The sequence below is a fragment of the Gigantopelta aegis genome, chromosome 12, assembly GCF_016097555.1.
Source record: "Gigantopelta aegis isolate Gae_Host chromosome 12, Gae_host_genome, whole genome shotgun sequence".
NCBI lineage: Eukaryota > Metazoa > Mollusca > Gastropoda > Neomphalida > Peltospiridae > Gigantopelta > Gigantopelta aegis.
In genome coordinates this window covers 19,874,898-19,946,986 of record NC_054710.1, presented here as the reverse complement: position 1 = coordinate 19,946,986, position 72,089 = coordinate 19,874,898, and the positions used below count along the sequence as shown (strand labels likewise).

The 72,089-nt window shown below is 37.3% G+C and overlaps 3 protein-coding genes across 7 annotated transcripts in view; 1 reads left to right on the top strand and 2 right to left on the bottom strand.

Moving 5' to 3' along the window:
* Positions 1–13,669: 13,669 nt before the first annotated feature.
* LOC121386609 lies at positions 13,670–44,636 on the bottom strand. 5 transcript variants are annotated; one of them, XM_041517565.1, is made up of 7 exons: positions 44,509–44,636; positions 38,640–38,717; positions 37,324–37,653; positions 23,201–23,319; positions 21,281–21,506; positions 17,692–17,905; positions 13,670–15,046 (listed from the first exon to the last, which is right to left on the bottom strand). In XM_041517565.1, the coding sequence occupies exons 2-7, from the start codon at positions 38,713–38,715 to the stop codon at positions 14,650–14,652; spliced, it is 1,362 nt and encodes a 453-aa protein (XP_041373499.1). In that variant the 5' UTR covers positions 38,716–38,717; positions 44,509–44,636; the 3' UTR covers positions 13,670–14,649. The 5 variants fall into 5 exon arrangements, with proteins under 5 accessions (XP_041373499.1, XP_041373497.1, XP_041373500.1 ...); XM_041517563.1 differs by lacking the exon at positions 44,509–44,636 and adding an exon at positions 43,917–44,056; XM_041517566.1 differs by lacking the exon at positions 44,509–44,636 and adding an exon at positions 39,901–40,130.
* A 359-nt stretch (positions 44,637–44,995) lies between these two features.
* On the top strand, positions 44,996–45,893 carry LOC121385880 (fibrinogen-binding protein-like). The gene is made up of 2 exons (XM_041516671.1): positions 44,996–45,482; positions 45,652–45,893. Exons 1-2 carry the CDS (start codon positions 44,996–44,998, stop codon positions 45,891–45,893), a joined length of 729 nt encoding a protein of 242 aa, XP_041372605.1.
* Positions 45,894–67,032: 21,139 nt separating this feature from the next.
* The window catches only part of LOC121386401, a 130,111-nt gene continuing 125,054 nt past the window's right edge, over positions 67,033–72,089 (bottom strand). The window contains exon 17 of the mRNA XM_041517284.1: positions 67,033–68,577. Within this exon, the coding sequence (XP_041373218.1) occupies positions 68,409–68,577 (169 nt within the window). The 3' untranslated portion in view covers positions 67,033–68,408. The remainder of the gene's footprint in view (positions 68,578–72,089) is intronic.

The window sequence follows — 72,089 nt, the reverse complement described above, 5'->3', positions numbered from 1 at the left end:
GTTTCAACTACAAAGTGATGACAAGTAAGCTATCCCTCGCTTATGTCCCTTTTCAGATCTGCGGGTAACCCATACAAAAAGCATGGTTTTTTAAACACAGGTAAAACACACACATGTGAAATGCACCACAGGTGTAGGTTTTGGTCAAGTTTTTCTGCTTTTTACGTAAACCAGTGTTATAGGTTACGGTGTTACGAAACCCAGACATATGAAATCGGCCCATTGAATGTGTGTTTGTGTACAGTGCAGTGCAATAGCTTAAAAATACTAAAATAGTAACCACCTGGTTACTTTCTCCCCCACTTCGGAGAAATAACGTCCTCGGTTCTTCATATCTATAGCCAGTAATGCCTCACCAGCACTATCTGGCAGCCAAGGATGTCAAAAATGTTGCCTTTTCCTTCCAACCTGGCGTATCATCTCTCCGCCCTTGTGCAGACATGGAGAACTCGCCTGACCGGTATCAGTCAGGAGGTTTCCTAGGCCTCCTTGAAGTCGGAACAGGCATTTTCTCTTTCACTCCAGTTCTTCAATGTCAGTCACAGAAGATTCTGTTAAACGACTAGCATTCTCCAGGATCTCACCAACAGTCGAAGATTCTTCTTATACAGTGGTCTCTTTAGTTTCCAGAGGTCTATCGTCTGGAACTAAAGTAGGCGCGGTCGATTTAGGAATCTATCCCCGTCGGTAGGCTCAATGGGCTATTTCTCGTTCCAGCTAGTGCACCACGACTGGCATATCAAAGGTCGTGGTATGTGCTATCCTGTCTGTGGGATAGTGCATATACAAGATCTCTTGCTACTAATGGAAAATGTACGGTAGTGGAGTTCCTCTCTAAGACTATGTAAAAATTACCAAGTCTTTGACATCCAACAGCCGATGATTAATAAATCAAAGTGCTCTAGTGGTATCGTTTTTTGTTGTATTTTTTAAGTGGACCACAGCTTTTGCGGGAGGTTTCTGACAAACACCCCGAACACCTAAATAAGCCCCATTCCTGGACGGAGGAGCCGGTATCATTCGACACCTGCGCCCATATGCGCTACAGCAGCTTATTATGTGGTATTTTTCAACAAATTGGTCATATATTAAACACATTCCTTTTTCGTCCAATAAATCGTTTATAAAAATAAAACGCCTTAATATTTTTAGAACCGTAACTCTCCCTAAAACAATTTCTCACTGACCATATATTTTTTAATTAACTTTTGTATTTCCAATAGTTTTGGGTCATAATTGATTTGACCGATTTGTTCTAACATCCCTGGGAATTTAATGCCAAGTAGTTTAAATTCAGTAGTTTAATACTTACTTACATACTTACTTATGCCCATTGTCCGTCCTTTGCCCATTGTCCGTCGTCAACCACTCTCCAGAGTCTTCTGTCCTGGGATCCTGGTTCCAGCTGTCTCCGGGTAGAGCCTGGACTGGATACAGTAATAATATATAATATAATAATAATAATATGCGAAATATATAAAGGAACAGAGTAAGGAATGTTTTATTTAACGGCGCACTCAACACATTTTACCGGCCTAAGTGGTGTCGTGGTTAAGCAATCGGACTGGTAGGTACTGGGTTCGCAGCCCGGTGCCGTCTCTCACACAGAGCGAGTTTTAACGACTCGATAGGTAGGTGTAATATCACTAGACCGACTTCTCTCTCACTAACCAGTAACAACTAACCCACTGTCCTGGACAGACAGCCCAGATAGTTGGTGTATGTGTCCAGTACCGCGTGCTTGAACCTTAATTGGATATAAACACGAAAATAAGTTGAAATGAAATAAAGACATGTGAATCAATGAACACTTTTTAATTAAGGTTTTCTGACGTCGGACATATGGTTAAGAACCACACAGATATTCATGAGAGAGGAAACCCGTTGCCGCTATACAGTGGACTATTCTTTCCAATTAGCAGCAAGGGACCTTTTATATGCAGCATCTCACAAACAGGACTGTGCATACCAGAGTCTTTGTTACACCATTGACGGGGTCGATCCTTGACCGTTGAGATTGTATTGTCGTCAATTGTAAAAATATATTTTCCGTTACATTAATTCATAGTAATAACGTTGATTCGAATAACCATTTGTGATTAATTTAATGCAAATTAATTATTAAGCAAACTAGATAGTAAAATATATTATGGTTCGAGTCTTAACACATTTTGTGGCACTAACAGCTGTTCATTTAAAAACGAACCAAGCAAGTACTGACGTCAAGAGACGGACCATTATTTTAAATTAACATTGTGCATCTGAGTAGTAAATGCCATATTTTTCAAATATTGAAAACGTTTGATAACGGGCAGATCTAGATTTTGTAAGAGTTAATGCAACGAGTTGTAAGATAAATGGTATTTAACGGACACGAATGTTGTATTCTATTTCTCACATATCCTGAAAAAAACAAAAAGTTTTAAAATAGTCCATAGTCTAGACCACCTCTTAGCGTTATATTGCTTCAGACTTCACCGGAGATCAATGGGACAAAGACCACAAGATGTTTTTAGATCGTTGTGTTGGTGAATGGCAGAAACAAACCAAGAGTTAATTTTAATTCAATTGAATATGCATCATAAGGTTAAGTGACTGTATAACACACTTATGCATAGTTGTTATGATTGACTTGCTGGTAAATATATTACCTTGATAATATGTATATAGAAAACAAAATTGGATTAGGCCTTTGTCCAAGAAATCTCCAGAAAAGTAACCGTCGTTTTTTATGTCTTGAAACAACGACACCCAAAACTGAATATACTGTCGCCTTACCATTCCCCACCAGCATTCTATTCTTTTGCTGTGTTGACCTGTTCCAATAAGGTAACATCGGTAACGATATGGTGCCGTTTCACTGAGAAACTGCTGCATGTGTCTGTTCGTACACACACCGGCCGTCCCTTCTACTTTACACATGCTTCCACAAAATACCCAGCAACAACACGTGGATCGCTGTTGGTTTTGGCAGCCTCCAGCCAAATTATCTTTCTAGAGAACCCGTCCGTTTTTCATAGGAATCAATGTGCCACAAGAAGTTTGGTCCCCTACTATGCCTCTGTCCTGGTAGTCCAAGTTGGTTTCTAATAAAGTCGATGATAAGGACGATTTGATTATATTCTTTTCTCCGAAAGCGTGAAAGGTCTCTCAGTAATCGCTTCAAATGACGAACCGAAAGTACAATGCCGTGATTTTTAGCAAGAACATATGTTATATCTACAGACGGAGTATCCACGAATGAGATCGCCTCTTCTTTTCATATCATCCACCCTCTGTACCTGCTGGATTAGTCAATCGCTGATCTATTTAATACTGCATGTGCATGTGTACTAAAAATGCGTACAATACTAGCTTTAATAACAACTTTGTACGCATGCTTTAATAACTCGTGCTACGCTTTAATAACTCATGTGCACGCTTTAATATCTCGTGCGCACGATTTAATATCTTTCGCGCACGCTTTAACATCTCGTGAGCACGCTTTAATAAGTTGTGCGCACGTTTCAGTAACTCGTACGCACGTTTTAAATTTAAAAAAATTCTTTGTATGTCCCTTCAACGTTGTGGTATAATTGCCTTTTCCAACGAAAACCTATTTACGGCCCTCTCGTTTATAGTTAACTTGTGCATCACAGACAAGTCAATTTCAGGTTAACTTGTACGTCACGGAGCGATCGATTCGACTGTTCTTTTTTTTTTCACTGGATCGTACGGCATTGGTGACCTGGTCATCAGCTAGGAGGATCCAGTCGTATGTCTTTAAAATGTTAACACACGTATATGTGTTGACAAGTATGTGTTAACAAAAATAACGAATGATGTTCTCAGCAACAGGTGTGTAAGAAAGGCAGATCTAACATGTACAGGTTAATTGTGTTATGTGGTAGAAGCGACAGATGGTCAAATTACTTAGGTGGCACGTAACCTGAGTAAACCATGTTGCAAGGACTGTCCTGAGTTTGCAGCCATTGTAAGATGTTTGCGATAACACAGCCTTGTTGGCGACTACTTTTTCATACTAATTACATTTTCTTATTTAGAATACCAGTGTCTGTATATCGAATGTGTTTGCGGTCGTATGCTAATTTTGTAGCACTCAATTTTTATTTTTATTCGTGATATATATTTTTTTTGTACGTATGAAATTATTGGGAGGTAAAATCCGGTTTGGGCTACTACAAGCATTAGAACAACAACAAACACCTGGTAAATACAGACACGGATATTCTAAATAAGAAAATGTATTTAATTTGTATGTTACGTCATCAAAAAGGCTCTATTGGTCGGAAACATTTTACTTTTCGGTGTTTTTTTTCTTTTCATTTTCAACTTATTTTCGTGTTTTTATCCAATTAAGGTTCAAGCACGCTGTCCTGGACACAGACCTCGGCTATCTGGGCTGTCTGTCCAGGACAGTTGGTTAGTTGTGTTAGTGGTTAGTGAGAGAGAAGAGGGTGTAGTGGCCTAACACCTACCCATTGTGCCCTTAAGTACTCACTCTGGGTTGGAGCCGGTACCGAGCTGCGAACCCTGTACCTACCAACATGTAGACCGATGGCTTAACCACTACGTCACCGAGGCCGGTTAACATTTCACAATGGTTGTAAACTCAGGACTGTTCCTTTAATGTTAATGATATTGGTAATTATTATAGTTTAATAGACACATACCAAACTCAAATACTTTGTGTTGTTTGTACGGGTGGCCAAAGTATACAAATGTGGACACGCTTCGCCATTACATATGCTGTGAAAAGTGGAAGACAACACAGGATCAACCTCTCTCGGTTTCAGTAGGTGCAGACAGCACAGGATCAACCTCTCTCGGCTTCAGTAGGTGTAGACAACACAGGATCAACTTCTATCGGCTTCAGTAGGTGCAGACAGCACATGATCAACCTCTCTCGGCTTCATTAGGTGCAGACAGCACAGCATCAACCTCTCTCGGCTTCAGTAGGTGCAGACAGCACAGGATCAACCTCTCTCGGCTTCAGTAGGTGCAGACAGCACAGTATCAACCTCTCTCGGCTTCAGTAGGTGCAGACAGCACAGGATCAACCTGTCTCGGCTTCAGATGGTGCAGACAGCACAGGATCAACCTCTCTCAGCTTCAGTAGGTGCAGACAGCACAGGATCAACCTCTTTCAGCTTCAGATGGGACAGACTTGAAACTTCTTCCACCGTGCAAATCTTCTCTCAAGCTGCACACAGAACATGTCAATTATCAAACACTAGTTTGAAAAACAGTACACATTGCAAAACCTGACCTGCCAGGTCCTGTTGGGAAGGATGGAAAGCAGGTTAGAGAATGGACCCAGGGAAATATTCTTCCAACAGAACTGGTCGATATATTGCGTCAATCTGGACTTGAGAACGAAGAGCTTGAGGAACAATCAGTTCAACTCATCAGTATAGTCGATGCTGTGCATGACGATGGCTGTGATGACATTACCTTTGATATTTAAAAGTATGTTATAGTGATCGCATCAGGAAGTGAAACCATTTTTGCTAAGAGTGTAAGTATGTAATAAATATTTCTCTTGAAACTGGATCTGGATCTTTATAGACCACCATCTTGAATTTCAGATTATGTAAAGCATTCTAACCTTCTAGATAGATATATGGATACCGTAGGCCCCCAAACCCATGACTAGTCCTGTGATGTAGTCCCTAACCAACCTTGTAAATGTTTTAAATGAATTCATTGACCCCTGACAAGACACCAACATCAGTAGGTGCCACAGGTTTAATGTGAAGCAAGTTGTATCCAAAACATACATTGACAGCCATATTGGTGGTCATCTTGAATTTTCTATGATGTAATCCATAACCAGCCTTGAAAATAGTTTAAATAGTTTCATTGACAAGATATGATTTCAAATTTGTCACTCTAGGATTAATATGAAGGCAGTTACAGCCAATAACATGAAATGGAGGCCATATTAGACGCCATCTTGAATATATTAAAATACGCAAAGACGACCTTGGTTTATCAGGCACATTCCAAAAAGGAAGATCTGTTCCTACACAAGACAATAAAAAAAACTAAATTCTGGCAGTGTTTGTTAGACTACAGGGTATCGTTATGCTATAACACATTTGTTTCCCGGGGGGTGGGGGTGGGGTGGATTTGGGGTAGTAGGCTAGGGAGTAACTTTCGAAATAACCCGTTGCCAGAATGTAAACACCTGAAAATCAGTGTCGAATTTAACAAGCATTTAGACCCGGGTGGGGTGGGGTGGGGGGTGGAGGGACTATTGGCAGCCGACAGTCTATCACCTTTTGACGTCGTCTATATGTAATCCCCAATGTGAAAACGCAGATATATGGAAAAACACACTTCCAATAATAAAAATGCATGGCGAAAGAAGATCGCGTTGACTATATACACGTTCTAGGGGCGGGACGTAGCTCAGTGGTACAGCGCTCGCCTGATGCGTGATCGATTCCCGTCGGTGGGCCCATTGAGCTAGTTCTCGTTCCAGCCAGTGCTCCACAACTGATTTAACAAAGGCCATGGTATGTACTATCCTGTCTGTGGGATGGTTCATATAAAAGATCCCTTGCTGCTAATCGAAAAGAGTAGCCCATGAAGTGGTGACAGTGGGTTTTGTCTCTCATATCCGTGTGGTCCTTAACCATATGTTTGACGCCATATAACTGTCCACAAAATGTGTTGAGTGCGTTGTTATTATTATTATTTTTTTAAATATCCACGTTCTAATTTGAAACGTTTGGTAGCCCAGTGGTAAAGTGCTTGCCTGATGCACAATTGGTCAAGCCAGTGTGCCACGACTGATATATGAAAGGCTGTAATATGTGTTATCTTGTTTGTGGGGACATTGCATATAAAAGATCCCTTGCTACTAATGGAAAAAAGTGGTGGGTTTTCTCTTGTTTTACTATGTCAGAATTACAAAATGTTTGCCATCCAATAGTCAATGATTAATATATCGATGTGGTCCAGTGGTGTCGTTAAACAAAACAAACTTTAACTTTTTGTATTTAGTTTGAAATACACCTTGATGCGTTTCTGTATGTTAGTTGAACAAAGTAATTGATTTCCATTTCTTAAGAAATGTGACCACACCCAATTTGTGAGTAATTGACGAATTAGTTACATTTCTTTTTGAGGTAAAGATTTTGGTAAAATTGTTTAATTTCTTCTCAAACATAGTTATTATTTTCCCATTATTGAATTCAATTATAGGAATTAAAGGCGCAGACCTTAGTTTGAGCTCGTGAAAATAAACACCAATTCTATTAGTTAATCTACAAATCTGCAAACACATTTGGATAATATTATAACAGAGAGAAGCTAGTCTGTGATGTTTAAATGGTGGAAATCTGTCTAAAGGTAACTAGAGCTTGTCTCGATAACTATTACTTCTCAGACAAACGTGTGTTTTCAAAATTATGGTAAATACATTTTGGGATATTACAAAACCAGAATGACGAGAACCACTCCAGGTGTACGAAAATGAATATTCTAAATAATAAAATGTCAGTACTTCTAAATCCCCGGTCACACTGTTAAGGATCAGGATGCCGGATTAGCCATGGATACCATCCAGCATCATTCGTGACAATCCGTTGTGGTCTGTATTAAATCCCTGATCAATCGTAGTAGTACTTGTATGTCCGTGAAAATTTTGAACATGTCCAAAAATTCATCATGGATCGAACAACCGTAGTACATCCTTAATGATATGTAGAAGAACGTAATAATCCGTTCTAATCCGTAATGAACCGTATTTAAACCGAACTTATCCATACTTAATTGTAATAAACCTCCCGGCCTCAGATCCACAAGGGACCGTAAGAATGAGTTCTGGTGCACTACGTGCTTCTACGATTACACCACGAATTGGCCACGGATACACTACGGGTTGTAATGAAGTTGCCATGGTTCAGTACGGTTGCACTACGTTCTATTATGGATAAGTAAGTATTGGCTGAGATAAGCAAGATTTTTCAAGGATTGCTACGATTTACTACGGAATAGCACTGCTTATTACAGATTAGTATGCATGTTCTAGGTGTCATCCCTGTCACTTTTCACCCGACTTCCATATAAATACTTTTGGAGCCCTACTTCATGTGTTGTCTCATCGAAGAGATCTACATCTACCAACAACCAACATGAACAACTAACAACTGAGGCTGGCAATTAACTGACTGGACCTGGACATTGATATGGCACAGAATAACACGGTCATGATGGAGCTGCTGGAGGAGGACAGACTGAGAGGTGGCCACAGACAGACTGAGAGGTGGCCACAGACAGACTGAGAGGTGGCCAGAGACAGACTGAGAGGTGGCCAGAGACAGAAGAGATGGTGGACCAGAGACAGACTGAGAGGTGGCCAGAGACAGAAGAGATGGTGGACCAGAGACTGGCTCCTCAGAAGACCCATCTATGGCCAGTATGAGGCACAGATGGCTGAACCGAGTGTGGAAATTCCAGCTGCTGCTTTCAAGAACTTATTGAGAACAGACCCACAGATATTCTAAGAACTGCTACAAAGAGTGGTATAGACAGTTGGTTGACCCTGGAGTGAGGCTGACAGTCACTCTGCGACACTTGGCTACTGGGGAGAGCTACAGGACCTTGATGTATGGCTTCAGGGTGGCGCACAATACCATCTCTGGTATTGTTCTGGACGTATGCGAGGCCATAATAGCCGAGTGCAGAAGATGTCATCGACACTCCTACCGAACCTGAACAATGGCAGGCAATAGCCGATCAGTTTGCTACAAGATGGCAGTTCCCCCATACTGTTGGTGCTCTAGATGGCAAAAACATGTCGCCATACGATGTCCAAAGAACAGTGGCTCCCTGTACTACAATTATAAAGGATATCATTCAATAGTGCTGATGGCCCTGGTCGACGCTGATTACAAGTTCCAGTGAATGAATGTTTGTGCACAAGGTGGATGCTTAGACGCTCAGATCTGGAACCAGTGTGAGGTGAAAAAGGCCACTGAAAGGGGTGTAATCGGCATGCCCCCAGCAGCTCCCCTTCACGCTGATGACAGACCAGTGTCTTACTACATCATTGCAGACGATGCATTTGGCATGAGAACGTGGGGCTGTTGCTTGACTCTCTTCTTTTTCTCCTCTTCCTTCTTTGTCTCTTGTACAGAAGGAGGGGGTACACTCAACTCCTCAACATCACTCGCTGGATACTGCTATGACTGTGTCACCTTACCTGGACGCTTTCTTGGTGGCATTTTGCAGTAGAAGTAGTACTCTCTACAGCAGCTGCAAAGTGGAATGAACCAGCTCACGGGTTGTGGACCATGGCAGGTCCTTGGCACTCCGTACTAGACCATACTAATCCGTTTCAATCAGTACTAAAACCGCAGTGAACGGTTGTTATCCGCAGTGCATACACTGTGACACGTGACACATAAACTGTACCGATCCTTAGCGATCCGTAACGACCCATATCGCTCTCAGTTGTCAACTAACCCATATCCTTTATAATCCGTCGAAAACCATAGTTAAACCATGGTGCATCCGTAAGGGACAGTGGATAGACCACTATCTGGGATCATCCGTGAGGTTTTCATCCGTTGTGGATCCGGCAGGACGATCCTTGACAGTATGACCGGAGCTGGGCTTAACTTATTGAAAACGGCTCCAGTAGTGAAAAATACATCGTAATGTTTAAAACTAGGGTCTGTCCCTTTAAAATAGTAATATATAGTTCAATGACTCCATATTACAGAAATATTTAGTTTAAAATAGTAATATATAGTTCAATGACTCCATATTACAGAAATATTTAGGTTTTACTCGTTTAATCCATTTCACTCTTAATCTAATAAACTTACCTTTTAGTGTTTTCGTTATTTCAAGTAATTATTTTGTTCTGTATTTCCATTAGTAGAGGTTGTAGGAAGAGATGATCATTTATGGTCAATGTTCTCCAAGATCATAAACGGGAAGTGCCTACTGACGTTTAATATCTAGAATTGTTCCTTTAACAATTTTCACAAAATGTTTATCTCCAAGTAACAAGTTATTAATTTAATTTCCACAATCCTGTACCTCTTTCAAAATGATAAGAGTATTAAATGTAATACTACACCCAAATAATCATGTTGGAAATTGCTTTCAATCGCCACAGTATCTACATAAGGGGGCATACTTTTAGTACGTACGCATTTTGGGGGGGGGGGTGGGGGGGTTGAAAATTTAAGAGCCATTTTGCGTACGCCGGGGGGGGGGGGGGGGGATGTTATTAGGGTAAAATTAAAATATATATATATATATATAGTTAATTTGATTATTTACTGACGTTGAATTTTTTTGTAATTAAAACAGAGCAGACGTTCCGGTTTATAATACATTTAGAAACATTTTATTCGTCATCAAGCGTTGTTTAATACATTTGTACAATGAGCAGTATTCATTAATTATAGTATACCATGACATCGACGGTGGCATCGACTACATTTACTGGTAATGACCGACGATCTTTTGCGTATGTACGCAAGGGGGGGGGGGGTATGGGCACCGGCGTACGCATGCGTACGGGGGGGGGGGGGTGCAAAAAATCGGAAAATTGTGCGTACGTACTAAATGGATGACCCCTAACTCTATCCTGCATTTTTTTTTTTAGTCCAATAATATTTTCTCGTTTTTGTTTTTTTTAGTCCAAGTATATTTTGTCAAGTTTCCCTTATACGAGCTAAATAAACATTTATGTCCTCACGAATTTCAATATATCGCTCTAATTCAGAAATGAAATGTGTATCTTCTAGACAATAAATATGACATTGTTTTTGTTTTTAAAAATTCAACACATCCCTTCTTTTCTCTGGATCTCCCAAACCCTGACAATTAACCATTAACTGATAATTACATTTCATAAACAACAAACACGACCAACAAACATTATTTAACGTAATAATTTTATGAGCAATGTAATTTGCAAAGTAACAACAGCTTGACATCAACATAGGTATTAGTTTGTACACCGAGAGTATGCTAAAGTAAGTATAGAAGCAAAATTAACATTACAGAATTTAATAAGAAATCCATTGGTCAAAGGTCACTATTCCTTAGTGCCAGACCTTTTTACAATACGAATAATACCATAATACTGAATATGCTTATAGAGTGATCGAAATACTTCCATCCCAACCACTTGTGCTGGACAACATCCAAATCTGCCAGAGGATTTTTCTGCCTACTGATCCATCAGACCGGCAATAATTTTGCTTCAATCTCATATATTATACCTGCATCTAAACATTTGTAAAACCGTTTCCATCACAGATGTAAATGATTATAAGCCACCACATTTATTAAAATAATCTTTCTCTTTCTTTTAATCTTAAAAAAAAAGGCACAGGTGTCAAATAATTTTATTTATAAATATCGGGCAATTCTGCTGTTATTCGCTTCACAAGGAAACAAGCACTTTCAGTTTCTAGGAATCTATTTGGAATATCTCGGCAGACAGAAAAAATAACAGAGGTTCTTGACCTAGGTGTTCTGATGAATAATCAGCCGAGTATAAACTCGACTTCATATAATGGTGGTTTTGATCTCCATACAATGCTATATGGTAATAATGATTACCCTCTGGACCTTAATTTACCTATAGCAGAATCTATTCATAACTTTTTCGAATTGTCAAAATGCTTCACGTTTTAATTTCTTCAAGCCATTTATCCTACATCACATTGTCACTTGCAAGTTTGGCTGCTGTACTGTGGGCGGTGGGCGAGAATCACTGATGTAAGTTAATCTTAGGAAATCGGGTATATTTATGTACGTGGGTATGTGTACGCATGGACAAGTCTATTAATTTTAATGGTCTTTTTAAGACTTGTTTTTATGTTTGAGTGCAATTGTTTCTAATTCTCTGAAGAACATGTCAACTGATATATGTGTATATTATAAATTGTATGTAACAAAGTATGTGTGGAGATGCCAATGACCTGTTTGCCATCCATTTCTTTTGTGAAATAAATACCGTTTAAACTAGTTCATGAAAAGATGTCAGGCATTCCGATGAGAGCTGTATTCAAACGCAAATAAACAATTCAATAATAATTAATGTGTAAGAACATATTTATGAATGTCAATAACTGCTTTAAATAACTTTAATATAAAATTTAATTATTTTCAATTGACTGCCGCAAATAATATAATTTACAGTATACAACAGATAAAAATACCTAATCAGAAATTAATTTTAAACAAAAATAATAGACATTACCTAAGCTAAGATTAATGTTAACAATTATAAAAAGATATGCTTCCAATGTATTATAATATTATAAATATGTTAATTTTGTCATCACTTTATATCTCTATTTTGTTTCAAAATATTTTTACATTGTACTTGTATTATTTATCATATGTTAATCTTTTAAAATGTATTTTTCTTAATTACAACATTGTCTGTTAAGTTTTTATTGTGACTGGGAAGATTTGTAGATTTGTAGATTGTAGATGTCTGGCATGATTTTCAGCCAATTTCGACCCCTTTTATAGTTCTAAAAAAACCTTAACGTTTGTCCGTGTTTCACACATTCAAACCTAGGCGTGTATGCATTCAATACTACTACTACTACTAATAAAAAGAACATATTAAAAAAAACTAAAAACCCCCACAATAACAATGGTTATTGCAATAATAATCATACTATTAACATACATTTGTATACATATACCTACCCACACACACAATAAAACTTCGATCTCTGCATCTGAAGTGGTGGTCCCGGCTGAATTGCTATACCAACTAGTAATAACTGACTTCGAAAACCTCGATCTCTCAGACTAATTTTATGGCCTCACCATAATATTCAATAGATATGGCACTTCCAAAACTCGACGTGCGTGGATTGATCAGGCCATCGTTGCCGGTAGTATTTTAAAGAAGAATGAATTGTGAGCCTAGCTAAGTGAGGGTGTCTTTTCTTTTCTTATTTACTTACCTCTAAAATATAAACAAAAGAAATATGCCAGCAGCGTAGGTTGGGGTTGAAGTGCCATTTATATATTATTTCACCTTTCAATAGGAAATACAACATCTTCTGTTTCAGAAGAAAGTGGGGGTGGGTGGGGTAGGTGGGCAGTGCGCCGCACGTTTCTTACAATATCAAATGAAATAATCCATTTGCAACGCAGTCTCAGTTTTGAGGTGTACTACTCAAATTAAAAAAATCTCGAACTCCCTGAAACTCGAACTATTTTATTGTCCCCTACAAGTACGAGTTCTCGAAGTTTGACTATATATACACGAATGTAAGAATGTTAAGACGATAATAAATAATATGAAAACTTTTGCATTTATTATCGTCTAAATAAGGCTCTACTTAAAGTCTTACATTCATTGTAGGGGCGTGATGTAGCTCAATGGTACAGCGCTCGCTTGATGCACGGTCGGTCTGGGATCGATCCCCGTCGGTGGGCCCATTGGGCTATTTCTTGTGACAGCCAGTGCACCATGACTGGTATATCAAAGGCTGTGGTATGTGTTATCCTGTATGTGGGATGGTGCATATAAACGATCCCTTGCTGCTAATTGGAAAGAGTAGCCCATGAAGTGACAACAGCGGGTTTCCTCTCAATATCTGTGTGGTCTGTAATCATAGGTCTGACGCCATATAACTGTAATTAAAATGTGGTGAGTGCGTCGTTAAATAAAACTTTTTTTTTTTTTTTTTTTTTTTTTTTATACATTCATTGTCTTTTTCTTTTTTTTTTATACATTCATTGTCTTCTAAATAATGTTCTATGTAAAATGTCATATATGCCGTCCTCTAAATAATGCTTAATGTAAAATTTTAAGTTTATTATCTTCTAAATAATGCTTCATTTAATATGTTACTTAATAATGAATTTTTTAAAAATAACTTGGTATTGTTCTGTTACCCTATCAGCTGGCTAAATATCTTAACAACTGCTCCCTAAATGTCAATAATAATAACAATAACAATAAGAATAATGGTTAATGGAATGATAATCATACTATTAACATACATTTGTATACATACACTTACCCACACCATTCAGATACACAAGTATAGACACAAATAAATATAATATACCGTAATATAATATAATATAATATCATATTATAATCTCTAAATTATGCTCCTTGCCATGTCTTCTTTGTGGCGGTGAAATAAGTATGTATTGTTCACTAAAAGATCTTAGGAGAGGTTATCCTCCTAAAGACGAGGTATTGATAGAGATTCATGGAATCAATCTAACGACAAAACCGTAATACATGATCAGAGCTGTATCTCTGCACAATGCAGATTCAAATGAGTTTGTGAAAATAATGGTTGATTCCAAGCATTATTTTGCCAAATGCCCATTCGATTCTGAATTTTGCATTTTTATACTGATCTTGGGTATGTTAAACATCTATTCTATTTTATATTGATGTTGATCATTCAATAGCCGTTGGAATTTTCGTGCTGGGGTGTCATTAAACATCTGTTCTATACTATTCGATTCTGAACTGTGCAGAGGTTCAGTCTTGATAACGGTTTTGTCATTGAGATTTATAATCAAATACCAGCTGATGACATTATATATGTTTTCATTTCCAATAATGGTGACGTTGCTATTTAATAATCATTGTTCCGGGACTGGCTCTGTAGAAGTTAATTACATCCATGCAAATCCATCCGAATCATTCATGATTATCTTAGTAGGTTCTGAAGAGCTTGGATCATCAACCTTGTTTTGGGTTTTTACTTCAACCGTCGTCTTCGTATCAATTTGGGCTGGGTTTTTTACTTGAACTGTCTGATTCTCTAAATCCAGCTTGTTATCATCCAGCTTGTTATCATCCAGCGTATTATCATCCAGCGTGTTATCATCCAGCTTGTTATCATCTAGCATGTTATCATCTAGCATGTTATCATCCAGTTCATTGTTTATTGATACTTCGTGGCCAATGTCATCTGTCTTATTCTCTTTGTCTGGATCACCATAAACGTTAATCACATATGGATCGCTATCTTTGTCCATCAGTTGTTTCTGATCTTTCTGTGTCTTTCGCCTGTCAAGGGAAATATATCCTTATGTTTTGTAGTTTATTTGACATTGTAACATGGTAACAACAAACTCTGCTTATGAAGATACCCAAAATATTTACTCTTTTTTCTTCTTCTTTTTTTTTTTGGGGGGGGGGGGGGGGTGGGGTCCTAAGATATATTTTACCCCCCCCCCCACAAGTAACCTGACTCTCCTTTTCGATTTCACATATCATTCCTACGTCTGTTAAATGTAGTTTGTCCTCCTATAACATTGTATGGTATTTATGTCTAAAAATAAATTGCTTCCTTCAGTCAGTAATCTTTCCAGATCTAGTTGCCAACATTTATTTCCAAGTGTATAGTCTGTCAGCTTCAAATTTGTCTGGCATTCCACATCCTAACATTTTGTACTAATTTCAGTCACACAAGCTGAACTTGACGTGTGGCTCAACTAAATTATAAACCAGTGTAATCTGATTTATCCTATAGCTTACATAAATTATCCATATAAACCCATATGGTATTTTGGTGTATTACATTGTTTAAAATACCAGTCGCTGTCAATAGGTAATCTGCTTGCAAGCCAACAAAATGTCTACACCAGAGTACAATATTTCACGTGTATAGGCTACACAAGTTTCAATTAACATGAACTGCCAATGAACGTGAAAAAACCAAGTACCAAAGAAACTGTTCTTTAATGAAATGCAATAAAATATTTTACTTCATATTTTATTTTATTTAAATTTACATAAATTGAATAGGTTACATAAATGTAACTGACGTAATTGAATAATCAGTTACCTGAGTGAATGGTCGTGAGGTTATCCAAATGTTTGAAGTATTGTCCCCTGGTACACCTGTGCCTAACGTTTTGAACTACCTTTGTTGTGATTTACTATCAAATTAAAACATTATTTTAGACATACCTGTGACATGATAAATATAATTTGCTACTCATGTTTTGTGCACAAAATAAGTATACCTAAATTAAGTACAAACATGCTAACTTCAAAATATTTTTACCTTAAAAACAAATGGAATGTTAAACTGTAATTAAATTTAAATAATTTCTTAATACTTGAAACTCTTTAATCAGCTATTAACATTACCACACTAAGAAAGATCTGTGTGCTCAAAAAGCCTGTTGAGCCCCAAAACTTAAGTTTGGCTTAGATGTTTAGTATTTGTATGCAGTTTATTATATAATGTTCAAAATAAGTAGGGGATATTGAAATATAATATACACAATATAACAGAGATGTATTATTTTGTATTGCAATACTGGTATTAATTAATCGTAAAACACAAGCACTCATGTAACAAGGGATTACCATTAAATTTATAGCCAGAATAGTGATGTAGGTCTGGAGGAGACACAGATAGGCAACAGGGGTGGTGCTTGGCAATTTGACGTTTTCAATATTTGCACCAGTAACGGGTAAAACCCCCATGATTTGCCAAGCGCACACGAATTCGACGTGGCATGCTTCTGATTAAACGTCCAATAACATTTTTGGGAATCCTATCCCATTCCTCTTAGAGAGTGGTGCCTAATTCAGCCAAGTTGGTTGCCTGACTTTGACATTCTTGGAGACGTCGTCCGATGATGTTCCACATGTGCTCAGTGGGTGAAAGGTCTGGGCTTAAGGCTGGCCACGGTAGTGTGGTGATGTTCTGTTGTAGACTCCGGTGATCACGGCCGTTGTCGTCCTAAAAAACAAAATGGCATCCAGCCTGATGTGTGAAGGGCCCAACGATCGGTGCAAAAATGTTGTCACGGTAGCACTTCCCAGTGACTCTCCCATGAACAATATGCAGCTGGGTTCTGTCAGTCATGGTGATGCCACCCACACCATAATGGACCTTCCTCCAAATCGGTCATGAGGACGAACGTTGATGTTGGCGTAGCGTTCATTGGGATGTCGCCAAACACGCTGTCGTTGATCATGGACGTCTAGTGGACTCATCTTACCCTAATGTCTACGATGTGTATACCATTGACGTCTGGCAGCAATGTTTCTCGCATATAAATGTGGGGTAATGTAGGGTCGACATGCACGTGGATGTTACTTCTATGCAGTCTGTTACGAATAGTCTGACCAGACACTGTGATGTCATTTATAACACGGAGTTCTCTTGCGATTTGATTGACTGACTGACCTCGATTCTGAAGTCCTAATGAAGCAGTATATAAACGTGTAATTATAGTTTTCATTAAAATGGTAATGTGCAATTATACGTACGTATGTGTGGGTATGGGCGTTGTCATGAAGGTTGGTCGGTCATGTGAGTGTCGGTATGAAATAAAGTTTTGTTTATATACCTGGAATGTTAATATTGTCATGTTGCATATATATTTATGTGTATTTGTATATATGCACAATTTTTTTTTTCTTTATGCAGATTCCGTCCGTTACAGCTTGGTCCATATACCTGGTATGTTGATCATATTTAATGTGATTTTAATATATTTATTGACCATGAACAAGAGCCGGCATTTAATATTTTGTATTTGATATTTTGTGGTTGTTACACATGTTTTATAAGATACGATAAGGTATTATGATTATTATTAGTACACGATGTGGTGTTATTGTATGCATTTTGCAGAATCGATATTTCAATGGTTTGTTTGATATTTACTGTTGATAAACGACTTGGTTACCTTTTATTAATGAGGCAAGCTACTGGTACAACACCAGCAATTATGAGCGCAATGATAACCATAGCGACAGTAGTCCCATCTACACCAGTCGTGTTCTCTGGATCACTTGGATTCAATGCAGGAAGTGGATGATGTGAATGATCTGGATCATCTGGGGAAAACGGAGTAACTGGATGGTCTGGATGATATGGCTCAACTGAAGGAATCGAAGGAACTGGAATCAAAGTAGCTGAAGTAACTGTAGTATCAGGAGGTACTGTAGTATCTGTAGTATCTGGAGGTACTGTAGTATCAGGAGGTACTGTAGTATCTGGAGGTACTGTAGTATCAGGAGGTACTGTAGTACCAGGAGGTACTGTAGTATCTGGAGGTACTGTAGTATCTGTAGTATCTGGAGGTACTGTAGTATCTGGAGGTACTGTAGTATCAGGAGGTACTGTAGTACCAGGAGGTACTGTAGTATCAGGAGGTACTGTAGTATCTGGAGGTACTGTAGTATCTGCAGGTACTGTAGTATCAGGTTATGAAAATATCTAAAACTGCCAGTTAACAGAGTGATTACAAATCATCGCTATAACATCTTGGCTGTGGACCAAGTAGACTATTCGTTTATGAACTTAAATTGGACTGTCCTGTAATTTTAGTCACCAGAAAGGTTGTTGGTCGAAAACATCTTATAAAGGAAGCAACCCAGGCCTTCGGTTTCACGGAAATGATCGTTTTCGGTACCATGTCGGTAAAATCACAGAACCAAAATTTCTTTTCCCATGATTATTATACGAGTATGACTGACTATTCAACGAAAATAATATATATATAATTTTTTGTTTTTTTTGAAAAACACGATCACAAGGCATGGAACCGAAAAAGTGTTTCACGTGAAATTTGAAATCATATGACCTACAACTCCAGGATAGTCCCTTTTAACAGTGATTTAAATCAGCACTAAAACATCTGTACCTAAACAACCACACATTTATAGACACCTACACTCTGGATCATGTCGGAAGGAAATATATATATTTTTAATAATAAATATTTATTTTCAATGTTTCTTTGAAAAAATTCTCAAAATAACTAAATATTTATAACATGAATTCAAATGGTTTATCCTACACGTTTCCTAAGTAATCAACTTAAAAAATAACACAATTAATTTTCTGCAACTAATGACTAATTATTTTTAAAACCACTTCTACATTTATACAATATATTCTTGATACATTATATCAAGCATCATATATAATAAGCAGTTTGCTTCCAACTTCAGTGGGTACTATTCACCAGTTTGTATCGTCTAAAAATGGACTTTAAAATGAATGACAAGCAAGAACGGGGCAACAACTCTAAAACATGTTTGATAATTTGTAAATTTGTTTCCATTACATATTTCATTTCACCTGTTCATTTTAATCATTCGAGATTAAAGGCACCATTTAAACAGTGGGCGGGACGTAGCCCAGTGGTAAAGAGCTTGCTTGATGCACGGTCGATTTGGGATCGATCCCGGTCGCTGGGCTCATTGGGCTATTTCTCGCTCCAGCCAGTGCACCACGACTGGTACATCAAAGTCCATGGTATGTTCTATCCTATCTATGGGATGGTGCATATAAAAGATCCCTTGCTGCTAATTGAAAAGAGTAGCCCATGAAGTGGCGACAGCAGATTTCCTCCCTCAATATCTGTGTGGTCCTTAACCATATTTCCGACGCCATATAACAGTAAATAAAAAAATAGGTTGAGTGCGTCGTTAAAATAAACTATTTCCTTCCTTCCTTCCATGTAAGGGTACAGATAAGGGACATATAACCGACACTGCATTCCTTGTTAGAAAATATCACTTTTGTAATTATTTCATTTTAAACTATCTGAAAACAAAGTACTTTGAATGTTTTATTATTATAATATTGTTAATTTTTGTATGTTTTTTTCACTGCAAGAATTATATTACAATCTTCGCAAACATCGATTTCCACACAAAGCATTCGGTTTGTGTTTTTCATATTTAAGATGGTCACAACAATATGTAGTATGCTAATCACAATTAAACAATATATTGGCTTCAATGTCCATGGCCGTTACAAACAGGCCTTAGGTCAGTTGAGGTGACTCATTATCTGAAAATGATCTCTATTTATTAGTTTACATATCTGGTTTTTGCTTTTATCACAACTATGCTTTTTAATGAACAACATAAACCGTTATGAATTTATGGTAGTCGTTTAGGAGAAAACCATATGGAGTTTTTAGATTTGCGGGTGTTATTGTCTATTTGATCCCACAAATGTCATTTTTGACCTAACGACTTCGGTCAAAAATGACATTTGTGGGATCAAATAAACAATAACACCCGCAAAACTAAAACTCTATTATGGTTATGTCCATTGTAAACTGAATTGTTTTTTTCTTCGGAACTAACTGTATATTTGGTATTTCTTGAAAAAAATGCCTGGCTACAATCCAACTGTAGACCGTTGAATCGTAAACTTCACCTGTTCCAATTGCTAATGACATCACTTTCTAATGATGTCATGAGCTTTCTGGGTGTTATTTTCATTTGATCCCGTAAAAATAATGTAATTAACCAATTACAATACAGAACACACTCGCCATCAGTTTACAGTGTGCAAATCCATTTGGTATTAATGTCAACGTTCAATATATTCCTGCACATGAATAATATTAAAGACTCTATCTCAATAATAATAATAAAGAAAACAATATACAGATATTGGCGTTAATGTCCACAGCCGATTGACACAGACCCTAGATCAATTCAACAGCACTGCGCATGCACACGTGTAAATTTCAGGTGACCCAATATCCGAACGATCTTTATATATTAGTGTATATATCTCCCAAGTTTTATTCTTTTATCACAAAATGCACAATTGTTACAATATGTGAACTATGCGTGTTTACAAAAAAACATACTGTGTCACGTGATCTGATATTCTGTAAATTATTACCACTTTTTGGCCACCACACCATTGCTTATAATAAACTAGATGTAGTAAGCTATCAACTGAGATACCATGTAGCGATATAGCGTTTGGGACCTGTTTTCAAAAAAGAAAATTAGGAAAGTTCTGAACACATTTATATACAAAAAGTGTTACATGAATATGCTAATTAAAAAAAAAAAAACGTTTATGTAGCAAATATATAATTTACCATCATTTTAAAATATTTGCTGGTCATAAAAAGGTAAAGAAGAAAAGAAGAGATATAGCTATTTATTTGGAAATATGGATTTTTAAAAATTAAAATGTGCTGGGGTTACGTGACGTCATTTTTCCAAAAACACATTTGGCCACCACAGGGTCTATGATAAATTAGGCATAATAAGCTTTCAAATGAGCTGTAATATAACCATATGACTTTTGGGGGGCCATAAACTTATTTTTAAGCCACTTTTTGCTATTGTGCCACTCTACAATAATGGCGGCCATATGACGGTACGGTTATGCAATCTATCGACTGTGGACAACATCATAAACTACAAGGTGAAAAAAACAAGACAGAAACTAATGTGTAAAAGATAAATACTAATATAAATATTTAAAATACATGTAAGAGACATTCTTACGTGGAAAGAAAAGGACGGGACTAGCGTCTGGCGTAATGGGATTGCCAGGAATGGATGGGTGAGATATTGTCACAGAGAAGATGAGGTATTTTTCAAGGAAGACCTCAGGCGTCTTGTCAAATTTTACGATGCACGTGACCTTCAGATCATTCTTGCACGGCTTCATTTTTTGATCGATATAAGCAGAAGGTATCTCCAGCTCATTTAAAAATGACTCGCCCACTTCCTGAAAACAGAAAATAATATAGAAACCATTTAGCAAAGAATTGCCTACCTCCTTAAAACAGGAAATAATGCAGAAATCATTTAACAGTGACTCGCCCAACTCCTGAAAACAGGAAATAATGCAGAAATCATTTAACAGTGACTCGCCCACCTCCTGTAAACAGGAAATAATATAGAAATCATTTAACAGTGACTCGCCCACCTCCTGTAAACAGGAAATAATATAGAAACCATTTAACAATTACTTGCCCACCTTCTGAAAACAGTAAATAATGCAGAAACCATTTAACAGTGACTCGCCCAACTCCTGAAAACAGGAAATAATGCAGAAATCATTTAACAGTGACTCGCCCAACTCCTGAAAACAGGAAATAATGCAGAAATCATTTAACAGTGACTCGCCCACCTCCTGTAAACAGGAAATAATATAGAAACCATTTAACAGTGACTCGCCCACCTCCTGTAAACAGGAAATAATATAGAAACCATTTAACAATTACTTGCCCACCTTCTGAAAACAGTAAATAATGCAGAAACCATTTAACAGTGACTCACCCACCTCCTGAAAACAGGAAATAATATAGAAACCATTTAACATTGACTTGCCCACCTCCAGAAAACAGAAAATAATGTAGAACTGTTTAACAATGACTTGCCCAACTCCTAAAAAAACCCCAAAATACTATAGAAGCCATTTAACAATGACTTGGACAATTCCTAAAATAGAAAATAATGCACAAAGGATTTTAAATGACTCAACCACTGCTAAAATAGAAAATAAAATAGAAACCATTTAACAATGTTTTATGCAACTCCTAAAACAGAGGATAATGTAGAAACCGTTTAACAATGACTTGTTCAACTTCTAAAATAAAACATAATATAGAAAGCATTTTAAAATTATTTGGCAAGTTTCCAAAACAATGATTTATCCAACGGATAAGCACACAATAATACAAAAACCATTTAGCAATGACATTACCCAACATGTAAAACATATAACAATGTACAAACCATTGAACCTGCTTGATTTGTAAAAGCAAAACATAATTTAAATGATTTAACAATATGGCTTTCATAACTTCTGAAAACAGATAATAATTAATGGGAAAGCATTTAACAATGGCTTGTCAAACTCTCGTATACAAAAAATATTTATAAAAAACATTACTCTCCCTCTTTCCGATTCCTGAAGTGTCTTTGAACCCTCGAGATATAATCAGTTAAAACCTACCAAACAAACAAACAAAGCATTCAAAAAGTCTTTTCATTCATGCTGGTTTTATTTGTTTTCTTCATTTAAAAAAAAAAAAAAAAAATTCAATTTGGACAACGTCACTTATTTTGATTACGAAAATTTTTAAGAACACTATTATTTTATGATTTACAAAAAAAATATCGTAGAAAAATATGGTCAACATTGATCAAAAGTATAATATTCAAATTGATCAAAAGCATAATATTAAGCCGATCCTACAACTTGACGACCTCTTTTAGTGTTTTGTCACCAATATGTCACTTGGATTTCGCTAAATTTTAAGAATGTTACTATTTAATGATTTACAAAAATATATTTATTGAATGTCATAGAGAAATATGGTTTTACAGTTTTTATGTTCAAAGAATTCCAAACTATTATAGGTTAAAAATGTCTAATAAATCAAAAATCAATGTAAATAATATAATTATACAAACCATGATTTTCCATTTGCATACCGGCACTGGAAAGGTACATGCACCAGCCACTCGCATGTAGTAGCCATCAGAATCATTCTTTTGTGTGGGCAGTTCATTATCAGTCACCTTGAAGATAGCTACAGAAAATAAAATAAGCCAACTAAACAACCATGCAGGGGCCTATATCAGCCCAGACAGCTCTGGTATTTCACTTTCTATTTTGTCACTAGTAGGTGATAATTGTTAGAGACTTTCAAATTTTCAATGTTAAATTTCTAATTATGTTTAAACTTATAATTTAGGCTTTACAACCATCTAATCAAAACTGGAAACTTACAAAACAACTAAATGAGGAAAAATCCCATGGACAGAAGATAACTCTAATGGATGATGGAGGGCAAGGAATCTGCTGACCTTTTAGCAAAGACCCATGCCAAGGAAAGTGACATTACCATTACAACAACTCAGATGAAAGAAGCATGAAGGGAACAAAAAGAAACGGCAGGTAGAGCTACCCCGCAAAATTCCATGACGAACAGTATAACTCTACCAGAACTTGAAAATGCCCTTAAACATCTAAAAACAAATTAAAAAATCTCCAGGAACGGATGGTATTACTAATGAAATGCTGAAACACTGAGGGAATATTGCGCGATCCAAGCTGTTGTAACTTTTCAACCTAAGCTGGTCTCAAGGCAAGGTGCCACAAATCTGGAAAGAGGCAGTGATGATACCCATACTAAAAAAAGGTAAAAACAAACAAAAGGCAAGCAGCTACAGACCCATCAGCCTATTATATACTAGCTGTGTCTGCAAAACCCTAGAGCACATCATCAACCATCGGCTTCAACAGTTTCTTGACACTGAGAACACCATCATCCAAGAACAGGCAGGATTTAGACAATTCCGCAGCACAGAAGACCAGGCCACCTACCTGTCATCGAAGATGCTTTCCAAGCACAGAATGTTGTTCTTGTCTCCTTCATTGATCTGCAAAAGGCCTTTGACAAGGTCTGGAAAGATGGCCTGCTAGCAAAGCTATAAAAAATGGAACAGGTGGACTAAGTCTTATCTTCATAACCAAACGGCGATTGTAATGGTAGATGGCCAACACATACACCATGGAGTATATCAGGGAGGAGTACTGTCACCTAATCGCTTCATAATCTTCATCAATGACATGGTTACACAACTACCCAAAGGGATAAAGGGATACATACAGCACTATATGCATATGGTGCTCGGAGGAGTATGCAACAGCAACATACCGCATGCAGCTTTCCCTTGACAATGTTACATCTTGGAGTCGAGACTGGTGCATGACAATCAACAAAGACAAGTTAGCTACTATTCTTTTCCCACTCTCCACAAAGAAGGAAGCAGGCAACCTAAAACTTGATGACACGCCTCTCCAGTATGAGGGCCAACAGACATACTTGGGGGTCACTTTGACAAGAGAGAGACCTGGAAACCACAAATGGAGAAAGCCGAGGCCAAAGCTCAAAGAAAACTTGCCATAATGAGAAAACTAGCTGGCACCAAGTGGGGTGCTGATCATAACATAGTGAAAAGAGTCTACCAAGGAGAATTCAGACCACACCTTGAGTACGGATCCAGTGCATGGTCAACAGCAGCAAAGTGACATCAACAAAAACTAGACAGGGTTCAAAACCAAGCACTCAGGACAATAACTGGAACAATGAGGTCAATCCCCATTCAGAAAACGGAACAGCTCTCTGGCATCGTACCCCTCAGCAAACGTCGGGACTCGAAGCTCATGATATAAGCCACTAAGTTCAAGTCTTTGCCACAACATCCAATGAACAAGAGAATGAATTACTATCCATGCAACAGACTCAAACGAACTAGCTTTCATAAACAGAGCAAATCACTTCTGAGGCAACATAAGGGACAACTCCCAGATAAAATCCATCATGTTAGTACTGTCAGCTGCATCCCACCATGGGAACCACAACTGGAGAATGTAAAGATATGCACAGTGGTCCAACACCTCACCCCTGGAGAGGAACACAGTGAACCATACAAACAAGCCCCGACACTGGCCCTGATTGATGAACAGTACCCAGAGACATCATGGACGCAGGTATATACTGATGGATCTGCAACAAATGCAGTAGAAAACGGAGGGGCTGGAATATACATCACGGACCCTAATGGCTACCGAGAGGAGGCACATTTTCCTATAGGGAAACACTGCACAAACTATGTTGCAGAAGTTGAGTCTCTCATTCATGCTACCCACACCATCAGCACCAGAGAGGAGAACTGCTCACATGTCGTCTTCCTGATAGACACTCTCTTTTGCCCCCCCCCCCCCCTCTTAAAAACAACAAGTTTGACAGACTTTCAGAAGTCATACATCCTATCAACAGTGTCAACCAAGTCGTGTTACAATGGATCCCTGCTCACAGTGGCATACCAGGAAATGAAAATGCAGACAGACTGGCAAAACTGGGAGCAGCTAAAGAACAGGAGGATAACTGGGTGACATACGAAGAGATGAAATCCCATGTTAAATCTTTCCATAGACCCCCCCCAAACAAACCAATGATTATTACCTGCTGTCCTGTCAGGAAAAGTTATGGTGGTTTCGACATGTAGTCAACAAGCAAATGAAAAGAAGAAGAAACCATCTGGGGCCGTATGCATGAGGGGCGGATAAGTCCACTATCCGGGAATAGTGCCTATCCGCCGGATAAGTGGGGAAATTTGGTATGCATGACGGCCGGATAGAGCTCCCCGAATAGCCTAAATGCGAATAGCGCTATTCGCTACATTTTCTGCATATAAAGGCCTATCCGCTGGATAAGTCTGAAAGGAAAATGGCCACGCTGGTGTGTTGCGATTCAGAAACAGGCAAATATGTCGACAAAACTGATTATTTCTTGATCGAACAAAGCAATTTGACACTTTTTATAATGTGGAAAAACATGAAGAATTTAAATTTGAACAACAAGATATTCTGAAGATCACAGATGAAATATCAGGAAACATCGAAGTGTCCAGTCGGTTGGGCGTGTTAACATCGCTGTCAAAAATCTACAAAAGTACAAGTTTGCAACACTTTCAATATGTCTACGGTAACTGATCGGTGAGGAACCTGTTTTTATGTAATAATTATTACATATTAAATTCAGTCTGTTTGTATTTGCCACATCGCCATGCATTGTCTTCAATCTTTTAATGTAACCTGTCGAAAACCGCCCCCCATCAAAAACCCTCCCACTGGCATTTTACTTCCTATTTCTTTTTAACTTCAAACAACGTAAGCACGAATTTTGATTACGTCATACATGTATGTTGTTCACGAAAACACATCGACAACTTATCCAAAAAGGGAAGGTTATTTGGGGAACATACAAAAATGGAAATATAGAAATTAATCTGTATGTCTTCATTGGGGTGGGTACGGCTTGTCAAACAACTAGCCTAAGGTAAGCAAATAAAGTTTTAGATTTTCACTAAATTGTCAGCGTAAATATATTAAACCACCGGATGATTGAAATGGCCATGCACAGTACTGTAGTGTAGGCTACCCTTTTAGTGGAACATAGTTTTCGTAACTGAAACAAGTAGTTTAATTTTATTTTTATTGAAAACATGTGCAAGATATATAATGATTATATAAGCTATTTTCATTGATTCGCTGACTCACTTATTTATGTATGTGTTCATTTTATGTTATAGACATGCATCAGTCAACAATTTGGTGAGATGGACTGACAACACTCTTCAGCAGATGCCAAACCATAAAACGAATATGGATGTATCAAATGTCATTCTGTCAATGTGCAGGTACTGCATACAGTGTGTGTGTGTGTGTGTGTGTGTGTGTGTAAAACCATGTGTGTGTATATAGTGGAGAGAGAGAGAGAGAGAGAGAGAGAGAGATACCAGGGGCGTAGGCTGGGGCGGGGGGAATTCGGGGGCTTCGGATGACCCCCCCCCCCCCCCCCCCCAGCAAATGGTCTGCTTTCAGTACTAAAATATACAGGTTTATAAATATGGAGTTTCGGGTGGTGCAAAAACAAAATAGAAAAAGGTCCACTTGGTTCATATTCGAAACCACCACCCCACCCCACCCCCCAGGTCCAGATCACGCTACGCCCCTGCAGAGAGAGAGAGAGAGAGAGAGAGAGAGAGAGAGAGAGAGAGAGAGAGAGAGAGAGAGAGAGAACTAGCTGAAGTAATTATTTTAAAGCATAAAAATTAATATAGCGTTGGTAAGATAAATTAACCACTAAACATAAGATACAATTTTTCACCATTAATAAAGCATAGATTTGATAAAAGTAAAACTATGTAGCTACATAACAAGTTCTATCATTGTGCTCTATAAACATATATTGTGACATGCTGTCAAATTCTTTTCTTTCTTTTTTTTACCTTAATGAAGCAGATGATTTGTTCTTTTTCTTAAAAAAACAACCACCCCCCCCCCCCCCCCCCCCAAAAAAAAAAACCCCACAAAAAACAACAACAACAACAACAACAACAAAAAACCCACCTGTTATTACCCAGATATCTTATTATCATAAATGTCATATTTGTAACATTTTGTTCCAGGTACATGGCACATAAGTTGCTGTTTACTCTGGTTGTGAACCCATGTACATCTGAAGTGAAGATATACAGCTGGACAAAGTTCAAGCAAGTTGAATGTGTGCCTTTTGGAACATTCTAAGATTCATAAAGTTATTACGGTTTGTGTAATGCTGCATAACTGTGCTAAAAGACTCCATCCGATTCAGAGAAATACAATGACAGTGATCCAGGTTTTGTTTTGTTACAAGATGATAACTTTGGTATGAAAGAGATTTCAACCCAAGTGGTTCATGATGTTGATAGCAGAGCTGTTGTGTACTAATATACATTTACTCTTAAAGACAACTGTAGATGACAAAGTAATAAGTAAATGTGAACTTTCTGATTTACATGCTCTGTTAACACAAAATGATATTCATATTTTACATTTTTCATACATCTTTATTTAGAATTTTAAAATTAAATCAATACGCAACAGGAAAATAACGTTACAGTTAAATGATTATAATTGAGAAGTACAATGCAAAACAATCAATAAAATAACGACAAATTAACAAAATGATTATGAAAAATACATGAAATTGTTTTAAAATCTGATAAAGAATAAAAAATAATTTTAAGTAATAATTTTGTTCATGTACAATATTGAGTACCGTAAGTATTTAATTACATGTTCCCTCTGACATGTCATCCAATTTAATTAACAATTTAAGATTGGTTTATCTTAAGATATCTACACTTGGTTTATTTACTTCTACACTATACTTGCTTCACTCTTTGCAATTTGTCAGGTGAAATAAATTATAAATATTACTTTGAATTGTTATTTGTTGTGTATTACAGTGTATGCCCTGTTTGGCAATATGTACCGATTGAAAGAAATAAGGGATCACCCCAACACTTACAGGAGATAGTGACTGCAACAAAAACTCTATTGTGTTAGGAAGTTAACTGTGTTACTGTCACCCAGTCTCACATTACTGTCATTCAGTGACTCCCACAGTACATCTTCGTACTTTATACAGACATTAGGACGATAATAGTATTCAATATTAAGTGTTCCCTTATTTTCTTTCTCTGTATATTTTGTATATCATGTACAAAACTTCATTTATTTTTATGGTATTTTAAGTTTCAACATGGAATAGAGTATATATACGTGTAACATGGAATCAAGTCCCTATGTATTAAAAGTGTAAAATAATTTATACTAATAGTTAACATTACTAGTTATTTAAGATACAGTTGGTTTGACGGACTAATGTTATTACACTCGGTATAGTAATGGAAATCAAATCTTTGTAGAGCTTATTGAAAGCAATGACAAATTAATGAAAAACTGAAATTACAAGTTCTATTCTCGTGGTGTCCATAATTGAGCATTCAATGTCTTGGATATGCCTCTAAAAGTTGTTTATGTGTGTTAAAACTATTATTCCAGATTATAAATTGTATACATGTATTTGCATTTGGATTTTAAAAATATTATTTCGTTTTTTAGTATTATTACTTTCAGTATTATTACTTTTACATGGCTATTAAATAATAATAACGAAACATTACCCCTGTATTAAAAACAGTTTCCCTTTCTCTTTTGGGGGTTCTGCCAATATATTTTAGACTATGAGTGTGTGTCCCATAATTCATTTGAACAAAACCCCAAGTGAGTTTCACTGGGTGTTTATTTTCATAAATGTTCTGTCCATTTCGTATACTGAACCAAAAGAAGACTCTGTTGCGGTGGTGGTAGGGTTGAGGGTGTGGGTAGGTGTGGGGCTCACAATCCACATGACAAAACCACAGTTCTTTATTTGTATAAATTCCGACAAAAAGTACATTATCGTCATCAAAGAAAGAAATGTTTTATTTAACGACGCACTCGACACATTTTATTTATTGGTTATATGGCGTCAGACATATGGTTAAGGACCACACAGATTTTGAGAGGAAACCCGCTGTCGCCACTACATGGGCTACTCTTCCAATTAGCAGCAAGGGATTTTTTTATTTGCGCTTCCCAAAGGCAGGATAGCACAAACCATGGCCTTTGTTGAACCAGTTATGGATCACTGGTCGGTGCAAGTGGTTTACACCTACCCACTGAGCCTTGCGGAGCACTCACTCAGGGTTTGGAGTCGGTATCTGGATTAAAAATCCCATGCCTCGACTGGGATCCGAACCCAGTACCTACCAGCCTGTAGACTGATGGACTACCACAACGCCACCGAGGCCGGTCTTATCGTCGTCAAGTGCAGGTAATCAGGTTGAGTAAAGGATATTTCTTTGATATTTCTCTCTCCCTCTACCCCTCCCCTCCCTCCCTCCCTATCCCCCTCTCTAGGACTGGGTCTCTCTCTCTCTCTCTCTCTCTCTCTCGGACGTAACCCAGTGGTAAAGTGCTCGCGCGGTCGGTTTGGGGTCAATCCCTGTCATTGGGCCATTTCTCGCTCCAGCCAGTACACCACGACTGGTATATCAAAGGCTGTAATATGTGCTATCCTCTGTATGGAATGGTAAATATAAAAGAACCTTTGCTGCTAATCGAAAAGAGTAGCCCGTGAAGTGGCGACAGTGGGTTTCCTCCCTCAATATCTTTGTGGTCCTTCCCCGTATGTCCGACGCCATATAACCGTAAATAAAATGTCTCGAGTGCGTCATTAATAAAACAATTCATTCATTCCGTTCACATGGGTTACGTTAAAAACAATACTGTCAGTAGAATGATAGAAATACATAGAGAAACGTTTTACCCGAATTTGAAGATTTCCTCCCCGACCCCCCCCCCCCCACCCCCAATCGCTTATGGTTGGTGTTCGATCTATTTTCCAGTTATCTCCCTCTCAATCTGCATTTCTATATTTTATTAGTATGCTGGGTGTTATATCTTGGTCCCCCATTATTTATTTATTTATTTATTTGGCAAAACTATTTGCCTCTATTTTATTGGTATTTGTTTTTAATTTGCACCCCTTCCTAAATATATACTGCACTTTTAATGACTGTTATTAACTGGATTGCTATAATATATATTTTTTCTTCTATTTAATTTTATTTATTTTCATTATTATTTTTGTATTAGGCCTATTATTTTTTTAATTTAATTTAATTTAATTTAATTTAATTTTATTTTATTTTATTTCATTTATAAATAAATGTATTTATATATTTTATTTATTTATAAATATTAAACGAAACGCTGTTCTTTTTGTTTACAAAAGTACATTGTAAGCGCAAAGTTCAGTTCCAGAATGCCATGCGCGGCAAGGAGTTCCCCCAATCTAAAAATAATGTCGCCAGATAGCTATTTGCGACGTCATTTACGTTTACGCATACCAAAAAGCGAATAAATTTAAACGCAATTAGCAATCCGCGTTTAGCTGCTATCCGCGTTTAGTTTTATCCGCTCCTCATGCATACAGCCCCTGATCAAAACTCTGGGAAAAGATACTCTCAAATTTGCAATTTAAATTAAGAACATAATATTAAAAATTCCTAATTATCTCTATAGTAGACTACTAGTTTGTGAAGGCAGCTCCTGCAAATAATTAAACTGAATTTGAGAAGTATCAATTAAAAACTCTAAGACAGATAATACTTTAATTTTTTCAATATTAAATTTGTCAAGTTTTAAAATATCTCTATTAATGTATGAAGACAGCCTTTGAGAATGATTGTATTGAGTTTTAAACTATCCAGTTAATAATCAGAATAGACTATCCAGTCAATAATCTAGTCTGTATCTGAAACCTGGTAATCTAGATGAATATTTCTGTTTCCGTAAAACTATAATTTATATATATATTTTTTTTATTATTTGTCTATTTAATATTTATGGCTTATGTTCAATGGCTTTACTCTGTACGATCCCTTGATTTGAAAATATAATTATGTCATCTTATAATTAAGGTGCAATTTCTGATCAAGTGTTATGGTTCATTGGTGTTTTATTAAATAATCGAATTTTGTGACAACACGACTTCAAAGTTGAGACATGACACAAAGGATATGACATGAAAATACTGGATATTATAATTAAATTGTGCATGTTAAACAGGGAACGTGATCCGGTGTACGCGACTCGAAACTCTGCTAAAGTGCTGAATGATGCAATCAGCGATCTGTCAACTTAACACACGGTGGTTGCTGTTAAACTGGTTAAAGTATGTGGCTGCGGTACATATTGTAATGACTTTTTAAACCACCGAATATCTGCTGTCACTCTTATTATGCTTTGTGTAGTGTAAAAAGCACGACCCTCACGTCAAAATATCAATGTATGTATTGTGCGCAAAAAGAAATGCCACATGTTTACTGTGAAACTGTTTTATTTGTCTTGAAACGATAAGACTGTTTAAAATGTCTGAGGATTCTGATAGCCCGATTGGTCACACAGACTGCATGAACAGTATAAGATAGTTTTTTTCTGAGTCAAAATTGACCAAGAAGCTCTTGAGATCTACAAGTTTTTCTATTTCAGGATGAAGACCAAGCTCAGCTGCAAGTGGTAATCTAGAAATTAAAACAACTACTTTGCAGGAGAGATAAACGAAAAACCTATGGAATCAAAAAGAAGGAGAAGTATTTCATGTTTATTATGTTGCTTTGACAAATCCGCCAAAAACTTGTAACTTTGAAAGTCTTGCACGATAGTGTTATTAGAGATCACATTGTACTGGGTATTCGAGACAACACTACTCGAACACATTTACTTCAAGAAATCTGTAAAGGTGACGAGACTGGTCCGCTGCATGCACACATATACAATAGAAGCACCTGCTGAAGAAATCCACAAATAGAAATCTCTGAAGAAAACTGCTACAAACAAGTTTAGATCTGATGCAACTCGTAACACTTCTTGTAAGGCTAAGAAACAGTGCAAAATTTGCAGAAAGAGATGTACTACAAAAGAAACTTTGTCATGCTTGGGAAAAATCATGCTCTAAATGCAAACAGATGATACATTTTGATGTAAAGTGTCCTCGAACTAAAAATACACCACATTGATGAATGCTACGGACTACAATGATTCTGATTGTTGCTCTAGAAACAGCCATTGTAGAAACAGGACTGCTACAAGGAGACGACACTGCAGCTGTCATTAAGATAGCTGATTTTGTACTTCACAACAATGAATTTCTTTTCAAGGATGTCCTTATAGATAGATTCTTTAAGCAGATATCGGGTACAGCCATGGGTACGCCCTTTGCGATTACCTATGCTAACATATATATGTCCTACTGGATGCACAAGTACTGGGAAAACACTCCCAACAGACCTGACATTAAATACAGGTTCATTGACGACATCTGGGCTTGGTCCACTGCCTCAGAACCAGATATTCTAGAGTTTGTTAATAAACTTAATGAACAACACCCCAAAATAAAATTCACATTTGATTTGAGTAAAAAATCTGTGACATTTCTAGATGTGAAAGTGATTGCTGATAGCAAAGTCCTGCACACTGACCTACATTGTAAAGAAATGGCTTCTCACAAATACCTCCCCCTCCCCCCATACTAGCTGTCACCCACGACATGTGTTTAACTCTACTGCTTACAGTGGTGCTATCAGAATTCGCCGTATATGCAGTAAACCTGGATGGGAAAGACAACACCTTCTAGAGTTCACTGAATACTTGTTAAATTGTGGATATAAAAAGAAAACAGTTGTGGCTATGTTAAAAAAAGCACAGAACCGCCCTAGAGCTGGATTATTAAAGTACACAGACAAATCCCAGTCGACCAAAAACATTGTACCTTGGGTAACTTACCTATGATCCCAGGCAACCAAACCTCTGTCAATTTTCCAAAGACACAAACATTCTTCATACTAGTGAAAGGATGGCTAAAACTTTAGTGGCCACACCCATCACCATTGCTGAACGTAAAAATGCCACCTTAGCTAACATTTTAAAATGTAACCAACTTAATGTTTTTCAGTACTTTCTAAATGTAAATCTACGTTCGTGTAAAATGAACGGGTAAGGTGAAATTAGATTTCATTAGCCCTACGTCATAATCGTAACAAGTTAGATTTCATTAGCCCTAGCTACGCCATAATCGTGTTGGTGTGATGCCCTCTAAGCATACATGAATATATTAATTTTTTTATGCTTTATTAATAGTTTTTAACAAATAAATTATGCTCAATAAATTAAAAATACAAGGCTGCAATCGATGCAGTGGCATAGCGTGGGCGGGGCCACCGGGGCAGTTGCCCCAGGTGCAAAATTCTGGACTGGTGGAAGGGACTCGAGGAGTGCTAACGGTCCACTGGTTATGGGGCGCAATACTTGCCTTGCCCCAGGCACTGGCAACTCACGCTACGCCACTGAATCGATGTACACCCCTTCTCCTGCTGTTGTTTACCAAGCCTGCACTATTTAAAAACATTTCCAGCCAGTGCTCCACAATTGGTGTAAAAAAGGCTGTGGTATGTACTATCCTGTCTGTGGTGTGGTGCATATAAAAGATCCATTGCTGCTAATCGAAAAGAGTAGCCCATGAAGTGGCGGCAGCGGGTTTCCTCTCTCAATATCCATGTGGTCCTTCACCATATGTCTGACGCCATTTAACCGTAAATAAAATGTGTTGAGTGCATCGTTAAATAAAACATTTCCTTCCTTCCTTTTTCAGTTAAAAACATTTGCAGAGTAACAGAACTCATGTTTACTTTGAGCCCAGCTACGGTTGTTTGTGAGAGACGTTTCTCAGCTATGAACAGGGTAAAAACATTTGCAGAGTAACAGAACTCATGTTTACTTTGAGCCCAGCTACGGTTGTTTGCGAGACTTTTCTCAGCTTTGAACAGTGTAAAAACATCCCAGAGAAGATGTTTAGGGCAGAGAGTGTTAAATAATATGCTTACAATAAAATGAATAATGACCCATGGGCCAAAATCCCTAAACATTTCTGAACCAATGCCAGCCATAAAAAAATGGCTCACAAGTGGAAAGGGATCTCACCACATCTACAGCCATACAACATACACTGACACAATAATTATATTTAGATGAAAAAGTGGACACTACCAAACAAATAACAAATTTTAAATCAACAAATGGACACTATTTAAAACAAATTTTAAATCAACAAGTAGAGAAGACAGTGGATACTACTGGACAGACATATACATTTAGTACTTCCTGGGTAAATGTTGTAACCTATTGGCAAAATTCTTTATTTGTGCAATTAAACCAATTACTTTCAAGATTATTACATTATTAAGCACTGTATTAAATTAAATAGGAATAACACAATTGGTTACCTTAAGAAGTATGGGCAAGTGGAAAAAATATATGGGGCAATTGAATATCTGATAGGCACTTGCCCTGTGGCAAGTAATGTTTTTGAAAAATTTTGAACCCCTGAAATTGCTTCTGTAGATGGTATAAGAAAATATAATGAAGTGTTTAGCAAATATTGGTCAGCTACCTGGGACAGTCCATTTACAAGTGGACGAAACTGCAACACCTGTTATTCTACCTGCTAGATGACTTCCTGTACCTCTAAAGGACAAGGTAAAGAAAGAACTTGAGAGAATGGTTCGTCTTACTGTCTTGGAAACTGTAGATGACCCTAAAACTTGTGTAAATCAGATGGTGATAGTGATTAATACGGAGACTATCTGTACTCACAAGCTGATGCAATGTTTACTGAGGCTAGCAATACTTCAATCTGATTAAAATTAGCTCTACTGGTCTACCAGTAGATCTAACAGCATTGCGTGGACTCCCATGTCCAGGTGACATTTCATCTATAAATAACAATTTAAATATTGACCAATTACACTTCACCTATTATAGCGTTATTCGGGAGCATACAAATTCTAAAAATATCGGGGGAGACTATTTATGCAATAGGCGAACTTGTTGGTCTATTTTAACATTGAAAAAACAGGGGTAAACGTTCAGTAATAAACTCTGGATTGTATACTAGTATAAACAGATTTTATGGCTATAACATAACAGGTTTTTTTGTCTTTTATATAATATTATATAAAATTTTATATTGAGATTAGTTTCCGACATACTTCGTAATTCACCCGAATCATTACGTATACCCTCGGCATAATTCCGAATGTTTTCAAATTCTTTTCAAATCACTGGCATGATTTTGCAAGTAAGGTTTTGATTGGTCGAATGAAAGGTCAACTGGAAATGAGCTCCAACGAGCTGCTGTTAGATCCACATGTAATAGTGGAGCTAATTTTAATTAGATTGTTTGTACTCACAAGCAGATGCAATGTTTACGGGGGCTATCTGTACTCACAAACAAGTGCAATGTTTACTTAGGCTACCTGTACTCGCAAGCAGATGCAATGTTTACGGGGGCTATCTGTACTCACAAGCAAGTGCAATGTTTACTGAGGCTACCTGTACTCACAAGCAGATGCAATGTTTACTGAGGCTGCCTGTACTCACAAGCAGATGCAATGTTTACTGAGGCTATCTGTACTCACAAGCAAGTGCGATGTTTACTGAGGCTAGCTGTACTCACAAGCAGATGCAATGTTTACTGAGGCTACCTGTACTCACAAGCAGATGCATTGTTTACTGAGGCTATCTGTACTCACAAGCAAGTGCAATGTTTACTGAGGCTATCTGTACTCACAAGCAAGTGCAATGTTTACTGAGGCTATCTGTACTCACAAGCAAGTGCAATGTTTATGAAGGCTATCTGTACTCACAAGCAGATGCAATGTCTACTGAGGCTATCTGTACTCACAAGCAGATGCAATGTTTACTGAGGCTATCTGTACTCACAAGCAATGCAAGCAAGTACTCACAATGTTTATGAAGGCTATCTGTACTCACAAGCAGATGCAATGTTTACTGAGGCTATCTGTACTCACAAGCAAGTGCAATGTTTACTGAGGCTATCTGTACTCACAAGCAAGTGCAATGTTTACTGAGGCTATCTGTACTCACAAGCAAGTGCAATGTTTATGAAGGCTATCTGTACTCACAAGCAGATGCAATGTCTACTGAGGCTATCTGTACTCACAAGCAGATGCAATGTTTACTGAGGCTATCTGTACTCACAAGCAAGTGCGATGTTTACTGAGGCTAGCTGTACTCACAAGCAGATGCAATGTTTACTGAGGCTACCTGTACTCACAAGCAGATGCATTGTTTACTGAGGCTATCTGTACTCACAAGCAAGTGCAATGTTTACTGAGGCTATCTGTACTCACAAGCAAGTGCAATGTTTACTGAGGCTATCTGTACTCACAAGCAAGTGCAATGTTTACTGAGGCTATCTGTACTCACAAGCAAGTGCAATGTTTATGAAGGCTATCTGTACTCACAAGCAGATGCAATGTCTACTGAGGCTATCTGTACTCACAAGCAGATGCAATGTTTACTGAGGCTATCTGTACTCACAAGCAAGTGCAATGTTTATGAAGGCTATCTGTACTCACAAGCAGATGCAATGTTTACTGAGGCTATCTGTACTCACAAGCAAGTGCAATGTTTACTGAGGCTATCTGTACTCACAAGCAAGTGCAATGTTTATGAAGGCTATCTGTACTCACAAGCAGATGCAATGTTTACTGAGGCTATCTGTACTCACAAGCAGATACAATCTCTACTGAGGATATGCTGGCGTCATCGTTTGAATCGTGACACGTCCACACACCCTCGTCAACATCAGGGTTGAAAGATTCGATGGCCATCGTGTATGATGAACTCGTCCTGATTTTCAGCGTGTAACCGTCGACAACCGTCTTGCAACTCTTGGAAGTGAATTGGTTGTCACACTGAAGAACTAATTTATTTTTGCCTGGTCGAGTGAACTCCACATTTCCCGTTACGTTCCCACTGTTAACCTCACATATTATGTCGTGTGGAACACCTTTATAACCTCGAGCTATGCTAGTGTAAATATCCAATTCTACAAACCCTGTAAAAACAATTAATAATAATAAAAGAAAAAAAGAAAAAAAAAGAAAAAAAGGTACACGTGAGATGCTCGTTAAGAGTTTGATAGAGAAGCACAATTAACGAATGTGTTTATACTCACATCCATGCTTATATATAATTAAGATCAAAGCATGCTGTCCTGGGCAAACACATTCAATCTATCTGGGATGCCTGTCCAAGACAATAATTAAGTTACTGGTACTGTTAGTTTGTGTAGTGGCCTTACACCTACCCACTGAGTCATTATGCTTGTTTTGGGGTGGCATCCGGTATCGGAATGTGAACCGAAGTAATTACATGTACCAACCTTAATTCTGGTGGCTTATCCACTACACCATTGAGGCCAGTTGTTTTACATGTACGATTGGATTGTAATTATGTGAAATTTGTCAAATGAGATAGATTAAGTTTGTTTTGGACCAACTACTGGTGATTTTGCACCCATTGGAGAAGGTATTGTCTGATTTATGAAGTTATTCACTTATTGTTCTTTATTAGTATGGGAACTTTTATGACATGGGTACCATGGTGACTCATTTACAATGGCAGACCAACAGTTTAGATACGTAATATTAACTTTTGGGAAAGGAAATATCTCAGATTATTTAAAGATCGAATTAGACTTTACTATATGATGTTCCAAACAAAATAACAGGAAGATGATTTCATTAATTTACTTTGGAGATGTTGAAACTCGATATTGGAACAAGAATAATAAAGAAACCCCGTCAGAAGTTCCTCTACTAAGTGTTATGGGTTTGAAATATTTGAAATTAGACACTGCATTTCATGTACTTAGACAATTTTTAAACAGCAGTTCTCTTACTATGTAATGTTTTTAAAGATTGTTTTACAAAATGTATCCATTAATTCCCAAGATTTTAGGGTACCTAATTTTACCCTTCGTACCCTCTGGCAGAAACCCCGATGCAATCTTGAATAATTTAAAGTGAACATTTAATTTACCTTCAGCAGAGTTATTGGTGATAACAAATATCATCACGAAAGATCCAATGATGATGTGGACCTTTGTGAAAATCATATCTGAAAAACAATTTACAATAATACAAAAAATATTCATTATACAAAAAAAGAAAGAAAGAAAGAAAAAAAAGACACACCACCAAAAACCCCCACAAAAAACCTACAAAAAACCCAAACAAACAACAAACAAACAAACAAAAAAAAAAAAAGAAAAAAAAAAAGAAGAATTATGCAGAATTAAATGACTACGATACCCTACAATAAACCGATTCAGTTAATAAATAAAGTTGAAATGTAACATTCATGATTAATTAACTGTTTCATTAAAAATTAATTTTAAAACAATAAATTACAAATAAACAGGGCTGTAGCTAGCGAGGGAGGGAGCAGATGCCCCCCTCCCCCCAATTTGTTTTACTGGTTATGGATAGTTACGTTTTAAGTATGTACAATAAGCGTAAATGAACACAGATCATCTTAACTTTACCATAGGGTTCTCCAAAATTAACATCTTTAATGACTACACATATTTGGGTATCACTATAGACAGCCATGGTAAATTCAACATTGGTGTAAAGTGTTTAAAAAAACAAAGGACTTAAATCTTTAAATCACTTATTAAAATCCGTTCTCAAACACAATCCACCCATCAACATTTGCACTAAACTATTCAATACATTAATTAAACCAGTGTTGTTATATGAGAGTGAAATTTGGGGACCACAAGTTTGTAATACTAATTATTTTACTCTTGGTGTAGAAAAAGTACACATAAAATTCTGTAAATGGATCGGGGGGGGGGGGGGGGGGGGGGGGGGGGGGGCAATAAATATACCAGTAATGCTGCAGCATTAGCAGAATTAGGAAGATTGCCACTGACGTATGATATAATTATTAATGCCTTTAAATATGTATTACATATCCAGACTTCAAACAACCCACTGTTAACTTCTGCGTTTATTGATAGTTCAAAGTCAGCTCAGAACAACAAACCGTCGTGGGTAGCTAAACTTATTAATGCTGCTAACCTAATTGGAATTCCTATGCATCTATCTTCAACTCCAGAGTTACCGACTGCATGCACTTTAGGTGAAATCGTAATTAAATGCGAGCAGTATTTTTTGCAGTATATTACGACATAGCTAACATCAAACAAAAAGTCTAACAAATATGGTAATAAAATACGAACATATATGTCATTCAAACAAATACCGAGTTCAGTTGAGTCCTATTTATTACATACCAAAGTTTATGAAAGCAGAAAAGCTTTTACATGGCTTCGTTCAAGTGCACATTCACTTATGATTGAAAATGGCTGTCCACCTCCACATCCCAGTCCTTGTCTCTGCAAATGAAAGATACTGCTCCCAGACCACCTGGTGTCTTGCGCTTTTCATGCTCGTTCGTTCCACTAATTGATAATTGAATAATTCATAGACTTTCATATTTTCTTTGTTCAATTTCTTAGGGGCGGGACGTAGCCCAGTGGTAAAGTGCTCGCTCGATTCGCGGTCGGTCTGGGATCGATCCTCGTGACGTCGGTGGGCCCATTGGGCTATTTCTCGTTCCAGCCAGTGCACCATTGTGCATCATTCTACCCTCAAAGGCTGTGGTATGTACTACCTTTGCTGTTAATCGAAAGAGTAGCCCATGAAGTGGCGACAGCGGGTTTCCTTTCTCAATATCTGTGTGGTCCTTAACCATATGTCTGACGCCATATAACCGTAAATAAAATGTGTTGAGAGCGTTGTTAAATAAAACATATCTTTCTTGTTCAATTTCTAATAAACATTTAAAAATATAAAATATATAAACTTCCTAAATATCTCACTATTAGCCTGTGGAGACTGCCATTTAAAATTTTCATTTTATCAGGGTTTTAATTACAAGACGGCATCTCGGCAATTGCCCTTCCTTTGCCGTAAAGCCCTCCCATTTTCACCCCTACCAACGGCAATGGTGTGCTGTGCCCAATCTGATTAAAATTAGCTCTACTGGTCTATACAGTGGAACTAATTTTAATTAGATTGAGCTGTGTCCACCCCCTTGTCGTCAGTGACTCACTGAATGTTTTTAACTACCTTTATCTAAGTCAGGCCCGTAGCAGGGGGGACCGCCCCCAATAATTTTGGCTGTTTTGGGGGTGGGTTTTTTTGTTTTGTTTTGATAACCTTTACTTTTTTGTTCTTTTTTTTTTTAATCCTACTGCCCCCTTTCCTTTCTCTCCTTTGAATTCCATCTCATTTCTTCTCGATCTGGCAACTCTTCCTATCTTTCAACTTCTTTCGCTGTCCACCTCCACATCCCAGTCCTCGTCTCTCCAACCGCAACAGATGCTTGTCTCTTGTGGCTATCCGTGCCACACACATGCCATTCCCACTTCGGGAAGTGTTCAGCAGTTACTTCTGGCATTGTTAAGAGGCACTTGTAACCACCTACTATGCACCCCTACTACCGGCGGTTGTTAGTTACATCTTGACTGAATGTAAAAGTTGTAGCGAGGCCAACGGATCGAGATTAACGACGAGAGTTAAGTAACGGGCAAATAACCTTTGAATCATGCTCCCGAACCCCCCAAATAACTCATCCAATTGACACCCCACCCCAGCCCAATAATGTCCACCATGCTACAGGCCTGTACGTTGTCCTGGAAATGTACTTACATTTTGTTGTGAAAATAATTAAATGCAACAAAAATTCTGGCAAAAATGATACAGATATTCTGGCAAAATGTGCTAACCTGACACCTTTTGACCATGTATTTCCATCATTCTACCCTCAATGTAAAAATGCGTAGTGATTCGTAAATACAACCCTATATTTTGGCAATAATGCTAATATGAATAAATAAACAAAAGCCAGCGTACACCCCCCCCCCCCCCCGCCCCCCCACCCATACAAAAATGGGAGCCCGTGCGCCTATGTATATTACATCTTAAAATGTTATCTATTCAACATGAAATGTGTAGTGGACATTGTTTTGAATAATAGTAATATTATAATTATCAACAAACAAATCACTTCGAAGTGTTGTCAAATTTACCTCACTCTCTTAAGAAAATGACTGTTTGCACTGGACTAGATGGTTTACATGTGACGATAGGGTTAAAATTTATTTTAATGGTTTTATTTTTTACGTGTATTATTATGTATCGACCATCACACAATGCTTCCTGTTGTTTGGATCTCAATTCCACGGTAACGGAATTACAATTCACACCTTTTTTGGACAGATATTTACATTTAACAAAATCTTATTATATCAATAGATAAAAAAACTTGTTATGAATTTTGAAGTACACAAGCATGCCTTTAAGAAACAGCTGCTTTTGATTTCTAAATATAGAACATGTATGAAATTATTATTGGTTTGATTTTGGTACCGGAATTACTCAGATTTCGAAAATCCATATTCAACTAATGTCATGACAGTTCCTCTGAAAGTTGCAACCAATACATCTTGATGATTATCATTACTAACTAGGCATATGTTTAGACTATATACTGGATATAAAATTGATCATGGTGCATGTACTGTATTTTTAATATTTACAGGTTGTCTTTGCTAACGGAACTGAATGGCATGGTAACGGAATTACGAGTCCAACCTTTATTAAAATAAAATGTCAAACACTAATTAAACTTGCCTTTATTATGTTTATTTCTCTTATACCAAACTCTTTACAGCAGAATTTTGGCTTTTTATGTTGATGCTAGCTTACTATGAGTTTACATATATATGATGGAATAAAGATACATATAGCTTAGTGTAACTTAGTGCCCCCAGAAAGAACATGGGTTAAGATTAGGGTTAGGGTTAGGAAAATCATACAGTAATAACAACAATAATTAATTTTGTCAAAAGGTTAACTTTAAAAATTAAAATTAAAAATCTACCAAAAAAAAAAAAAATTAGTATGTCGCCATACCTATATTACCATCTAGCAGAAACCCTCGACAGTATCTTTATGATATTTGGAACATTCGAGACAATCTTAGTTATAATTTTCAGCCACACAAAGTTTCAAAATTAAAGGATTTTTTTTTTTTTTTTTTTTTTTTTTTTTTTTTTTTAAAGAATTTGATTGTTATTTTTCGATAATTTGGCCAACACCACCCGTTTCAAGACAATAATAATAATATAATAATTATGATCGTTTACATCTGTTTGGATGTGTTTATATTTGGTATTATAAACAGTAAGATATTTACCAATATTAGTAGCAGTAATCTTGAAATAATCCCTTGTAGCAGATAACTGAATGGTTTTGCACATGAGTCACAAATGGTACAAGCACCAACTCTGTGCACCATCTTTAAGTTGGGAATAGGATTTATTTCACTCATACAGTTTTGGAAATTCAGAGTTGCTTATATGCCGTATTAAAATGTTTTGGCATATTTTGCGAAATCATTTGAATTAGTTATTCCTTCTTTACCTGACATCACTGCATATGAAACCAATATTTTGGTTGTTTATCCAAAGGAATCTTTTACAAATAGGAGAACTACTGCTGCCTTAAATCATCCTTTCCTCCTTGGCACTTTTATACATTATAAATAAGAGTATGTTATCAGTGTGGGTGTGGTGCTATGAATGCAATCACAGTACATGTTGGGGAAAGGGGGGGGGGGGGGGGGGGCTCTCCAGATAAAAAATGGGTTAAGCTTAGGGTTAGGGTTAGGGTTAAGAAAATTATACAGTAATAATAAGAGTCATTAATTTTGTCAAAAGGTTAACTTAAAAAAAATAATAATAAAAATTAAAAAATCTGCAAGAAATGGCGCCATACTCATTTTACCCTCTGGTAGAAACCCTGGTGATGTTAGAAATGAAAATCTTTTTATATTTTTATTTAATGTTTATATTTTAATGATATATATGTACATTAGGTTAGGTTTCTGTCAATAATAACAAGAAAAACATCGTTATTTTTACACTACGCGAGATACCGCGAGGATACATTAAGCTTAATTTCCAAACTTTTTAGGCACAACAGAAATCCGGATTTAGTAATATAACATTAAATATACTGCACATAAACTATGTAAAAAAAATAAAAAATAATAATAACTTCAATTTCCAGACCAAAAAACCCACCAAAAGTTACATTTAGCTGAATGAAATGTAATATATTTTTAATCAAACCTGTATTCAGAAGTTTAAACAAATTATTATTATCCAAATTATTTTTATCAATTAATATCAAAAAGCAGTTAATTAAATTAAATTAGTTTGAATGGTTTGAATTAACTTACCAAATATTGTTTTGACAAGGCAAACGAACATATATCACGTGACTTTTAGCATTTCCTATACTTTACGACACGCCAAGTGGTGCAACTCCTGAGTGAATTCCACGAATTATATCGGAGATCCAGCCAATTTTACGAATCATTCCGGAGAATCAAAAATAAAAAGACCAATGTGTTCAAATACATTTATTGTAAGGCACCTAAGCCTTTTGTAGCTTATAGTGGATCTTATCTACAATCAGGCCCACGACAATCGAACAATTCGTCGAGTGAACGACACTCGTATCTCCTCGGCCGATTCCACAACACTGCCCTCGACCCTTCGGCCGATTTCGTCATGTAGGAGTTTTTTGCTCAGCGCTGGGAGAGAATCTCCATACACTACTAGACAACTAGACTGATAGTCAGACAGAACCATCGCTTCTCGGCCTTTTGTTTCGAGGTTTTTGAAAGGCAGGCAAGCGGGTTTATCGCGACGATCAGCGCAGTGAAGTAGAGAGATGCAGAAATAGATAGAAAAGATATAGAGAAGAGAGAAAGAAGGATAACAGAAGTACAGAGAAAAAACTGAGTTTTAATTTATTCAGTGACCTACCTTGACCCGAAGATGCCTCTGAGTGTACAATACATCTTGAAGGACGTCATGGATCGATGCGTTCGGCTTCAGACCGTGTTGCACGGATCTTTTAGACCCCTGCAGTGGGGCGAGCTGAGAGATGCCATCTTGAAGTTTACACCTGAAAAAGAAATAGAATCAATCAGTCAGCTGAAAGTTTTTGGTGATTGGACTATTGGTTTCAAAGATTATGAAAGTAAAAACAAATTCCGTAGTGCGTTCAGGATCGGGTCTTTTCCGTTTGTTATGTGCAATGCTGAACAACGACTAGCTGTATGAAGGGCGTATCCACTAGTTACCAATATGGGTCGACGAAAATGTCATCAGCGATTTTTTTTGAAGAGAACAAATGTGGTAAAGTGATGTTTCCTTTAAAAAGATAGCTAACATAAAAACTAATGTTAGAAACTTTGAAATTGTTTGCACGGAGGAGGAGTACAACAACATCCCACATTGTGCGGACTTTATGGGACAGGATTTTCTAGTGGTCATGAAAAATAGAGAGCCCATTTGTTTATTGTGCGAAGAGACCGGCCATGCAAAAAAGGAATGTCCAAATAGACAACGCAAAACGTCAATAAGCAGTGAGACTAGAGATACACAGAGCGACACAAACAAAGACAAGCCACGGAACACAAACAAAAGAAAATCAGCGGACTATGACGACAACGCGGTGAGAAAGGCCAGCGGAAACAAAGGAAAATCAACAGAGTGGAACATCTATAGCGACAGCGAAGACAATACAACAACAAACAGCGAGGTCAGCACAGACGCGTCAACAACACCAGCGACACCGATGAACAAAGAAACGAAGACAATGGCAAGTGTGGTACGTGACTCTGGGTGCCCCAGAGAACCAGTATCGCGATTGAGAATGAAAAGAGTAAACACAAGCGAGAGTAAAAGTGACAGCAGCGACAGCCACAGCGACAGTGACAGCCACAGCGACAACGGTGTTTACTTATTTGGAATAAAGGCTACAAACAAACTGTTTTAACTGTTCAAAACCAACACAGGGCGAGAAGCTGAAAGAGAAAATGTACTGGCGTACCGTCTAAAACCAACACAGGACGAGAAGCTGAAAGAGAAGATGTACTGGCGTACAGTCAAAAACCAACACAGGACGAGAAGCTGAAAGAGAAGATGTACTGGCGTACAGTCTAAAACCAACACAGGACGAGAAGCTAAAAGAGAAGAGAAGATGTACTGGCGTACAGTCTAAAACCAGACAGAAAACGGAACTGTTTAAACTGTTCAAAACCAACACAGGACGAGAAGCTAAAAGAGAAGATGTACTGGCGTACAGTCTAAAACCAACACAGGACGAGAAGCTAAAAGAGAAGATGTACTGGCGTACAGTCTAAAACCAACACAGGACGAGAAGCTAAAAGAGAAGATGTACTGGCGTACAGTCTAAAACCAGACGGAAAACGGAACTGTTTCATTGAAACCAGGAGTTTCATTGAAACCAGGAGTTTCAAAAACGTGAAGGACTCTAAAGACAGTGTACATACATAAATATAAGAGAACTTTAAACATTAATATTAAACATATTATATTTATACTTACATTTTTACACAGATACTTACCTTCTCGTTTTTTGTTTAATAATACTATACATAATTATACTTATCATTGTATATACAGATATTTCCGGTTCGTTCCGACGTACTTGTGAGGCGTAGGGCTGCCTAAACTCTGTTTTTTTTTCTTTATCTGATCCTGAAAAAGGCAGAATAAAAATTTGAAACTAAAAAAAAAGAAAGAAAAAAGCAAGAAAAAAAGCTGTACATAGCAACATACACTATTAGACCACTAGACTGATAGTCAGACAGAACCATAGCTGTACATAGCAACATACACTACTAGACCACTAGACTGATAGTCAGACAGAACCATAGCTGTACATAGCAACATACACTACTAGACCACTAGACTGATAGTCAGACAGAACCATAGCTGTACATAGCAACATACACTACTAGACCACTAGACTGATAGACAGAACCATAGCTGTACATAGCAACATACACTACTAGACCACTAGACTGATAGACAGAACCATAGCTGTACATAGCAACATACACTACTAGACCACTAAAAAAAAAGAAAGAAAAAAGACAGAAAAAAAGCTGTACATAGCAACATACACTACTAGACCACTAGACTGATAGTCAGACAGAACCATAGCTGTACATAGCAACATACACTACTAGACCACTAGACTGATAGTCAGACAGAACCATAGCTGTACATAGCAACATACACTACTAGACCACTAGACTGATAGAGACAGAACCATAGCTGTACATAGCACACTACCACTAGACTGATAGACCACTCAGACAGAACCATAGCTGTACATAGCAACATACACTACTAGACCACTAGACTGATAGTCAGACAGAACCATAGCTGTACATAGCAACATACACTACTAGACCACTAGACTGATAGTCAGACAGAACCATAGCTGTACATAGCAACATACACTACTAGACCACTAGACTGATAGTCAGACAGAACCATAGCTGTACATAGCAACATACACTACTAGACCACTAGACTGATAGTCAGACAGAACCATAGCTGTACATAGCAACATACACTACTAGACCACTAGACTGATAGTCAGACAGAACCATAGCTGTACATAGCAACATACACTACTAGACCACTAGACTGATAGACAGAACCATAGCTGTACATAGCAACATACACTACTAGACCACTAGACTGATAGTCAGACAGAACCATAGCTGTACATAGCAACATACACTACTAGACCACTAGACTGATAGTCAGACAGAACCATAGCTGTACATAGCAACATACACTACTAGACCACTAGACTGATAGTCACATAGCAACATACACTACTAGACCACTAGACTGATAGCAACATAGCAACATACACTACTAGACCACTAGACTGATAGTCAGACAGAACCATAGCTGTACATAGCAACATACACTACTAGACCACTAGACTGATAGTCAGACAGAACCATAGCTGTACATAGCAACATACACTACTAGACCACTAGACTGATAGACAGAACCATAGCTGTACATAGCAACATACACTACTAGACCACTAGACTGATAGTCAGACAGAACCATAGCTGTACATAGCAACATACACTACTAGACCACTAGACTGATAGACAGAACCATAGCTGTACATAGCAACATACACTACTAGACCACTAGACTGATAGACAGAACATAGCATAGACAGAAACATAGCATAGCAACATACACTACTAGACCACTAGACTGATAGTCAGACAGAACCATAGCTGTACATAGCAACATACACTACTAGACCACTAGACTGATAGTCAGACAGAACCATAGCTGTACATAGCAACATACACTACTAGACCACTAGACTGATAGTCAGACAGAACCATAGCTGTACATAGCAACATACACTACTAGACCACTAGACTGATAGTCAGACAGAACCATAGCTGTACATAGCAACATACACTACTAGACCACTAGACTGATAGTCAGACAGAACCATAGCTGTACATAGCAACATACACTACTAGACCACTAGACTGATAGAGACAGAACCATAGCTGTACATAGCAAGACTGATACACTAGCTAGACCACTAGACTGATAGTCAGACAGAACCATAGCTGTACATAGCAACATACACTACTAGACCACTAGACTGATAGTCAGACAGAACCATAGCTGTACATAGCAACATACACTACTAGACCACTAGACTGATAGTCAGACAGAACCATAGCTGTACATAGCAATATACACTACTAGACCACTAGACTGATAGTCAGACAGAACCATAGCTGTACATAGCAACATACACTACTAGACCACTAGACTGATAGACAGAACCATAGCTGTACATAGCAACATACACTACTAGACCACTAGACTGATAGTCAGACAGAACCATAGCTGTACATAGCAATATACACTACTAGACCACTAGACTGATAGTCAGACAGAACCATAGCTGTACATAGCAACATACACTACTAGACCACTAGACTGATAGACAGAACCATAGCTGTACATAGCAACATACACTACTAGACCACTAGACTGATAGTCAGACAGAACCATAGCTGTACATAGCAACATACACTACTAGACCACTAGACTGATAGTCAGACAGAACCATAGCTGTACATAGCAATATACACTACTAGGCCACTAGACTGATAGTCAGACAGAACCATAGCTGTACATAGCAACATACACTACTAGACCACTAGACTGATAGTCAGACAGAACCATAGCTGTACATAGCAACATACACTACTAGACCACTAGACTGATAGACAGAACCATAGCTGTACATAGCAACATACACTATTAGACCACTAGACTGATAGACAGAACCATAGCTGTACATAGCAACATACACTATTAGACCACTAGACTGATAGACAGAACCATAGCTGTACATAGCAACATACACTACTAGACCACTAGACTGATAGACAGAACCATAGCTGTACATAGCAACATACACTACTAGACCACTAGACTGATAGACAGAACCATAGCTGTACATAGCAACATACACTACTAGACCACTAGACTGATAGACAGAACCATAGCTGTACATAGCAACATACACTACTAGACCACTAGACTGATAGACAGAACCATAGCTGTACATAGCAACATACACTACTAGACCACTAGACTGATAGACAGAACCATAGCTGTACATAACAACATACACTACTAGACCACTAAACTGATAGACAGAAACATAGCTGTACATAGCAACATACACTACTAGACAACTAGACTGATAGACAGAACCATAGCTGTACATAGCAACATACACTACTAGGCCACTAGACTGATAGTCAGAGAGAACCATAGCTGTACATAGCAACATACATTACTAGACCACTAGACTGATAGTCCGACAGAACCATAGCTGTACATAGCAACATACACTACTAGACCACTAGACTGATAGTCAGACAGAACCATAGCTGTACATAGCAATATACACTATTAGGCCACTAGACTGATATCAGACAGAATCATAGCTGTACATAGCAACATACGCTACTAGGCCACTAGACTGATGTGTGTGGAACGTTTCGTGAACTTATCTTGAACAGTGTTTGAGTTATCAGGCAGAGGAGTTTATGCGGGTTCGAGGGTCTAGATTATGGCGAGCGAAGTTTATGGAAGGAGGGGGGGGGGGGGGGGGGGGGTTCGAGTCATGCTCCCCGGAAAATGTATTTATAAATAAAACATTACTTGGTGGGGTGGGGTGGGGTGGGGTGGGGTGGGGGTGGATTAATAGTAACAGACACTACAAGACGACTAGATTGATATGTGTACAACGTTTTGTGACGTTAATTAACTTGCACGGTTTTGGAGTGATGCTTTGGATAGATATTCGAACGGACGGACGGACATACGGATGGATGGACATAGATTGATTTAATATTCTCATTGTAATCGTGTTGGGTGGGGAGACAAAGAGTTCGCTTAATCAGCTGATTTGTGTGTTCAATCTGAAACATAACTATGTATACAACTATTAAAACAGGTTTAGTCAGGGTACCCACAGAATTTCAAATTAAAATTCCCTGTATTTTCCTTGAAATATTTAATTTCCGTTGTAAAAGATTTTCTCCGGTCTGATATTTTTTTTTGTATACAAGGGCTTCCTGCCACCCCAATACCGCGCCTTCACCTCCAAATACCATAATCAACATATTGTGACAATATATATATATTATAGGGCCTACATATAATAATAACTTGGATATATTACACTTTGACTTCCATGGTTTATTTACACACACACCAGCCTCGGAGGTGTCGTGGTTAGGCCATCGGTCTACAGGCTGGTAGGTACTGGGTTCGGATCCCAGTCGAGGCATGGGGATTTTTAATCCAGATACCGACTCCAAACCCTGAGTGAGTGCTCAATGGGTAGGTGTAAACCACTTGCACCGACCAGTGATCCATAACTGGTTCAACAAAGGCCATGGTTTGTGCTATCCTGCCTGTGGGAAGCGCAAATAAAAGATCCCTTGCTGCTAATCGGAAGAGTAGCCCATGTAGTGGCGACAGCGGGTTTCCTCTAAAAATCTGTGTGGTCCTTAACCATATGTCTGACGCCATATAACCGTAAAATAATGTGTTGAGTGCGTCGTTAAATAAAACATTTCTTTCTTTATTTACACACACTACTGTTTCGTACAGGTCGCGATGTTTGTGCGAACCTGTACTCTTCAGTGCATAAACCAGAGTGATTTGTATAGAACATAAATTACAGCAACGTGTCTCTTCTAATCATGTTAAATTACTCAAGAGGTATTTGTCTTTATGTCTACATTTGCTGACCAGTTCGTTTGGCTTGCTTATTCAATGACGCCGATTCTGTGGGTACCCTGACTAAACCTGTTTTAATAGCTGTATACATAGTTATGTTTTAGATTGGACACAAATCAGCTGATATATATATATATCTTACATTTTCAGTGCAATCAAAGTATGTGATATTTTTCAGATCACATACTTTAAGAATTTGATAACTTTGCAAATTAGATGTAAATTAGTCGAGGTCTCGGCGCTAGGTTTATTGACATTTACAAACGTACGTGGGTGACACTCCATGATTGACGTATGCATTCATAGTCATCAAATAAAAACATTTCAATGGCAATTTGACACGGAAAGCTGTCCAGCGTTCAGAAAACAAAAAACGCTAAGCATTACTTTAATATTATAACTACAAGTAAAAGCTACATGCTGAATATAAAGATTATGGTTTACAAACATAACAAACTTGTATATATAGATAAAGTCTGGTATAACCTTCTACTCCATCTGTGTTTAAATTTGTACTAGTACAGCAATCATAAAGCTGGATAACAGAATATACTTTATAAACACTATTTGTGAAAGTTCAGAATATATTTCAAACATCTGAACTGTCTTTATATTTTAAAACAACTTGTCTGTGCATGTAAAATGACCCTGTATTATTCACAGCTGTGGAGATTTACCTTGCCTTATAAAATGATAATAAAGACTGGGTCAGAATGTATTTTTCCAAATATGTGCACAACTTTCATTAAAAATATTTTGGTAAGAAATATTTCTGTTTCTTCCAGCTATTTTGTTTTAGATTTAATTATCGCAAAGATAAGTCTCCACATTGAAGATGATTACGTATAGCAGACTGGTTTTTGTCCAATTTAAAACAAAAATGTCCGAATCTGGATAACAAAATGTGTCCCTATTAGTATAGCTATCAAATAACAATATAGGGTTGCAAACGAATTACTACGTATTTTTACATGGATTACAACTAATTTTGAGGGTAGAATGATGGAAATACATGGTAAAAGGTAGTACTAAACCAAATAACTTCCGGCTGGGTCAAAGTTCGAGGTGCCCCGAACTTTTGATAGAGAAGTGAACACCACAAGTCCTGTGATTGGTTATAAATGTGAGTGTGTTGGTTGTAAAAAATAATAGTTTCATCTGGGTAAAACAAAATTGCAATTTTATTTCATCTAGTACCAATGCAATGTGTCAAGTAGCCTTGTGCTTGAAACATGTATGGGGTACCTGTAAAAAAAAGTACTCGAATTTTGTGCGAAACTAGGGTAGTCATAGGCGCTACCCGTTATCTCAGAAACGAGCAGCTTGACCCCCATTTTTTTCTGATTCATTTTAAGTGTAAGGGGTGGTAGTATTTATATCCGTGGCGTTTATGTCGGTTGATACGTTGCAGGTAGGAGTTTTAGCCACATATGTTACTATTGTCGTCTATGGGATTTGATTTGGTAGTATACACCCAAAAAGGTCTCAGGTTAGCACATTTTCCCCGAATGTCTCTATAATTTTGGACCGAATTTGAGGTTTTGCTCCAGCACTAGGTTACCCCCCCCCCCCATACACACACACACACACACACACACACACACACACACACACGTTGGTATGTGCTTTCCTGTCTGTGGGAATGTGCATATACAAGATCCCTGGCTTCATCAGGAAAAATGTAGCGGGTTTCCTCCGATGACTACGAGTCAGAGTTATCAAATATTTGATATCCAATAGCCGACGATTAATTAATCAATTTGATCCAGTGCCAGGCCCGTAGCCAAGGGGTGGGGGGGGGGGCGACGGGTGCGACCGCACCTTCCGCAAGAAATGGAATTCCACCCAAATGTATAATGTTTTTTTTATTTCCTATTATAAGTATTTTAACAGAATGCTAGTTTATCGGTTTATCGGTGCTGAGGGCATCGGAATCGCTTTCCTGAATATTTAAGTCAGTTGCTCCCCCTTGATTTTTAATTCGACAAGGGTATTTGCAATCGAATTCCACCAATGGCTTCATTCGAGACGGAATGAAATGTATAACATGTTAAACATATTTACGGTACCGGTACCAATCACATGCCAGACACGGTTTGAGTTGAGAACGCATTCGACAATGTCAGCTGTTAAATAAATTCATCTCTAAACAACATGCAATATAAAAAGCAATTCGCCGAACGCAACAAAGTCAGTAGTCATATTTAACTGACATTTTATTATTTTTTGGGTGATCGTAGTTGATCGAGATATTTCGTAAACATATTTATTTTATTGACCAGTTACATTATACCTTTTTTCTTTTTCGTAAGAAAAGCGTCCATCGTTTGGTAGCTCTTGGCTGAACGTTTTTTGCTTCGCTCTCTTTGCTCAGGTCGTCCCATGATAGTCGTAGTTTGTGAGTCGACAAAATAGCGCGCCACAATTACTTACATGATAGACTGGTTCTCAATTTAATATACCCATAACAACGCCTTGCAATATCATTCGTGTAACATGTACAATTTTAGGCCAAAAAATATTAACGGAAATTTCCGAACGCTGAAATTAATATTGGAGCTTCTACAGAGACGAGCCAAATAATATCAGAGGGCGGGCTTCCAATAATGGTTTCGAATAAACTAGCATTTAATACAGCCATCTGTTAGGGTAGACGTCAAAATACTTATTATAGGAAATAAAAAACATTATACATTTTGGAGCGGAACTCCAATTCTCGCGGGAGGGGGGGGGGGGGTGTGAGTTCGCACCCGTCGCACCCCCCTTGACTATGGGCCTGCCAATACCAAAATTTAAACACATTGATGGGTTTTGTTGTTTTTTTCTTTTTTTTTACCACGCGCGCGTTTAGTGATTAAATTGTTCATTTTCTAGATTCCTGTTTTCACAAACTGAATCCTTGTCTGTTGATGATAACATTATACTCATCAGCAGGCTGATTTTTTTTTTTTTTTAAATGCCAGATTCTCGATAACGTTTATTCACATTTGCATGAAGCACTACCAAACAGCTATATAGGGTTGCAAAACGAACCACTACGCATTTTACATGGATTACAATTAACGAGTATTAAAGTACAAAATAGAATGTATTGTTTCACAGTGTAACTAGTTCTGTTTACTTATATGCGTCTCGCCCCTTGCTTCTGTCAAATCTGTCAATGATCTTATCCATATTTTGAGCAATGGTTATATTGGAGTACGATCGCTCTATGTTATGAGTGCGACACTGCTTAGTCATACCTGAAGCACAGGTAGGTTTTTACAACGTGTCACACATTTAATGTAGTTAAAGTTACTGCTGCTCTTGAAGTCTTATAAAAAAAATTTTACGTGTTACGACCTCAAAATACCTGAAATAAAATATTAAAAACCCGTCACAAATGGCTCCAGAATGCACCTCTGAGCATCTACATTAAAAAAAAATCCGGGGAACCATGCCCCCGAATCCCCTAGATCTCTCGCTCCCTTCGGTGTGAAAGTGACTTCACATAAATTTAGTTGCACCCAATATCTCAACGTACCCCCCGCAAATATGGCTGGCTACGAGCCTGAGTGATGTCGTTAAACAACACACATTTTAACAAACATGTAGTGTTTCAGCTACGAGCCTGAGTGATGTTGTTAAACAACACACACTTTAACAAACATGTAGTGTTTCAGCTTCGGCTTCAATTCATTAAGGGATGGGACGTAGCCCAGTAGTAGAGAGCCCATCTGATGCGGGGTAGGTCTAGGATCGACCCTCGTCGGTGGGTCTAATGGGCTATTTCTCTTATCAAAGGTCGTGGTATGTGCTATCCTGTCTGTGGGATGATGCATATAAAAGATCACTTCCTACTAATGTAAAATTGTAGCGGGTTTTCTCTCTAAGATTATGTCACAATTACCAAATGTTTGACATCCAATAGCCGATGAGGTGTTCTAGTGGTGTCGTTAAACAAAACAAATTTTTTCCCAACATAGTCGTAGTAAATGACCACCGCAGTATAGTATCCTTCATATTAATTATTTGTTTCTATTCCTATCTTGTAGGAGAGTTAGTGCTTAACGTTGACCGAGTGTTTTGTGCACAGGCTGTTCTAAATATCGTTGGAGTGGTTTGACGTTACTCGTCTTGGTAGACGACTGAAGAAAAGGCTATCGTCGTCGTACTGGATGACAACTACAACCCTATCGTCGTCGTACTGGATGACAACTACAACCCTATCGTCGTCGTACTAGAAGACCTACAACCCTATCGTCGTCGTACTGGATGGCAACTACAACCCTATCGTCGTCGTACTAGATGACCTACAACCCTATCGTCGTCGTACTGGATGACAATTTCAACCCTATCGTCGTCGTACTGTATAACAACTACAACCTTATCGTCGTAGTACTGGATGACACCTACAACCCTATGGTCGTCGTACTGGGTGACAACTACAATCCTATCATCGTTGTACTGGATAACAAGTTCAGAACTATCATCGTCGTGTGAGCACTGTCAGTGTACTCTGACGGTACGTCACATTTTTGTGGAGTGTAATCACCTGATAAAAACCCCTACAAAAGATATATTTGGTCAAAGAAATGTGATGGAATCATTTTGATGCCATCCAGAACTTGTATTAAAATTTGTTCATGACACTCACTTTTATAATTCTAAATTTTAGTTTTACCTATCTGTGATATTTATATATTTTTTGCACAGTTCTTTACACTTGTTTTAATTTAACTGTTGAATTTTTATATTGATGTGATCAATATTTAATGTTTTGCATTTACCAGGCCACCCAGCCACTTGGACATATTAAAAAATAGGAAATATAGGAATTTGCATACCAAAATATAGGAGTTTTATAGGAATTTTGAGGTCAAATATAGGAATTTTATAGGAAAATTTGGACCGATTATCATGATTATAGGCATTTTACACGGATTTCTAAAGACATTTACATTACTAATGGTATGTTCCTACCTTGCGTATGTACACAGAATACCATCTACTACCTCAACAAATATATACCAAGGCTTGCCAGCATTCCATGCCCATATCCTGGATACTTTGAAAGTTGGTGCATCTTGTATCAGTAATACATCCTCCTCACCTCATCAGGTGAGCAGAATCTTGATTGGCACTTGATACAGATCTCCCACATTCAAGGCATCTTTTGAATTTCTGACAGGCTGGCTATACCTTTCACTGCGAATATAACTCAGTAATGTATTTTATTCATCGGCATTTTGGCAAAGCAATTAAGTCAAATCTAGGAAAAAATCTCAATATAGGAGTTTTATAGGATCCTATAAAAAATATAGGAAATATTGGAAAATTAGGTCTGGGAGGCCCGATTTACCGTAGTTTTACACCCAATAGCCGATGTATTTTTCGTGTTGGGGTGTTGTTAAACATTCATCGATTTATTCATTCATACCCATGTTTTCCCTATATATCTACCAGCGGCCTAGCTTGGGATTTTCAAACGGTACGCAGACGTTTCCGGCAATGGAATAAAACGCTATTGGCTGTGCCCACACCCAACATAAAAAATATATATATATATATATTTGTAATCCGAGGTGGTACGCAGCTGTATACCTGCGTATATGGAAGCTAGGCCCCCGTCTACCTTTAATGAAACCAGTTTGATCACTTGTAATAATTTTGTCTATTACATTTATATTCACTTTGATGATATTTTGTATGTACAATTTACAAAGCAATAGGTCTTCAGTTCTTAAGAAACTGTTTTGGTTGATTTGGTTTTGGAATACAATTGACACGCCTGATTTGACATTTTTCTTACACTCGAACTGTAATTAATTGACTTTATAATAAAAGAATCAATATAAAATGTGTGTGTGTCGAGACGTAGCCCAGTGGTAAAGCACTCGCTTGATGCACGGTCGGTTTGGGATCAATCCCCATCAGTGGTCCCATTGGGCTATTTCTAGATCCAGCCAGTGCACCACTACTGATACATCAATAGTCGTGGTATGTGCTATCCTGCCTATGGGATGGTGCATATAAAAGATCCCTTGCTGCCAATTGAAAATAGTAGCCCATGAAGTGGCGACAGCGGGTTTCCTCTCTCAATATCTGTGTGGTCCTTAACCATATGTCCGACGACATATAACCATAAATAAAATGTATTGAGTGCATCGTTAAATAACCATTTTCTTCCTTCCAATGTACAATAGAATCTCGTTGGGTCGAACTCAAAAGGGTTAATATTTAATAATTGTTTAAAGTTTATCTCCAAGTAAAGAATTATTAAATTACCACAATCCTGTACCTCTTTAGCAATCGCTATGCTTTAATTGTAGTACTCCACCCAAATGATCATACTGGTAACTGCTTTCAGTCACCACTTTATCTACGTAAATCATTAGATTTTCAACAACAACAAAATGATAATAATAATACTAACAAAAATATCTATCAATTTTTATTTTTTTTAGTCCAAGTATATTTCTCAAGCATCCTCAATTTTTCCCAGTTTCCTTATACAAGCTAAATAAACATTTATATCCCCACTGAGTTTGAATATATGGCTCTAGTTCAGAAATGAAATGTGTATCTTCTAGACAATAGTGTTTTTGTTTTTAAAAATTCAACACACCCCTTCCTGTAACTGGATTTCCCAAACCCTGACAATCAACATGGGCGTCATTTGGTTGGGGGGGGGGCGGGGGCAGTATTATACACTTTACTCTAAATAATGTTCTCAGACAGCCACAATGACCTAGGGCGCTCGCGATTAGCCGCACGAAATATTGTTAGAACCCAATTGTACCCCCCCCCCCCCTCCCCCTTTTTCCTTGCAAATGACGCCCATGACAATCAACTGTTATGGTTTGCAGTGACGACATTACTAAGTTCATGTAACTGATAATTACATTTTCATAAACAACATACACAGACCAACAAACAAGACATTATTTAACGCAATAATTTTATGACCAAAGTAATGTTCAAAGTAACAATAGCTTGACATCAACATAAGTATTAGTTTGTAAACAGAAGGGAAGAAAGTATGTGAAAGCAAGTATATATACATATAGAAATAATGTTGTCATCAACATATTTTTAAAAGAACCCATAGCTCATAGGACACGCTTCCTTGCACATTAAGACACTGGAGTAGCGTGGGCGGGGCCAACGAGGCGGTTGCCCCGGACGCAAAATTCTGGACTGGTGAAAGGGACTCGGGGAGTGCTAACGGTCCACTGGTTAGGAGGCGCAATACTTGGCTTGCCCCGGGCGCTGGCAACCCACGATACGCCACTGCAATAAGAATAATATTATAATACTGAATATGTTTATACAGTGGTCGAAATGCTGCCATCCTAACCAGTTCTTGCCATACACCACCACCACCACAGGCCTGGAGATGTTCCTGCCTGCCGTTCATCAGACCGACAATGATTTTACATTTAAACTTACAAACCACAGGCGGCCTCAGATTACAGTTATCTTCCCATTTGGTTGTCGAAAATCCGGAAGTTTCACCGCGCAAGTAGTCTGCTGTTTGACTGTGATTATTTCATGGCAGACAGCTATGAAGTGGCAACTGTTTGACTGAAGTGACAGGGGATAGCATGTAGTTTGTAAACATGTGTAACTTGCTGACATTGAAGACTTGTTTGTGGTAATTCCGGCCCATGCAAAAGTAGTGCTTTTTGTGTAAAATGGGTGTACTCCGGCCTGGTTTAGAGGGTGTGTCTGTTTAAACCAATATGCTGGGAGAAAAGAGCTGGACAACATGGGTTGTCTTTTTTCAGGGTATGTGTCCCCCATGCAGGCAAAGGTATATACAAAACTTCACGGGCCTGCTGATATTAATAAAAAATGTTATAGCCACTAAGGCTATATAGAAACATAGCGAAATTAATTGTGGTCTGAGGCCAGGCGTTCGTTCGGGTCCTGATCTGCGATTGTAGGTGTACGATTAGTACCAGTCGATGAAACACCGATGCGCGCAACGCCATATAGCTGTTGTTCATGTATAAATTCTTTATTACTTACACTTTATATACATGAACAATGGCTGTATAGCGTTGCGCGCATCGCTGTTCTATCGACTGGTATTAATCATACACCTATAACCGCAGACCAGGACCCGAACGCCCGTGTTACAAACTATAGTGCTGTCGGAAATAGAATAAAAATGATTTTCGTCGATTATTTCTTACATATTAAACAGACAAGTAAATATTTTGTAAATATCTATTTAATTATAGTCTACCTAATTTAGTATTTACTTGTTTTGGCTCTCATTGATGTACAAGGTAGTGTTTACTCTTGAAATTAAAGCGGCTATATCCGGAATGTTTTTTATTATTTAAGCATATAGAACAGAAAATCCAATTACGTTTGGTGCATATATGACACCGCACTCCGCATTGGTTTCACTACGCTGGCTTATCCAGGTCAAAAACAAAGGCAGTATTTTGAAAGTGGGGCACTTTTAACGGGCACCTACCGATCTCTGTTTTCATTGGCTTATCACAAGTGTGGAATTCCCCAACAAGAGATCACGTGAGATTTCGCAATTTTTAAACAAATTTAACTGTCTTGATTGAGGGGTCGTCTCATATCTCCAAAACATATTTATATCCATAGAGGTATGGTATAACGCCTTTCCAGAGGTCGGTGGGTGGGGGATTTGCCTTGAAATTTTCACAGTGGCCAGCTGTTGGCATACGCGTTACATGTATGGGGGTGTTACTAATTACGTAACGCTCTAGGGGTAGAGGAAGAGGGTACTGTGTTCGATTTACGTAACATTTTTCGTGACTATGTTATTTTTTATTCATTACTTAGACCTAAAAATGTGTTTTTTGGAAATGCGTGGTCAGTCTAGGATTGATCCCCATCGGCGGGTATATAAAAGACCATGGTATGTGATGTCCTGTCTGTGGGATGGGACATATAAACGATCCCTTGCTAAAAACAAAATGTAGCGGGTTTCCAAGGCGCGTGTGCAGGGATTTCAGCGGAGTTGGGGTTATAAACTGTTATATGGCGTCATGGTCCCCCAGAAAATACATTTCAATTTTTTTTTAAGCTTGGGCAAGTAAGGGTTTCGACCTCCAGTACCCTCCCCCTGCACATGCACCCGATTCCTCTCTAAGATTATATGTCAAAATTACCAAATGTTAAACATCCAACAGCAGATGGAAGGACGGATAGGATATGTTTTATTTAACGACGCACTCAACACATTTTATTTACGGTTGTATGGCGTCGGATGATTATTAAATCAATATGCTCTAACTTTGATATCGTTAAACAACCCCACACTAACTTTACCCTTTCCAAACGAAAGAATATTCATTTGAATTTGTCGATTTTAACACGTAAAATTAAGAAGTGAAAACGTCTACTTTAGTGTATTTTATTTTAAAAATATATACATGATCAATGTGTTATATAAACTAAACTTTGAAAGTTCTACTAACACTTTATAAAATATTAATTTTGAAATAGGAAGGTATGATTGTCGATAATACGTTGTCAAGATCAAACCGGTTTTAACGAAAGACTCTAGTACCGTATCCTCAACCAACGTTCTTCGTACAGCGCAAAATTTCTCTTTTAATTTTTTGAGACGAACCCTACAATTTGAAATTGGCAAATGCACGTGTTAACTGAAAGTGACAACAGGCTGTCGTTTGTGCTTTGTCGAGCTATGGCGACACAGCCGACGAATCGAGCGTATACTTTTGACGATCTCCGTTCATAGCGAACACACGAGTTTTGTAAAAGTGCATTTGAGGTTGTATTTCATATTTGTACATGACGTTATAATATGGTAACCAGAGACTGTAACTTTAAAGGAAATATGTCAGTAAACAGGTGATTTGTGCACTTTATTGGAACAGACTATAACAAAGTTTGGTCAACATATGTCAATTTCATTGCTGTTACAATATGTGAGGGACCGTTTCTGATGATGGTTTACCCCTTTTCCTCTCCAAAACAAAATATTTGTAGACATTTATAAGTAATTTTTGAGCAAAACTGTCAAGAACCACTCAAAGTTGCATAATGACAGCTATTGCAAATCATGTTTTTTTTATTAAAAAAGTACATATAAAAATATGTTTCCACTGAAACCCCCTTAACATTTTAAATCATGTTTTTATTAAATTTTGCTTTAACATTTAAAGACTACACCTTTAACTATATGCCCATAAATTAAATGATTATAAGAAATGATTTTATCGACTAGTAGAAAATAATTTTTTATTGGAGAATCTTTATTACAAACAGATTCTCACATTTAACTTCTGATATAGCACCTTTAAGTGGTTGCAAGATTGTGTAAATTTCTACTATATTTATATTGAATTTATATTCACTAAATATGCTGGTCAAAATTAATAATTTATGCTGCAATTCAAAATAATCAGTTATCTTGCAGTTTTAAATTAAAAGTTTGTTTATGGGTAAATGAAACTGACACATATTCATCAAAATGTGTTATAGTCTGTTCCAATAAAGGTCACAAATCTCCTGTTTACTGACATCTTTATTTTAATTTCAAGAAAAAACACCACATTGTACATCAATGAGAGCCCGAATAAGTAAATGCTAAATTAGGTAGAGTATCATTAAATAGGTATTTACAAAATATTCACTTGTCAGTTTAATATGAAAGAAATATTGACGAAGATAATTTTTATTCTATTTCAGACACTACTTTAGTCACTTATATATTCATGAAGATATTCGTAAAATTTATTCCAGCACAGATGTTAATGATTATAAACTACAACATTTATATAATAATATCTATATCTATCTCTCTGACTCTGTCTCTCTCCAAGATCCTTCGCTACTAATGGAAAAATTTTTCCTTCCTAAGACTATATGTCAAGATTTCCAAATGTTTGACATCCAACAGCCGATGATTAATAAATCAATGTGCTCCAATGGTGTTGTTAAACTAAACATTAACCCCCCCCCCCCCCCCCCCCTCTAGGGGCGGGACATAGCCCAGCGGTAAAGCACTTGCTTGATGCGCGGTCGGTTTGGGATTGATCCCCATCAATTGGCACATTATGCTATTTCTCTTTCCAGCCAGTGCAAAACGAATGGTATATCAAAAACTGTGGTATGTGCTATCCTGTCTGTGGGATGGTGCATATAAAAAGACTCCTTGCTACTGATGGAAAAATGTATTGGGTTTCCTCTCTAAGACTATATATCCAAATTACCAAATGTTTGACATCCAATAGCCGATGATTAATAAATCAATGTGCTCTAGTGTCGTTAAACAAAACTTTTAAACACACTCTCTCTGTCTCTGTCTTTCTGTAACAAAACTCAGGTGTCAAATAGTAGTAGTATTTACAAATAGACAACATGTTCGGAAATCTTTACTATCAGGCATTTCTGCTGTTATTCGTTTCATGGGGAAAAGCAAGCACTTCCAATCTCTATGAATCGATTCGGAATATCTCGGCAGATAGACAAAGTCAAAGATGTTTTTGGCCTAAATATTCTGATGAATAATCATTCGATATATTCCGAATATAAACTCGACTTCATGAAAAGATGTCAGGTATTCGGATCATTAACGCTTCACGTGATTATGAAGTACACAAGAGTGTTGGTTAATTTGTTTTCAGATGAGAGCTGCATTCAAACGCAATTAAACACTTTTAATAATAATGTGTAAGTAACAAAGAATGTATTTATCATTAAAGGTAGGGTCAACTCAACAAGAGCCTTATGTGTTGGAAAGATGCATACCCGGACCACCAACACATACTGACACTTTAACAAATGAAAAACGCGTAATTTTAGAGTTAATAAAAAACCATGCTTATTCCTGCTAACTGGGGTCAGCCATTTTGTTTCGTTTTTGTGAGGTCCGGTGATATAGCTTGGGGCGAAGTGATGTCAGCTCCGTCCATCTCCTCAATGCACAGTGTAAACAAACGCGCTAATTTACGACAAGGCGCTTCTCTTTTATCAACCTGACTTGTAAAACATAAATGACTTGATAGTATAATAAACTATTTAACTAAATATACTTCAGGTTGCATCAATAGAACGAAAGGGAGTTATAGTATTTTTCTTTTTTTTCAAAAATCCTATAGAAAAAATGCATATTATTAGGCCTATCGGTAGGGTAAGTTCAAGCAAAAACGACCACTCACGATACCCAAGTGATACTTTTCTTTTCTTTGGGATGACGTAATTGGTCAGTTTTGTGATTTTAATCAAGGGTTTTACAGAATTACTTACAGTAATAAAGCAGGACGGTGCATTACGATTTGAGGTTATCACACAATACCCTGTGATCTTAATGAAAAAGGCATGTCTTTTTAGTGTGTCTAGACACAGTGTCTGGGTAACGAGCAACTCTCGATTCACTAATGTCAAAACCTATAATAGCTCTGAACTTTCTTCTTTCGACCAACCGTTCAAAATTGCACCTAAACTCTCAAACAAAACCATTACCCCCCCCCCCCCCCCACACACACACACCCTCCGCCTGTTACCAACCATGGTCGAACTGCTGGTGCTCCCTTGTACCTGCCAGTGCAGGCGGCCCCACCCTCACCTTTCCTGTCCTGGACAGGTGTGCTCTACAACAGCTTGTTCTGAATGTGCACGTAAAACCCTATGACCTGGACCGTCTAAATATACACCTGCCAATCAGGAACCACAGGTACAGGCCATGGAAAGAAAATACCAATTAACCAAAAAACCACTCCGACTATTATTTTAGTACGTATTATATATAATAGCTGTGACATTTACCGTTTTATTAACTATACGATTATACTTGTTGATATTAAGCAATAATGTACATTATATATAGTTGAATATGCATACCTGGCCAAATGCCTTAATTGTCCCCTCCTTTAAGCCCTGTTGCATTTTACAAATTGTTTTATATTAATAGCAAACTGTTTTGAACAGTTTTGAACCGAGTGGTTGGTAGCATATGTCACGTTCTTAATTACGGTTAATTGGAACTTCCATGGTTGTGGAAGACTTGGTGGCCGAGTGGTTAAGGTAGCTGTCTGTCTCGGTGCTGTAGGTTCAAAACCTGCAAACTGATACTGTGTGTTTTTAAATATAATAGATCATTAATATACATCTCATTCAGCTGCCGCAAATAACATAATTTAAAGTATACAGCTGATTAAAACATCTAATCAAAAATTTATTAAAAACAAAAATCATAGACGTTAGCTACTGTCCTGGATGGAGGAGCCAGCCCAGGACGACACCTGCATCCATGACAGGCGTGCGCTATAACACCTTGTTCTGAATGTGCACGTTAAACCCTATTACCTGACCTGCCCTGACGTTAGCTAAGCTAAGATTAATGTTAAGAAGAATTTTTCAAAATATAGTTACATAGATCTTGAATAATTTATATCCTGTGATGACCTTTTATTTGTTTATTTATTTATTTTTATAATTAAAATATATAATCACGTTTGCTCCGGTTTTGACTCGGACTGGCAGAATGTGTAGCTTTCTGGGCCAACTGTCTGGCAGGAAGTTCAGTCAATTTCGACTCCTGTTATAATTCTAGAAAAAAAACCCTGAACTATTGTCTATATTTAAAAAAGGCATTACAAGCTTGTATGCATTCAATAATAATAATAATAATATTTCAGACAGCCATTACAAGCTTGTATGCATTCTATAATAATACTACTACTACTACTACTACTACTACTACTACTACTACTACTACTAATATTAATATTAATAATAACAACAACTACAACAATAACATTTATGATAATCCTACTATTAACATACATTTATATACATACACCTACTAGAGCTGGGCGGTATACTGTATATACCATTCGATATTGGTATCATGTCAATACCGATTTACCGTACTGAGCAAATTTCAAAACACAGAAATTTTGGAACTGAAAAATATTTCCCGGAAATAATATATCTGACGAACACAAAATGGGTTGATATAAATCAGACGAGAGCCTTTTGTATAGAATTTAATTGTATTTAGATGAATTTAGCGGGTCAGCCATAACACAGGCATGCATTTAAATCAGAGTATACCAAAAATAATGCTCTATACCGTACCGATACCAAGGTAAATCACCCCAAAAATACTGATATCGATACTGAACCTCAAATTTCAATACCGCCCAGCTCTAACACCTACCCACACCACAGAGACACAAGCATATAACACACACACACACACACACACACACACACGCACACACATTCTATAAAAATGTGGTATTTATTTTCCTCTAAATAATTCTCTGCTGAAAGTCTTTCATTCACTGTCCTCCAATGATCTATCTAAAATGTCAAATTTATTATCTTCTACACAATACTTCACTTATTATATACAACCCATGTGCATTCCTTGCTATCAGTTTATGATAAAATTACAGATATTAAATACAACAGAGCATCCATTAAGTCACTTTATTTTATGTCCTTGATTCCTAAAAATAATGACTTTTGCTATTGTAAGAACACCCATGTGTTCATTGATAAAATTTGGATACTGCATGCGACGAACCATCTCACAACAGACAATAATCATCTCACAACAGACAATAACCATCTCACAACAGACAATAACCATCTCACAACAGACAATAACCATCTCACAACAGACAATAATCATCTCACAACAGACAATAACCATCTCACAACAGACAATCATCATCAGACAATAATCATCTCACAACAGACAATAACCATCTCACAACAGACAATAATCATCTCACAACAGACAATAACCATCTCACAACAGACAATAACCATCTCACAACAGACAATAATCATCTCACAACAGACAATAATCGTGTCTGTAACTATAAATAGGAATTACAGAACAGTGTTTGCATGGTGTACTTTTATATGAATGAAAATGATTTGATGACTATTCTACAACAAATGCTCTATTTTGAAGTGGGTTTTTATTGAAGCAAAGTTTCCAACATGTTGTAGTTTGTATCTGTAGATAACATTTTAATTCATAATAAAGTCGTTTGTGGCAGATATATGTGCAACATGCAAGCATTATTACACTGACCTGGATGTGTATAATTATACGTTACAGTGATCACACTCAATCTTTCAGGGGCCTTTGGAGATTTACAGGACTGCCCGACATGTAGGCATTGTGGAGCTACAACATTCCACATACAAACAAAACTGTATTTTATTCAGAACCAATTCCTGTGACAAAAAGACAGTGCAATCAGCCATATGGTTACAAGGCAAATAAAGTGAATGTGGCCTCAACATAAATGATTATACATTCTGCAAGATCTATGAATTTTGATTAACTTTACAGTTAACGAATATTTGAAATAGAAACAAAAACAAAACCATGAGACAAGAGAACAAACTGAAGAGTTTTCACATTCTCACGATATGCTACATTGTCAACCGATTAACATTACAGCACTTGAAGAGACCACCATTCTTAGAACAGACATGGAACATACCACACAGAACACACAACTTAACTTGAACATGACATGCCACACACAACATAACTTGAACATAACATAGCACACACAACAGTACCTGACTAGGACGACATAACACACACAATTGGACCTGGCAAATCAGTCACAACAAAACCTGAACATAACATAGCAAAAATACATTGTAACAGAAGCTGAACATGACAAAATAATCATCACAGAAATTGAACTATAACAGAGAGGCAATGAATCTGGCCTGTGAGTACTACGATAGATGCCAAACTGTGGGGCTCTGCAAAAGATCTACACCTGACAGCCCTTTTTGCGACTCTCACGGGACAAAGAATATAATACAACCAATCGAACACAGGAGAAGAACGTAGCACGTAGCACATAGACATAGCACTCGCGACAGAACCTGAACATGATATAACACTCACAACAGAACCTGAACATGATATAACACTCACAACAGAACCAGAACATGATAGAACACTCACAACAACCTGAACATGATATAACACTCACAACAGAACCAGAACATGATATAACACTCACAACAGAACCAGAACATGACTTGGCGCACACACTCTCTCTTATGTCTCTCTCTCAATATATATATATATATATATATATATATATATATATATATATATATATATATATATATATATGTCTGTATCTCTCTCTCCGTCTCTCTCTATCTGTCTCTATGTCCCTCTCTCTCTTTTTTTTCTCTCTCTCTATGTCCCTCCCTCTCTTACTATTTCTCTCTCACTCAGTCACACAACACAAAAAAAACCTGAACATGACATAGCATTATCGGGAATACAAAGTATGCAGTAAAATAGATTTAAACCGTATATCTCATAGTTATTAAATTTATTATGAAGTTAACCTTTAAAAGGTCAAATGTATTGTTATTTGAATAATGTCCAATGTAAAAGGTTACTTTTATTGTCCTCTAATGATGCTCAACTAAATATGCCACATTTCTTATTCTCTAAATACTGCTCTACTTAAAATGTAGCTCATAACTACAGGTTTCAAAATTATTTTCTTAATAGCTTATTTGAACGATAACACATACAGACACAGCCTTCTTTATTTAGTGTCCTTTTTTCTTCAACGACTGATAATCTTGCCTTTTTCTCTTCAATGTCTGCATGGCAGGCTTTCTGCCAGAGGGTATGAAGGGTAAAATTATATATATTAAAATTTTGCAATTAGATACATTTTTATATATATATATATTTTTTTTAGAAAGATTATATTTAGAAAACTGCTGTTTAAAATTTGTAAAAGCACATGAATGCAGTGTCCAATTTCAAATCAATAACCATCTAATAGGAGTATGGTCTGTTTTGTTTTTATTACAAAACATCAAATTATTTTCTGCCAGGAAGCCAGTCTGATGACCTTGCTCTTTTACAATCAATGTTCCAGGACTGGTCCAGTGGAACTTGAGAAGACTGTGTGTTATCAACCTATAGTCCGTCCCATACTCCTATAAAAATGTGGGGTTTTTTTGTAAATAATTTCAGTTTGGTTTGATGTAAGAAGAAACGTAAAAGTGCTTTTAAAATAATTAAAAAACCCAACCATTTCTTTGTGCAATTAAACAAATATTCGGTTCAGAAATAAATAAAACTTAATATACTAATACATACCATAGTAAGAAAGCTATGCTTACAGCGTTATGGCCACCATTTTGGTTTTATAGACTGCATGGTGTAGTCGTGATACAACATCACTCTATTTGATTAATTTTACTATAGGAGTATACCAAGAAAATAATTGAGTTATCTCATATAGGAAGACTATATATACAAATATACATGTATATACCAGTCCGTAAAACCAAAATGGTGGCCATAATGCTGTAAGCATCATTTTCTTACTATGGTATGTATTACAGTTTTATCTATTTCTGAACCAAATATTTTTTTAATGACACACAAGAATGGTAGTGTTTTTGTTATTTCCAAAACACTTTTACTTTACAAAATGTTTTTGTAGGAGGATGGGATGGACTATAGTATTGGAATTTTCCTTTACCCAACTTGTTCTTTAAAGCCAAGCTATTGTATCGGTATCATTTATCAATTTGTTAACAGGTTCAGTCTGGCCTAGGGGTGTTACTCCATCCACTTCTTCTTCTCTTCCCTTATTCATGACCTCTGATTCAATAGCGTCCTCTAATACTAATGCTTCTTTTTCAGAATTCTTTGTCTTTTGCCTATCAAGGGAAATAAACAAAAGATAGACAGGATAGCACATACAACAGTCTTTGATATACCAGTCATGGTGCACTGAATGGAATGAGAAATTGCCCGACGGGGACCGATCTCAGACCGACCACGCATCAAGCTATTGCTTTACCACTGAGCTACATCCCGCACCCTGGGAAATAAACATTATGATTTATACTTTATATCCACTTTTAACAACAAAAAATGCTTAAGCAGGTCTGTAGCATTGGGATGTGTATGGGGAATGGATCTAAAATATATAATTTTGGGGGTCCTAATATATCTTTTAACCTCCAAAATTTCTCTGTGCTCACCCCCTCCCCCCACTTCCTCCTGATTTCACTTAACCTGTTAAAGGTATTTTCTCCTATTGTATAGTATTTATGTCTAAAAAGGGGTGAGACGTAGCCCAGTGATAAAGCGATCTCTTGATGCATGGTCGGTCTGAGATTGATCCCCATTGGTGGCCCATTGGGCTATTTCTCATTCCACTGTGCACATTTGGTCTATTAAAAGCCATGGAATGTACTATCCTGATTGTGGGATGGTGCATGTAAAAGATCTCTTGCTACTAAAATGGAACAACAGTACCGGTGAGGTACATGATACGCCCACCAGGAGTTTGATGGAAAACCATATCTATATTAATTAATATGTTATGGGTATGATTCAATTTTAATTATTTGAAATATTTGCAATAGGATGGATGAACAGTTTGTTTTGGACCAACCACCATCCCAAGTTGTTTCTACATGTAGTTTGATGGTCATGTATGCAAGATATGGTCTGGACAAGGATTTACTGTTATATGCAGTAGACCATAAAAAGTTAGTCACAGTGACCTAGTAATAGTACACAACACACCACCATCCCAAGTTGTTCTTATTTGTGAGGTCTGATAGTCCTGTATGCATCTGTATGCAAGATATGGTCCGGACAAGGATTTACTGTTATGTACAGCAGACCGTGAAAAGTAGGTCACAGTGACCTAGTAATAGTATGCAACACACCACCATCCCATGTTGTTCTTACATATGAGGTTTAATGGTCCTGTATGCATCTGTATGCAAGATATGGTCGGGACAAGGATTTACTGTTATGTGCAGTAGACCGTGAAAAGTAGGTCACAGTGACCTAGTAATAGTACACAACACACCACCATCCCCAGTTTTTCCTACATGCGAGGTTTGATGGTCCTGTATACATCTGTATGCAAGATATGGTCTGGACAGAAAACCAGATAACAGATGGACGTACGGATGGACAACACCATACCATAATAGATGGGCATATAAAACCAGATAGCAGATGGACGTACGGATGGACAACACCATACCATAATAGATGGGCATATAAAACCAGATAGCAGATGGACGTACGGATGGACAACACCATACCATAATAGATGGGCATATAAAACCAGATAGCAGATGGACGTACGGATGGACAACACCATACCATAATAGATGGGCATATAAAACCAGATAGCAGATGGACGTACGGATGGACAACACCATACCATAATAGATGGGCATATAAAAATGTAGTGAATTTCCTCTAAGTTTATACGTCAAAATTACCAAATGTTTGACATCCAATAGCCAATAATGAATAAATCAATGTGCTCTAGTGCTGTCGTTAAAAAAATAAAACTTTATAAAAGATTCCTTGCTACTAAAATGGAAATTTTATCTTACGAGTTGTTTTAAAACATATCTAACTAGTGAAAGATAGTTGGAAATGTTTTTAAACAACAAGTTGTAAGATAAATGGTATCTATCATACACAAATGTTGTATTCTATTTCCTACATATCTTGAAAAAAAGTTTTAAAATAAATTTAAATACCTTTTAGTGGGGGCAAATATGACTACGGGGACTAAAGTTTGAAGGTGGATTTCAAGTCATTAAAATCGGACCTTTAGAAAACAATGTACCTCGCGAAAATTCTGGTTAACTCCACCAGGGGACCAAATCCACGATAGCTGCCAGCAGTCATACTGACAATCGAAAATTGCCATAACCCTCTTAATATGTAAGTTATAATTACGAATAAGGGGTCTATTCCCATTACACTGAGTGTGCCTATTCTTCTGATAATGTTATTTTTGTAATTTGAAGGCATCTTGACATTCAAATCCAAGATGGCCGTTGTTTACCACATTGATATAATTATAAAACAGTGGAACTCTTTGAAATATTTGGGCTAAATCATCAAAAAGTGTCCATCTGAACAAACAGGGTTTCACATGACGCAGGAATCCTGCGTATTTGACACAATATTTACCTAAAATACTCCTAAATAAAATTTGTGTGCATTATAGTTGACGCAAAATATTTCCGATGTCAATCTATTTACTTTTTTTTTTTTTTTTTTTTTTTAAATACACAAGAACTTAATAACTACGAAGTTCAAAACGAAAATAGCCGAGCAGTTTAATTGGTTCCCAACCTTATCAATACGTTTAACGTAATCTGAATATAAAAACTAGTGTGGCCGATGTACATGTAGAGTTCCAGTCTTTTTGTCTAAATTTAGATCATCACAACAGTGTCTGTATACAAATAGCCTTGAGTTTTCAGTTCTCTCTATATGTATAGTTTGGTTTTTGGGTGGGGTTTTTTTCGCTGTCAATCGCTTTTACATTAAAACATTATTTTTAAAACCCTAAAAATGTAATGACTACGATGTTTTAGAATAAATATAGCCGAGCAGTTTAACTGGTTCCTAACCGTATCAATACATTTAACGTAACATAAGTGTAAAAACAGTGTGGCTGATGTAGTGTGCCAGTCACTTTGTCTAAATTTAGATCATCGTGACATCGAATGCCCAGTCTGTTTACAGATATTAGTAATAGTTTACCAGCCGCAAGTAATTACATTTTTAGTTCAGTCTAAATATTTAGTTTTTTGTTTTGTTTTGATTATTGTTCTTAATTTATTGCTTTTAATACATGTAGTTGGTTGAGCATATCTCATAATAGTAGTCATAATTATTCACTTCTGTAGGAAGCATTTGGGGGGGGGGGGGGGGGGGGGCATGTGCCCCTCCCACTTTCCTTGATCCAGAACCAGCTACCCCCCACCCCCGGCACCTCCCTACACCACTGTTAAGAAATTAGGCACTTATTCGTAAATCATGGTATTTTATGTCGCCGACTGTCAGTGTCCGTGAAGTAAATTGCCAAAAATGTTGAAGGATCGAGAAAAACATCTTTAGAACATTACGATCCAGCATGTTACTAAAATGGATAAGTAGACTCTTTGTAAAGTTAGTTTTCGCTTTAACCATGTGAGCTCACGCAACACACGTGTGTTATAAAATGAGGTCAGGGATCAATTCCCACCACATGGTCGGTTTTTCACTAATTTAGTAGAGTTGGACTTGAATATCTAGATTATCTCAAATTTAAAAAAATAACATCACCAACAGAGTGCATCCACTTTTCTGTATAAAAACACTATTCACTTATGATCTAAGCCAAATATTTCAAGAG

What these genes read in the sequence shown, in the direction of transcription:
- LOC121385880 (XM_041516671.1), top strand. Translation starts at nt 44,996, where the DNA reads ATGGGACAGGATTTTCTAGTGGTCATGAAAAATAGAGAGCCCATTTGT. An exon ending in TGACAGCCACAGCGACAACG is followed by an intron (nt 45,483 to 45,651) that starts GTGTTTACTTAT and finishes AAACCAACACAG; the next exon opens with GACGAGAAGCTGAAAGAGAA.
- LOC121386609 (XM_041517562.1), bottom strand. Translation starts at nt 38,754, where the DNA reads ATGAATATTTTTTGTATTATTGTAAATTGTTTTTCAGATATGATTTTC. An exon ending in CACCAATAACTCTGCTGAAG is followed by an intron (nt 37,654 to 38,639) that starts GTAAATTAAATG and finishes TTGTTTTTACAG; the next exon opens with GGTTTGTAGAATTGGATATT. An exon ending in GCTTGCCTCATTAATAAAAG is followed by an intron (nt 15,047 to 17,691) that starts GTAACCAAGTCG and finishes TTCCCTTGACAG; the next exon opens with GCGAAAGACACAGAAAGATC.